This window comes from Pollicipes pollicipes, unplaced genomic scaffold, assembly GCF_011947565.3.
Source record: "Pollicipes pollicipes isolate AB1234 unplaced genomic scaffold, Ppol_2.1 Scaffold_7135;HRSCAF=8457_pilon_pilon_pilon, whole genome shotgun sequence".
Classification (NCBI taxonomy): Eukaryota; Metazoa; Arthropoda; class Thecostraca; order Pollicipedomorpha; family Pollicipedidae; genus Pollicipes; species Pollicipes pollicipes.
The window spans coordinates 1-69,820 of NW_023597008.1; the positions used below are offsets into that span (position 1 = coordinate 1).

Below are 69,820 nucleotides of genomic sequence, written 5' to 3' on the forward strand. Positions count from 1 at the left end.
CGAGCGCGACGCTCCGCCGTCCAGCAGCCCGCAGGGGGGCTAGCAGGGACGGGGGCACGCGTCCTCCCCCGGTGCGTCGACACGGGCGCTGCAACGCAGGCGCCGTCACAACCACGCGCCTCTCCGAGGGGTGACAAGCCCCAGCCCCCGGTGGGACCGTGTCGCGGTCGTAATGCCAGCGCGAGCAGGTACGACGGTGTGCCGTAGCGGCGCGGCACCGGGCCGGGGCCGCCCCGCACCTCCAGAGATCACTGGTAACGCGGCGCGAGCGGCGACGCAAATAAAACAAAACAAACCCCGGCCGCGCACGACGCGTCGACCCCGCCGACATGACCCCGCCCCCGCTGTACATAGGCGGCCCATAGGGCGCGCGTTGGCCACACCGGCCGCGCACAACTTCCACTACTAGGGCTACGACCTGAATCGAGCAAGCGGCAGTGACCGTCAAGCGAACCTGTCTGGAAAGTAGAGCCGACAGCCCTACTAAAGTGGGACATTTCATTAAAGATGCGCTAAATCATGCTATAAAACCGCCTATCCAGGAGCCAGCAGCAGCCCCAATGCATTACATGAATTTTGTAAGGGGACCGAACCCTGGCACAGGACAGCCTCCGTGTCCATTCGCTCAAAACGGCACGCCACACGCGACGCGTTCAATCGGCAGATTTCGACAGGAGCCGCGGGAGCCCTGGACACCCTCCTGACGTCCCCGAGATCTTTGGAAGTGGCCGGCGCCGCTCGGCGGCAGCAATACCCCAGACAGCCTACTCTAACCGGCGCGCCGCGTGTCACGAGCTACAATAAATACTCGCGTCGCCTAGGGGACCGACGCACGAGCTATTGACGGCGAACAACGATAGATGGCAGTGACGGTAGCTGAGCGTAAATGGCGCTGACCACGCCTGGGCGGGCATTATCGTCGCGTGCGTGCCCTCGCAGGGGGGGGGGGCGAGGACGTTCGGCGCGTCCTCCTCTCTCCCCGGTCCCGCTCAGTGCCGCGAGCGGCCACCAGAGTCGGGCGGGGTGAGGAAGGAGGGCCGTGGAGCGGGTGGCTGCGCCGGTGACTGGCAGTGGGCCTCCTCCTGCTCCGCCGACCGCTTCTGGGCCTCCTCCTGCGGCACATGGGCGGGCCGTACTGTCACCCGTCACCCACGGCCGGCTTGGCGCTGACCCTAGACAGTATGGTCATCACTGATGGGCGTCCGTGCCACCCACCTACAAGACAGCAGGCAACCCACGCGGAAGCGGAGTCCCTGCGGGAATTACCCAAACACCAATAGTCAGAACAACGTCAGTGTTGCGGGAGGCCCGTATGTGATCCCACCAAGGCCACGGGACGGCAGCAGCTGCGGCACGACAAACCGCCTCGCTCACCAGAATCTGCAGATTGACGGCGTGGATCTGGATGTTGTGCCGGTCGCCCTCCTGCACGCGGTCGAACGGCGGCACGTGGGGCAGCACGTGTGGCCGAAGTGTCACGAAGAACGGACCGAGCCAGGTGACGCAGGGCGACAGCTCCAGCCATGTGTAGCCTGCCAAGGTGCGGGGCCGTCAGCACGCACAATTCGTGCCGGACGCGTCGGATCGCCGCAGAAAGCGGTGGTAAAAGGGCGACTCTTGCTGTGTTTTCTGTGCCTAGAAAGGTGCTCACCGATACTTTGCTGCCAGATTCTGCACTCTTCTTCATATGAACTCCTAGGAAAGCTGATTTGAGAACAGCTTAATGGTCTCCAATAAACTCTGTCGGCGCTAGACACTTTTTTGTTGACCTTCTTACTGTTTGCACCATATATACTTTACTCTCCCAATCTAGCACCCCCAAAAAACCAACGATGACAGCATGCTACCGCTACACCGGCGCGGCAGACCCAAATGCACCGAAAATGATACACAAGCAACCTTTTCTATTTGTTGCCTATGCCCTTACAACTAAGCATCCCCAAAAATGCGACATACTCTCACGGCCGGTGCACAACCTAAAAATCGGCTCATTGGTCCTGACAATCCACAGCCATAGCTACAGCCGCAGTCAGCCCCAGCCGCCAGCTGCAGCTCCAGCTCCAGCTCCAGCCCCAGCCACATCCAAAACCACAGCCACAGCTACAGCCACAGCCAGCTCCAGCCACAGCCGCGGCCGCAGCCGGAACTGCAGCTGCGGCCGCGCCACGCCAGCCCGGTGGGAGTCACCAGGTCATGTTCGCCAGCATAGCCGCAGTAGCGGTGCGACGTCGGCCATCGTCTTGGCCGCCTCATCCCTCCCCCACACGCACCTGATATCCGCACGGTCAGCTCCCTGTTCCTGGTGAAGTGGAAGAAGGCCGACGCAGCCAGTACGCCGTAGTTGAAGGCCAGCGAGCCCACGTCCATGACGGCCAGGTCCAGCAGCTGGCACACCTGCACGAACTGCAGGCTCGAGAACTGTGCGCACGTGAACTCCTCAGCCGTCAACAGCCTCGCCTGAAAAACGGGGGGGGGGGGGGTGTGTGATGGATGCCAGCACCGAGCCGTGACGTCAGACGCTACCACGGCGGCAGCGGGCGGCTCAAGGCGGCTGTCGGGGGTACAGGCCACCGTGTCGCCCCCGCAAAAGGTAGCATGGAGACTGAAATGCCTTCGCCAATGTCCCGCGGGAGTCCAAATCGGAGGGCAATGTAAATTTTCCATGAATGGTTTAACACAGGCATGAAAAATGCCTAAAATGGAGACCACAAACCGTCGGTGATGCTACTCAATTCGCAGGTAATCTCAGATATGTAGTGACCTCTCAAAACTCAAACGTGGACAACGAGCTACGATGCTTTGGCTTTAGTTCGGCCCCACCGCTTTTCGACAGAGCTGATTTGCAAAACAATTGTGTGCCTTCTTCGCTAGACAGCTGTCAGCTGTTCCTCCCGAAAGCTTTTTTCTCTTGCCTTTTTTCGACTGTTACTGCTTTAATCGTCTGGAAGGACCCTAGACAACCTCATGGAACACAGCGGACGAACATTGCCACCTTAGATACTAGGTCATTTAATTTTCGTTAGTGGATCTAGTTCACTTAAAGAAGAACAGGGAACAAGCACATATGAGTGTTACCCGTCACGAAAAAGATGCACCAAAACGAGCAACCACACTGCGACATGACCGTGGCCTGAAGGGTCCGAAACTTACCAAATCTGTTCTCTTCCATATTTGTAAGCTGTAAATATGTTCCCAGCCAATGCTGTGGAGTAATTGGTGATAAAGACCAATTCAAAATCTGTAGGAAACAGGAGCACATGTGTTACCTCATGCAGTGGTAACAGTGGCGGTGAAAGTGCATCACCCAGAAACAACATTGGGCCAAAAATCCACAAGCACAGAAACATTTGCACTAAAAGCAGCCTGGTGGCAAGTGTTGACATTGACATTGACAGGACAAGACATTGCGTTGGCGGACCTAACAACAACATGCACTTAACATGCATGATTCAGACTTACCTCTGCTCCTTGCAGATCAAAGGCAGGGAAAATTAATTAGCTTGCATAATACCCACATCACTTCATTAAGTCACACTGCACACTCGACCCACTCAGAATAACAGCAACCAGTGTGATCATAACATCATATTAGTCCCTCTGCTGGCCACGTGTTTTGCTGAGCTATAACGGTCCACTCCGCCGTCACCCCGCTCAGCCAGCACAGCTCACCTTCATGATGACCAGCTCCTTGTCCTGAATGTCCTCGGACGTGCAGGCGCCGTCGGTGACATACGCGAAGTCGGCCACCTTCGGCGGGTAGATCTCCTCCAGCTTGGAGGCGATCATCAGGCACGTGATGCCTGCCGGGTGGGGGAGGCGGCGGCGTCAGCTCACGCGTGACGCGGGACACGAGGCCATCCCGGATGTGGGCAGCGGGAGGGGGCGCACAAGGGCGGGAGCGAGAGAAAGCCACTGGCCTTAGCAAGGACGCCGCAGAGACGGAGCACCAGCCAGCGAGGAGGCGCCTCAGGCAGGCAGGGCGCCGCGGGGCGACAGAGGGCACCAGAGGTGGCGAGTTGAGCCATTGAGCGGGCGTCAAACGCGGGTCGTTCTCCACGGGGCGACAGAGGGCGCCAGAGACCTTGAGCCCCTACAGAAAGAGGCCGCCACAGGCCAAGCTGCCACGGGAAGATGGTGAGACGCCCGTGAACGAAGCCGGAGAGGGCATGCGGAGTGAAACCGTTTGAAGAGGGGCACATCGGCAAACACAGCCATCTTGTTCATCTCACCAGCGTAAGCCCACGTTCCAAACCAAGCCCCAATAATTAACACGCGCTCGGGTGAGGGAGGGGTCAAATTGACCCTCCCCCCCCCCCTCTCCCCGGTTTTCCCGGGTTGATTTCCGAACGGCGAGGCGCAGCCGCGCCAACTTGTGCATAGCTGTAGACAATTGAATATCGGATCGTCTGACATCAAAAATTTAGATGTAACTTGTAAGGCCGCTGACCTATGGCGGGTCAAAGTCAGGCCATGGTTTCAGCGAAGGTACGTTCCAGGGAATCGTTCAATCCGATCAAACAATGGAGTTTTGGACGAAGCCGGACATCTCTGAGATACTTTCTTAGGTAACACAGCAATTGAATAAACACATAGAATTGACCTAGGGTCAGGCATAAAGGTCAGACCAGGGTAAAAACCAGCCTGTTGTATTTCTCTCGGGCTTGCTGTACGGGCTGGTTTCTGGTGCTCATTTCGAATAGATTTATAGCAGGAACCACATTATACACATTCCATGGACTTCTTATAGGTCGGAACAGGTCACTGACCCAAAATGACCCACGTGAGCATTTTGTTTTTAAGAATATAGCAGCGTAATCTACGTCACTTATCCAAATGCAAAACTCAAAACAGGCTTATATCATTTTGGTCATCATGACCTCTAATAGGCCAAACAAGGTCACTGATCATAACCGAGCGTCCGAAACTTTGCTCAAAACAGTTGCTCAGGTTCTAGGGTCCCTTTGGAAACCAATCTGGACCTCGACCTTGTTTGACCTTGTCTGACATGAAGGTCATGACCTAGGAACTTAAAACTCTGACCTAAGTGAGTTCACGTATACGTCAACACACCCTGTGAATTTGGTGTCTTTAGCTCTCTTGGTTCCCGAGATCTCAGGGGGGTCAAACTGGCCCCCTCCACCCGAGCGAAGGGTACCCAACTGGCCACCTGGGCGTGTGTTAAAAGGGCAGAGACCTTGACTGAGCGTGTACATTTTTCTTAGAACAGCTGCTCAGGTTCTAGGGGCCCTTTGAAGACCATTCTGGAATGTGATCTTGTTTGACCTTATTTGACCCAAAGGTCATGACTAGGAACATCAAACTTTGACCTAAGAGAGTTCACGTACAGGCCAACACACTCTGTGAGTTTGGTGTCTCTAGCTTTTTTGGTTCTCGAGATCTCAGGGGGGGGGGGTCAAATTGGCCTCCCCCACCCGAGCGAAGGGTATCCAACCGGGCACCCGGGCGCGTGCTAAGGCAGGCATCACTGCACTGCGGCCGCGTCGCTACCGTACTTCGTAGCGTATGCCCGCCAACATGCTCTGTCATGATGCAATAGCCTCAGGCAAGCTTAACGCCGCGCATATAAGGATAACACAAAGCCGTGTTGCACCACTGAAGATAAAATAGGGAAATATTCGAGATAATTGTTACAGCAAAGCAATTATTAGCACTTGGTAACTGCAACGTTGCAAAAAATGCACAGAAAATTGTTTTTACTTCAATTTGGTTCAAACAAATCAAAACACAACATCCCTGAATTGCCACAGGGCACAGTTGAGTTTAAGTGTACAAAAAATAATACTAAAGGTAGAAAGAAGCAACTGGTTAGCAACTCTGAGTGCACAGTACACACAAACGCCACGCCACTGTATCTCCGCCATCGGACAATCTCGCGAGCCACCGGTGCCGGCGCGTGCGCGCAGCGGTGGCGGGTCTGCCTCACCCCCGAGCTGGAGCTGCGACTTGGGCAGGTCACGTGTGCGGCTGAGGTAGCGGTCCAGGAAGTCGACAGCCAGGTGGAACGTCTCGCGGTGTAGCCGGTGCACCTCGCACACCTGGCGCGCCGACAGACGGGGGCGGCGTCAGACCTCGGCGCGGTACCGGCCGGCCGGCCGTGCGGCGCCACGACCAGCCGCAGGTTAAGCGGCGTTCGACAAACGCATGCCGCTGGCTTTTCTTAGCCGGCAAAAAGTGCTCCGCATCGTTCTGCACCATTTGTTTGCGTTTCTCTTGACGCGTCCTGCTACGCGAATAGATTTGAGAGCTTCTGGGAGAGTTGGTATGCCAGCTGTGGCTTACGATTGGCCAAATATCTCCAACGAGATTTGTACTTTTTGCTCACTAAAACATACAAATCTGGCCAAACACTAGCAGCGTGCATTTGCTGGTGGCGCGCACGTGTGGCGGCGCCACCCACCTCGATGAGCCAGTCGATGAGAATGGCGCGCATGTGCGGCTTGAGCGCCGGGTGGTGCGTCATGAGCGCCGCGTCGCGCCGGTAACTGTAATCCTTGGCGCGCATGCTGGTCCACAGGTCCTCGACCTCAGTCCAGCGCAGCTCGGGCAGTGGCGGCACGCGCTGCCGCACCTGTGGCGGCATCACCTGCTGCTCGCGAAACCTGCCGGCGCGCGCCGCAGCCGTCAGCTGGCGCACGAGCCGCCAACGGGCGGGGGGTTGGTGGCCACAGGGACGACGAGGCTCGGGGGGTTGGTGGCCACAGGGACGACGGAGGAACCGGCATCGCGTACCGGTACCCCGGGAGAACACCTAAACAATCGTGAACAAAGTCGTGGTCACAGTTGCGAACTACCTAGCACAAAAGACATTAGTTGCTTTCACTGCAAGAAAAAACCGTAACAACATCCAAACAGTCCGCAACGGTGTTCAAGAGAGCAAACTGTCCCCGGAAAACCACAACTTCTTTCATGCTTTTCTTCACAACAACCCCTGCAGTGTGTTCCAAAATAAGGTGCAAAACATAGCCTAGCGACATGCCCATCGAGCTTACACCAAGCAGCATGCCCCCCCCCCCCCCCCCCCCCCATCGAGGGCCAGCATACATCCCGTATCGGTACGACCACCGCCGGCACTCACTTGGACCATGTGGCGGGAGGCGGGGTACAGGCGCGCTGGCGCTTCCACTGGCTGTCGAAGCCGGCCAGGAATGCCTGGCTGGTGTCCGAGTGCATGTCCTCCGAGCCGGACGCGCTGCAGGCGGTGCTGGAGGCCGTGCTGGTTTGGCTGCCGGCCGGCGAGACCCACTCGGCCTCGCCCAACTGCCGGCCACGGCACGGCGTCAGTAGCAGCCGGGACCACGGCCCTCGCCCAACTGCTGACCACGGCACAGCGGCAGTACGCAGCCGGGACCATGGCCCCCGCCTAACTGCTGACCACGGCACGGCATCAGTAGCAGCCGGGACCACGGCCCCCGCCCAACTGCTGACCACGGCACGGCGTCAGTACGCAGCCGGGATCACGGCCCCCGCCCAACTGCTGACCACGGCACGGCGTCAGTAGCAGCCGGGACCACGGCCCCCGCCCAACTGCCGGCCACGGCACAGCGTCAGAACGCACCTCGCCTAATTGCTGACCACAGCACGGCGTCAGTACGCAGCCGGGACCACGACCCCCGCCTAACTGCTGACCACGGCACGGCGTCAGTACGCAGCCGGGACCACGGCGACGGAACTGAGGCGGGGGGGGGGGGGGGGAGGGAAGAAACTCCGGAGACCGGACTAGAGCGGGGGACCGGGTGGCAGGGCACAGGTGGGACCCCGGTGGCGTGATCCGGGCACAGGGGCCCGGGCACGGAGCGCTGGGACCAGCGCTAGGCTTCTGCGGTAGTGACTGGCACGCCACCCTGGGTCGTGCGCGCACCGGGGCCAGTGCGGCGCTCCTTAGGCAAGGTTCGTAAGAGCACCGCGCGCCGCATGTGTGCCGCATCTGAGAGCCGCATCTGTGCTGGGTCAGTCCAGACCCGTCGTGCCAGAGTCCACGGCGACGCAGCCAGCGACCCAGTGAAGAGGTCGCTGGCTCTCGGACCGAGTGCCGCCATCGGGGTGGGGTGAGACAGGGATGCCCGGGGGGCGAGCAAATGGGCCCAGACGCATCGGACATTAACGCAAGGTGTGGACCCCCAGTGCCGTCCATGGCGACCACGCGAGTTTCAAGAATGCACCACGGAGAAATTTCAACCTGGATCAGGTGATGCACAGGAATGCATAAGACGGCCAAATTGAAGAAACCACCGCAGGAAACAAAAGGTTGCGCTTCTACCTTGGTGTCATCGCATGGTGTTGACCATATGACAGATGGAGACCCCTTCGTTCCATTGTGTTGTCATAACAGTTACAGGGGGGGGGGGGGGGTTACGAGACGCTGCTCTGCTTCAGTTAATCATAAAAAGTATATGCATTAACATTTGTTTCGTAACACTTATGCATGGTTCACATAAAAAGGAGAACACTCCTGATATTTCAGACTACAAACTAGCAGAAGAAGCTGGGCGTTAATGCTAAATGCCTCGGACCAACAAACACGAAAATTTGATTGGCATCCACCGTAGATAGATGTCCATAAGTCTGTTATCAGCGACTGCAGTGACAGTCAATCAGTGACTGCAGCCGACACCAGCGACTGCAGCCGGCACCAGCGACTACCGCCGGCACCAGAGGCTGTAACTGACAATGATCGCAGCCGACACCAGCGACTGCAGCCGGGACCAGAGGCTGTAACCGAGTGACCGCAGCTGGCACCAGCGATCGCAGCCGGCACCAGAGACTGCCGCTGGCACCAGAGGCTGTAACCGACAGTGACTGCAGCCGGCACCAGGGCGGACTCACCTGCGCGCCGAGCTGCACCTCCATGGCCGGAGGCGGACTGTGTTCCGGACGGCGGCGCTTGGCGCGCGTCAGGATGGCCGGCGTGGCGCGACTGGGCCGACTGCTGCCTCTGCGGAGGAGACGGCGGCGCCGGTTAGCGCCGGCGCTAGGCCCACACCCGGCGGGCGGCATCCGCCCAGGCACGGGCCGAGCTCAGCAATGGTCCTAAGAGTGTGCGTGGGGGGGGGGGGGGGGACGAGACTTGTGATGTTTTCCGGCTGAGCGTTCCCAACCGTATGTAATTGTCGTTTTGAAGCAGTGTTCGAGTGATGTTGATACATGTTTCACGATAATAGGAGCAAATCGCAAGTGCAATCTTGCGTCTGCAAGCGCAAGTGCAATCTGCAGGTCCCACTTGCAGAACTCTGTTTTTTCAAGTTATACAAATGTATACATATTACACGAGTTCATTTGAGACTGGATCCGAACAGACCCGTCGCTCACGTTCTGAGACCCTGAGGTTCTGAGGAAGAAAGCTGACAGCACTCGTAAGATACCCGCGGGAGCTACACAGAAAAGGGCTACCGCCGTGTTCGGTAGAAAAAGGAGCGTATAAAGCTTGCGATAAACACAGCGAGAGCACCCACAGAGAATACATCACACCCACACAGAAAACACGCTTTTCAGACCGCATTCAAAAATGAACGAAAACTTATGACTTGTGGACGGACCGAGATCAACTGAGCGTTAACAAACACTTCATGCGAGGGCCCATGAACGGGAAAGTGCACTTACCGAGTGTCACAATAACGCAAAAGGGACCCGACAACAGCTGTGCGTTATATGCGCTAACGCCACTTGTGCGTGCTGACAACCCACGTGGCCATCAGGCGCCCAAAAGCTCGGCGCCACCGCGAGGCGCCGATAAGGAATCACATAAATCGTCCACTAAAATCAGAGCATTTTCAAGACCCACCCATGCATACAACATCCAAATCCGTTGACAGTAGTAACACTTTAGTTTGGCGTGTAGTAGAACATTGTGGGAAGCTTTGCACATAAAGCGCTGGTTCGTGGGCCTCCCCCCCCTCCCCCCCCCCCCCACCCCGTTTTCCAGATGTCCAGCAAACATGCCTATGTATCGTGGCATGCAGTAACCATTTGGGCTCGTCGAAGAATTTTCACGTTCTTTTAAAGAACAGGGCGAGCATCGTCAAAGAAAACGTAGCTTTTAAGCTAAAACAGATACAGGACAACCCAAATGGTGTTACATATGATGTTCTCACTTGTTTCCCTGACAGTATGGCAGCGCTTTGCCTAACGAAAGCAATGTTATAATCATGGTACCACTTTGAAGTACTAGTTTCTCTTTAACTGTCCATGCTCAAGCCTTCACTCCGCAGAACTATCGCAAAGTTAAGAGCATGCGGCTGAAAAAGAGCAAGACAACATATAAATCACGAAATACCACAATTTTCCTGGGAGGCATTCAAGCGGGGGTCATTGCTGCCATCACGACAGGTACATCGAGCAGACCCCGATGGTCCAGGAGTGTAGTTTTACAAAACAAGTTGGTGAGCCTGAGCCACAGAAAAACGACGAAACCTACCCGAAATACGCCGGCAAACTAGTTCCTCCTCAGTTTTTGTTTTGTCCACTTGCTCCTCAATGTTGGAGGAAGGTTGGGGGGGGGGGGCTAAAGCCAAAGTTGGGAGGACCCTCCCTCCCCCCCCCCCGCATCCGAATACGAAACTAAGCCCTTGCAGGCATCGCCACAGTCATGGCCGAGCCTGTCCTGACCGTTAACACCGGGCGGGCCAGAGCCACGGCACTAGCGACGACAACGCACCAATTCGTCGTCACCGTTGCGACGACCGGAAACAGCGCCGACAGCCGGAAATCGGCACTCAGTCCTCACCGGAGCAAACGCGCTGCCGTCGAAACCCCCGGCGGCGAGCAAACCGTGCAGAACAACGGTACCGGCCGACGTAATGGCAGACTACGCTTGAATGAAAGCGGGCCCGGGCGGCGCGTAAGGCGCGATCAGCTGATCACTCAGCTGACTGATCAGCTGTTTGGGCGCCGCGACGCCACGGTCGCTTCATGCGTGGCGGTGCCCCTCCCCCTCCGTCTCCGTAAGGAGCCGCCCCGGGCGCCAGGATACCAGACATGGGTGGGGTGCGCGCTAGCGCACCTGCCCCGGGCGAAAGCGCGCGCGCGCAGAATTGGCGGGAAGACCAATTACGGCACTTCTGGCCAGAAATAGAATGGTCCACCGCCACGACAGAGGGATAAAATTGGGCGCCAATTCTACTTCTGCGCGCGCGCAGAAATGGCGGGAAGACCAATTACGGCACTTTCGGTCAGAAATAAGTTGGGCCACCGCGACAGCAGGGGAATAAAACAGGGTTAACACGAGCTAGTATTTACTCATCGCAATATATTACATCGCTTCGAAAAAAGGATTGATTATTCGCATGCAACATGCTCGCAGTCGTCATAATTTAACATCCCGGTAGAGATGCAGAACTCTGAAAATCTCAAACCATCCCCGCACAAGCACATGCTCAGATGCCTACACATCGGACCTTAACCTCACCCACGGTGGCGAACATGCCGTGATACCAATGAAGCAGCTATATTTCTTCAGCAAGTCATAGGCATTGTAAAACAGAAGCGGGCCACTGCTCTCCCACTTCCCAAGAAAGTTAAACGTCATCCCTGCGGTGACGCACGGGAAGGACCGGCTTCGATAGTCACTCAGCCCTCCAACCTGGGAGGTTCCTAAGCCAGCACAGCCTCTCTACTCCCCGCACTGATTCGATGCCCGCCACTTTCTGCACAGCCTACCGCGCAATTCCCCATGTTTTCCATTGGTCGCAGAAAAACCTAGCCTAGAGAGCTGCGGCTGGTGACGATGATGACGATGATGACGATGATGATGATGACGATGATCACTTATGTCTTAGGACGCGCCCACTACCCTAGCCATGTGGTGCCCATGACAGCAGCGGTTGCGAATGCATACGTGTGCTATGTGTGCTAGCCCAGGTCCGTTTTGGACAGGTCCGTTTAGGCTGGACCATACGGGGAGAAATCCTTCGGGTGTTTGGAAAGTCCAACCAGGATTCGTTTAGCCTATGGTTTGCTATTAAATCAGTGGACGTGGCTAGTGGCGTCTGGCATATCCCAACGTCCCCACTTCATACTTGCTGCATCACACTATAATCGCGTGGTAGCATGCTCCTTCAAATTTGCTAGTAGCGTTTCTCCGTAGCAGCATCAACTCCGTCCGTCAGCCCTCTCCTCCGCCTCAAATTTTACATGTTAGCTGCCCGGCAAAACAAATACATTTTTCGTGGGAGCGTCGGTTTTCCCACATACCATACACTGCGGCGCAACTTGCGGCGGGTACGAAGTGACCTAACGTAAGCGTGCTCCAGTAATAACCACAGTGTCACGACTGCCAGATTATTGCGTAACTGTGAACAGTATTCCGTAATTGTAATGGTGAGCCTGCCTGAAAACAAACTGAAATGGTCAAGCGTCGACCAGCCTGCGATTCACGAGAACTTGGCTTGGGTGCATCGCTTTCTAAGCAACGAGCAAGCGCCCACCAGCCAACAGAACCTGCCTGACCGCATAATGCGCCAGCCAGAGCAACCCTAACCTCAGCAGCTAGTCTGCTGCACATGTCCCGAGTCGGCACAAACCCCACACGGCGACCCATGTGCCCGCACTGTGGCGGAGTTTCACGGGCAGATACCCGAGTGGTTGAGCAGGGCTTTTGCTGTACGCAACTGCACATTCTTAACGTACGCCCCTGTGTATAGCAACTCTTGCCACGAACAACCGTGACGTTGCAGGTGGCATACGCTACAGATGATGAAGCTGTCTTCGCTGGCTTTCAGATCTGCTTAATGTGAATGAATTTCACTGTCGATGCGGTAGCCAGGAACGGTGAAAGCCCGCTGCCGGTAATGGATGGACGAGACCCACGAGGGTCGTGCTGCGGACTCCTCGCGCCCAATCCCAAACACCAATGCAAGACAAAAGGCGGCCAGCATTCGGCAACACGCCCAGGGCGTGTGGACACGGCAGCTTGGGTCAGGCAGAAGCTGGTGCAGCGGACGACCCGGACTGGAACACAGCTGGCCGGGAGAGGAGCGGTGGCGACTCACCCCTGCAGCAGCGTCCCAGCGACAGCGCGGCGAACCGCGACAGCAGGGAAGCAGGACGTTTTCCTTCTGACTGGCGGCGTGATAAGCCACGGTTTTTTATCTCTCGAAAAGATAAGGATTCCCCGTATTGTCGGCTGCGGACACATTGCGACTGCGGCGCGCCTTCCACTGAGGAGATAAGCTACCAACCCGGCGGACCGGCTCCAAGATAAGGGAAGGAGGATCTGGAAAAGTGGAATTTCCATCTGGTCACCAGGCAGTCCTAAATGTGCTGCCCATTTCGACCCCTGATCACGGAAAACATTTCCGGCGTCTGAATCGCCGAGATAGGGCGGATTCTGTCGGACAGTTCCAAAAACATAACGCGAACAAACTGCCAAATATCACGCGAACCACTGGGGGACACTGCTAACTACCGTCAGACAGGCAACCATTTAATCTGAGCGAGGACAGCGCGATCAAACAGTCCTTTTCCAAAAAAGAATCAGGCAGGAAAAATTCGGAGACTCGTTCCATGCGACGATATATGCCGAAAGTCTCCCTCCCCCTCCCCCCCCCCCCCCCCCCCCATCCCAGACAATTTGCCCGGTACTCGTGCGCACCGGCGCGCTCTCTCGTTCCCTCGACGCCCGCACTTCACACGCGTCTCCAGCCGGCCGTGCAGCAGCAGCGACGCGCTGGGTCGGCACGCCACCGACCGGCGCAGCGTTGTGGATAGCGGCCCCAGCCGGCCGGCCCAGCCGACGCCCGGCCGCCGATGTCGGTGCCGGTGCAGGCGTCGGCACCTGTCCAGCCAGGTGTCGACCCACCGCGGGCCCCGACGCACGCACCTGGACCGGGCGGGAAGCGGGGCGGTGCGGCCCGGCCCGGCCCGGCTCGCCGCCGTGCAACGTCCCAGGCCGCAGCTGCGTCCGTGCGAGCAGCCAGCGGGGCGCCACTCGAGAAAAAAATGAGAGCGGCATCTGGGAGTTCGGCTGACAAAACAGGCGAAATCTTTCCTAACCAAGGTGGCCAACGGCAATGTGATCTTTGCATACAGCATCCCGAGCCGATAAAACAGCCGACGGCAATGTGCACTTCCCGCGGCTATGCCGGCAGTTACGTGCTGGGAGCTGGAAGCTGCCGCCTGTGTCATACCTAGCGTAGCAATCAACAAAAGCGCTGGGTACTGGTGTCACGGAAGCTTGGCGTTTACCAATTGGTATTTACCAATTAATTAACCACACTTGGTGCGATTTACGACGATTAACAATGTACTGGTATCGTTACCGCTTTGCAATCATTTGAAACGAGAAATGTTCAGGCGTTGATATCCGAAGGCTTTTCCAAAATGGTTTCCGAACGGCGCGGCGTAGCCATGCTAGATTTTGCTTTGCTGTAAACAATTAAGTAGCGGATCGTTTAGCATCAAAAACCTAGATGTACCTTGTAAAGTCGCTGACCTATGGCAGGTCAATCAGGCCATGGATTCAGCGAAGTCAGTTTCTAGGGAATCGCTCATTCTGATGCAACAACGGAGTGTTAGACAAAGCCACACATCTCTGAGATACTTTCTTGGGAGACTCAAATATTGAATGAGCAAATTACGCTGACCTAAGGTCAGGCATGAAGGTCAGACCAACCTGTACGTCAGACCAATGTCAAAACCAACCTGTTCTACTGCTCTAAGGCTTACTGTGTGGGATAGTTGCTGGTGCTCATTTCAAATTCATTAATAGCAGAAAACGCATTTTACATCTTCCATGGACTTCTCAGAGGTTAGAATAGGTCATTGACATAAAACGACCCAGCCCAACATTTTGTTTTTAGAAACATACTGTCTAGCGTTATCTTTGTCGCTTATTTAAGTGCAAAACTCAAAGCAGTCTTGTATGATTTTGGTCACCATGACCTTCAAAAGGTCAACCAAGGTCACTTACCCTAAATGAGCAAGCGAATTTTTGCTTAAAAACAGTTATCTAGGCTCTGAGGGTACTTTGGAGACCAACCTGGAATTTGACATTGTTTGACCTTATTTGACCCAAAGGTCATGATCTAGGAACCTCAAAATTTGACCCGCGTGAGTTCACGTACAGGTCAACACACCCTGTGAATTTGGTGTCTCTAGCTCTTTTAGTTCCCGAGATCTCAGTTGGGGGGTCAAATTGGTCCTCCCCCCCCCCACACCCGAGCGAAGGGTGCCAGCCGGCCACCCGGGCGCGTGTTACATGCGTCGTCGATCTCGGGATCTCTTTTTTGCAGATGTACGCAGAGCAACCCGGTGACATGTAAAGACTAAGCGGGTCGGAAATTGTCAACCATTTTACCGTATGATCGCACTACGACGTATGGAAATTCTGGGTACTGCATACTCTACGGAACATATTGCCACGACCGCTGTGAGGTGCTATGGTGCACGCGTCAGTATTTCATAAAGCAGTTGTTAATGGCGATATGACACCCGCATATAGACCGCGATGCTCTTAAAGCAGCCGTCATTCCCATGTTGATGATATCCCTAAATATGAGCACGAGGCGTTGTTTCAAAGTCCACGCGAACAGCATCTGGACGTGTTGATACCGCCTCGAACAACTTTTTTCACAAATGCGCTCATTTACCGGTCCTCACTATCCTGCAGACACTTACCCCCCTTACACTTACCCCGCTGGGATGACACAGAAGGGGCATGTTAGTTCTGATAGATCCACTGCATGCACAATGCACATGCCACTGATACGCATCCGTCATAAGCACTGACCTGACCGCAATTGATGCAAGGCCCCTCCATGCAGGGATGTTAAATAGGTCAGTTCTGATGCCAGCAGTTGGCCGACACCCGGCATGCGATACTGACCAGAGGAAATAGAAATGCATGCGCTGACCTGAGAACCCATTGAAACAAAGCCTTCTGGGTGGTACCAATCAAGCACCAATTGAAACCATAGGTGGTGTGCGCAGCCCACCGAGTCTCAATGGTTACCAGCCACCGACTGCGTTCTCACGCTGTACTGACCTGGCCCCAGACATGATCTGTCCGACGGCAGCGTAAGCCGAAGACGACGCACGCTCATTCGACCATCCCTCTGTAACAGGTGGTGTGCTAGGTGTGAGAATGAGTCATCACACCTGAACTGCCCCCAGCTGAGGCTATGCACTATTGCTTCTAAAGCCTTGCACCGAGCTACGCACCTTCTCCCCTCTAGTCAAAGGGGTTCAGGCCCTGAGGAGCCAGCTGTGAGTCTACATAACAGGCTGATGTGTGTAATCTAAGCATATTTAATGTAAAAAGCATGCCAGATCTAAACATGCAATTAGTATGAAAACCATTCTGGTGGTACAGATCACTTTTGCCAGGGGCCTTCCAATGGCAGACCTAAATATATGAACATCGCTTTTAATATTCATGGAATATAGTCACACTGCACCAGCCCCAATTCAGACTAGCTGATAGCTGTCATGTATATCAGTGGCATGTGCTGCACTGGCATGTATTGACATGTACATGACTGATATGTAATGCCAGACAGCCATTACATCGCAGTTAGCTCCATGGCCACCTGCAGGTGCACACATGATGTACCATGCTTGCCCTGGTCCAGCATAAAAAATTGCTCAAATCAAAGGCAGAAGCCCAAAGCTCAGATGCATACATCAGTTTTCGATGAGACATGAAAGCATAAGTTAACCCAGCTAGCACTGCACTTGCCAACCAGATAGTGCAATTACTAGATAATTGAAGTTTGTGAATAAGGAGATCAAGCTCTAGATGAAAAAGCAAGGGGCTAAAAGCTGGTTGATATCAAATTTTTAATGTACACCAGGGCGATGAAAATTGTTTGCATTTCTCAGGTATTAAGAGGAATTTGTACAGTGATGGTGAGACTTATAGAAAAAAGAAGCATGATTGGTTAGCATTAAACTAATAGTAAATATGGAGACAAATGTATTGCTGTTGAGTGTGTATCAAGTGTCTTAAAATTGGTCTCATTACACAGGTCATACAAATTAAATGATTTTGTTAACATACTCTTGTTTTATATGCCAGTTTTGTCTGTTGTCAGATCATTTTTTTTTTCAAAACTGCATGTTTTATCACTTGTGATGACAGCTTTTCTTACACTTTCAAAGTAAAATAACAGACCTATTTCAACAGCAACATATAAGAGTGAGATACATGTTAATCTGGAGAATAATGTTCCAACAAACATCAGCACAATTTATGCATAGCATACCTCCAAGAAAAATTATCCAAGCTCATAGCATGACACCCTCATGTAACTGGACCATTACCATTCACTAGATTATGCATTTGGTTTGCAAATCCCTGCTGTGTCCCACCTTGCCAAATCATGCCACTGACAAGCAAAAAGTAGCAGTGCCAGCAGGTGCTTTTAAAAATTTGAAGTGGTGCAATGTGTAAAATCCTGGTTTCCTGATCAGGTTTGTCAACTTAAAGCTGTCACTGACAAACTGTTGTTACAGCTGCATTCAACAGCTGCTGAACCAAACCCAAAGAGCTTCAACTACAAGTTCAAACTCAACACATGAACCTTCACATTTTTTGGTACAATGCTCCCCTAGCAGATAACATGACCTCTTTTTTATCACCCCTGGCAATGAAGGTCACAATTTTATCTTACAAAAGCTACAGAAAAGATCAGCTGTCTCAACCCATGACCACGTTTCCCTGGCTAATGACTTATTTCCATTTTATTCATGGCAATGTTGCTGGAAGCAAAGAAGCATTAAGCCCTAAGAAGCAGTGCCCACATGCACACAACCCATCATTTACCATTTTAACCTATCATTAACATCAAATAAACCAGTGCAGCATTTGAGAGCATATTGATGCATACAAATGCAGAGGGAAGATGAGGACACAGCACATGTGACAGGCCAGAAATCCATGACATTTTGATCTCACAATGGCAATATCAATAGCTATCAAACCAGGTTTTGGCACCAGACTACAAACCCACGCAAGAAGGCACCCAATACCATTTCTTAATGTCAATGCCCCCTGATTTACAACACAAAAATGAACATGAAGTGTACAAAACGATATCCACCCTATGTATTCACTATACTAAGTTCCCCTCATCTGACCATTGCTTACAAACTTAAGCCATATCAATGCCCCGCACAAATACTGAGATATCTACAAACTGCAACTACTGCAGGGGTCTTCAAGCGATACTTCTCAGCAGGCACCTCAAATAAATGCACATCTAAGCTTACATGTAGCGCACCAGCATACCAACCAGCCTTCGACGCCCAGACGCTTTCGGCGCGCGGTTAAGAGCTCTTCTCCGGCCCTGAGTACTTAGTTGGGCCAAAACGTTTGAAAGGTTGGCATGCGATCTAAGCCGAAATATTCTACGAAAGAAAAACGCGGAAAGCCGCGCCCTTACCTTACAATATCCCCCTCCAAAGTACTTGCGCACCGCGGACCTCGACTGCTGCCGGCGCGCGCGATTTCCCGCTCCCCCAGCTGAAGTTTACGTGGATCTTGGATAAGTGTAATGTTCGCGACGTGCCAACATTTATTTCGGTTTGCTATTCTTTTGCATTTATTACAGATAAGATCCTATCTTCTGCTAAAATTATTTATTGGTTTCTTCCATTTAAGCCGTATTTGATGACTGAGCTTGTCCAGGGAATGGGAATAAACTTCCGCGAAATAAAAGAACAAACCAAGTAGATGACATGTGCCGGTCTAACAGCTGATCCGCAATTTGGCGCGATATTCGAGCGCGTCTATCCGGTGTGCAAGGGAAAATTGACCCCCGCCGAGCGGCGTCCACCCGCTCAAAACTAGCAATCGAGAGATGGCTATAAAAGCAGCATGAAATGTGAGCTGTGGTCATGTGATTTTAGCAAGTGTATTTGTACAGTGTGCCAACGCCTTCAATTTGTCAAAGCACTAAATGTCGAGTTCTGTCGACTAACCGTCGAGCGTTGGTCACGGGCATTCCCCCCTCGAGATGGAAATTTACGAACGCCGACCAGTGCACCCAACTGCACATAATTAAATGCGTACATCGCTTGAGACATGATGATGCAGGTGCGCAGCTAAACGAAGGAGCGGAAGATTTTTACTCCCCCCCCCCCCCCCCCACGCTCTACAGTCCTGCATTTCGTTGAAGTTCCGCCTTGGATGCCTATTGGCAGAAAGTCAAAAATCGGCGCATTGCGCTCTCCCCAAGCTCCGTCCCTGTCTAAGGAATACTGGCTGCGCACCTGGAACAATGAATAACAAATCGAGCACAGTGCACATTTTCGCAAGCCACCGCGAAGGTCTTCCGACAAAATGAGCCACGAGGCAGCAGCACTAGCCGGCTCATGTGTACGGAGGGCCGATGTCCGGATGTCACATCAGCCGTACCTAGTCGATGGTGCCAGATAAATCCCAGTGGTGAGGACTGGATTCCCAGCGGAACAAACTACACAGGCAACAGCAGCGTAAAACCCAGCCTCTGCCAGGACTCCGGAGTACCTAAAGCTGGTTCACCTTTGAGTGCCTGCATCGTTTCGCTACCATATGTTTGAAGAACGTTTTCCACCGTTCATCGCATTAACTACGTGGCGGTCCGCGACTTGTGAGTGCAGAATGCTGAGCAAGGCTGGCATGACAAAGCTGTCTGAGCGGCTTTGGTTCAAAACTCAAGACATATTCATGTGATCGTTTTTGGGAGGGCTGTTATTTTACAGAGAAATTTGGAGGACCACGACATTGCATCAACCACTGATGAAATATAAGTTCCACTGAATTTAACCCGTGAGCATAAAAAGGCTGCGATGAACCCAACAAGGACAATGGGAAAACATAGGTCAATTTTTAGCATAACACGCTGGGACCATAAATGAACCGCACTGTTGCGCCAGTTTCTTTTTCACGGCATGTGGCATGCTGAGGCGGAAGCGTCCCGCCCCGCTGGCTGCGCGGCGACGTCTTTTGTGCGTCTCCCGCGGTTGCTGCCGGAGGCCGTGCCGGCGCCGCCGTCTGGCCACAGCGTGTCGCATTCTTCTGAAGGTTCGGCGCGGCGGCGCGACGACCCGGCGGCCGGTCGGCGCGCGTCGCGGCCTTGGCGGCAGCGCGGCGGCGCCGGGGCGCGCGCGCGCGCGCCAGCCCGCCAGTCGGCCACCTGGGACAACGACCGCAGGCCGGCGCGTGACGTCACGGACGCGCGGTCGGCCACCGCCGCCAGGTGTCGGACGGGGCACCGCCCCCCCCCCCCCCCCTCCCGCTCCTCCCGCCGAGCCCTGGGGCGGATGGCGGCGGCGTCCCCTCCACGAGCGGCGTCCGAGGCAGGACGCCCTGCCTGCTGCACTGATTTCCGCCAGGGGCCGGCGTCCGGCTATTTCGGGTGACGTGCGGGTTGTGGCGGGGGATGTTTGTGCGAGCCCATTCGGAGTGGAAGGGAATGTTTCTTCGCCGCAGGCGCCACTCTGAGTCAGCTTCGACCCTTGATTCGTCGACATCCTGGAACATAGGCCTTCTTAGAAGCATTGCTAACCACAGCACGGCTCTCCAGCTGAGCACAGCAAGCAGTATTTCGCGCTCATGCAACCAACCCAGCACAGTTCAGCATCCAGACATGCGCGCAGATTTGCAGGAAATTCGCCGTCCACGTGACCGGGAAATGCGAACTGCTGTATGTCCTGCTGTGTTCCGCCTACGAAAAACCAGCAGCATATATTGTATATGCGTACATTCCAAAATTGTGCAGATTTGAGGCCAGGGGAAGATGCTTGATGTCACGACTCCCCTCCCCCCCCCCCCCCCCCCCCTCCTTTTCCTCTTCAGGTGGCGGTGCCCTTTGCACGCATGTAGAGCGTTTAGGAGGTCTAAGACGGACCCTGAGACACAAAGTAGGATTCCGGGCTTTAGAAGCTATTGTCATTTCAACAAACAGAGCCCCTAAGCGGCGAAGTGGGCCTCTCCTGTAGAAAATTTTGGCTTCGCCACTGGTATGCTGTGTGGAGGTAGCTTTCTGGGTTTGCTTTGCGATCTAACAGTGGCGTTTTAATGAAATATACGTTGTACCTTTCAGAAGGTGTAATATGTGCTAGCTTTCAACATGGCCGTGTTGCACTCGTCAAGATCCTCCTGCATTTACCTCCACACTCAATAAGCACATGCATGCACTGCATACCAAAATCACTTAGAGTTTAGTAACAGCACCTACTTGCAACTTGCAGCACCTACTCAAACTTGAATGCATCCCTCCTTCGCTGAGTCTTCAGCACAATTCTCCATTAAAACACCACCTTGAACTCCCAAAAGCGTTTCGGCTTTTCCACGAGGAATCTTTTCTATTATTTGAGCCCCATAGATTTATCGACCTCCTGACCTCGAAGCCAATTTTTTCGCTGCCCACACCAATGGAGATGACGAATGTCGAACCGAATAGGTGCAGACAGAACGGAAGCGCGTCTTCACGGCGAACAGGAAATAAACGGCTTTACTACCGAACTGCTGGAAGCCGGAAGAAATGAAAGAGGCAGTTACGACGCAGCTCAAACTTGGGAAATATCGCAAGGAAGTGCTGTTACACGCCAACAAACCAGCACAGAATCTGGGGCAATTTGTCACTACGCCCGGGCATCAGTGGAATTGAGAGCCCTGCAGGGATTCGTCCATGGCGTCTTCGTGTCGCAATGCTCGATGGCGCCAAAAGACGTCATTGATGACGTAAGTGTTGTCCACCGTTCGCCCCGCGAGTGCCAGTTGCCTGTTGTGTTCGACCGGCAACAAATTCACTGGCAGTCACTGGCAATGACGGTCATCACTGATAGGCATTCCACCACTAACAGTCACTGACAGGCGCGTAGCCAGAGCCTTGGCAAGAAGGGTGGTGGTACAGGGTTGACAAAGAGCCCTGATATGGAAAAGCCCCCCCCCCCCCCCCAGAAAAAATGTCGGATGTGGCTCAATTGCTACCGAGGGCATGCTTTTCATTGGTATTTTTCCTGTGTCCAATTATTACTGGAGTAGGAGCCAGAAGTTTCTGCGATATAAATTCTGACTGAATTCATAGCCAATAAAGTAAAGAAATAATTCGTTTAACGATTGCATGAAATAGATTGCAGGCAATTTAATGCAACAAACAACACTCAAAAATGGTCCAATTCACCGTTTCTGGACTCAAAAAACTCAGAAGCTTCGTCACAATTCGTTTCTGGATAGATCGAAATGGGTTAACAGTTGGTAGCAACATGGTTAAGGCATGTCTATTTGGAAATGTTCAACATTCAGGCAGAATTTTGACAAGTGTCACAAATTATGTACGTAGTTTGAGCACCCGCGCTCGCAAATCTTAATGGGTAACAAAAGCCTCGACGCCGGGCGTTACAGTCTCCTTAGGCTGTGCAGCGTCGGCTTCGTAGCTAACACTTAGCTGTGGCCAACAGGTGGACGAAAATGATTATGTATCTGAAAGAAGTACCTGTCAACCCTTAAGCACATCGAATCGCACATTTAGAAGCAAATCCGGACGTGTATTTCACCAGTACGATTCTGAGATTGATGTTTAGAACGAACTGGCATTTACAGCACCGCGGAGTGGTGATGGCTAGAATCTGGTGGTGGAACTGGAAAGGTAAAGGTAGAATATCTATTTGGCACATAGGCGTAGAAGCGTTTCAAAAAGTGGCGGGGGGGGGCCAAGCTCAGGGTGTACTTCAGGAACTTTTTTCTGGAAAGCGAGCCCGATGACCGGGGGGGGGGGGGGTAGGGGGGAGGGGTAGGGATGGAGATTGTTATCGCTCTTTATTCAAATGTCATGGACTGCTATGCTAGGTATGCGTCTAGAGCTGTTTATCACCGGTGCATAATATTGCCTATTCGGCTCTTTTGTCAGTTGCCAAATAAGTCTATCCAGCTTCCCTAGATTATTCGTTCATTTTAACATTGTTTTTCCTGGGTAGGCGAAATACCACGAGCGGGTAGGTAGTTTGGGCCATTAAGGAAGCATTTACCTCCACAGTGTAAATGCCAAAATACGGCATGGATATAAGCTGGTGAGAATTTTGGAAGTGGATCGATGGCTCACAGTGCGTCAGGTTTTTCATGCACCTTCATTTCGATGGCTGCTCTTCAAGAAATAAGACCTGCCGCAGCATTTTAGACGGAAACGAATTCGGGAGCTTGAAACTGCTAGAAACAACGTGACAAAATCCATAAAACTGGAGATTCTCTTTTAAAAATCAAGCCACATAATAAGGCCCATCTGTCATATGTTCCTTATCTGGGCCCTGCTCCTGTCCGCCGTCAGTGGTCACTGCCCTGACCTGGATGTCTCCCGCATGACTGACTGCGAGCTTATCGTGTTGCTACCTTGTTGCATACTTTTGAATCAGGGTTACTTCTACATGGTGTATGAAACATGTGTTGGACACCTGCAACAGTATTTTTCCCGAATTATCTTCCCTTATACCACACCACCGCAGAGAAAATAGCCTCCGGGAAGCTGTATGCCTTAGGTATGGATTGGCTCAGAGGGCACTTCATTGGCCATCATGCAACGTAGGGGACTTGACCTGTTTTTGTGTGTAGGCAGGGGCGTAGCCAGAGGCTTGCCAAGAAGGAACACAGGGATGACAAAAGCCCATCTTATGAGGCTTTGTGGCTGTAACACTATGTGATGGCCAATGAGCGAACGAAAAAGATGACGCATCTTAAGGGAGATGGCTGGTGAATTAGATAAATCGGCATGCATGTTTAACGCAGTGCAAAAGTAAGCCAAATGCAACCTTTATCTGAAAAGTGTGTGTGTGGGGGCGGGGGGGGGGTTGTCAGTTAACATTGCTGTCCCCCACCTTGAAAAGTGGGGGGCCAAGGCCCCCCTGCCCCCTCCCCTCCCTTTCCTACGCCCGGGATTTGGCATGTCGCTGTGACTGTTATCTGTCCAGAGGACAGCCCCAAAGTTATAGAAAAAAATGATGCGACCAGTCTGATCTTTGAACAGTACGAATCTATTTTGAGAAACGTGCGCAACCATTTTCTCACGACGGTCGTTCTCGGTTGCCTTCTGGAGTAGAACACTAGGAGGCACATGATTGTTCCCGAACAGGAGCTAAGGGACCATTCCGTTCCACCGCGGGGCGTCTTCCGGCTGCCATTCTGGCGACACGAGGCGGCATCCCGTGTCCGATCCAGAGACCTCTAGAGGGATATGTCATATCACATTGGCTCCTTCCTGACGCGGAAGGCCTTCTCGCCCGCGGAGTCGGACAAGGAGCTGACTGTGCGGTGCTGGTGATATCTGGCCGACATACAGGCCCATATCGACTAAGGGGACACCGGATCACCACAAAGGGCCCTCTGACCGTCATTTGAGGGCCCGTTCTCGTAGGCTGGAGATCTGAATGAGACCCAACCAGCCCTTTGTGCCCTTTAACCCTTCAATCGGGCCTCTCGATCGTCGGTTCCTTTGGGCCCTCCAGGCTCGTCAGACCGCCTCAAACACTGCCTCTGGCCGACTCGGGCCCCTTGCTAACACGGGGCTCCCCTGCTACGCGCTTTGGGGGCCCTGATAGACGCTAGGGCCCTGACCAATGCAGATCGCTGGCTCCTGCTTTGTCCCTGCTTGGGGAATGGATCCTCAGGCCCAGGCCGACACAGAGCCGACTGTGCGTTATTGGCGGTTTCTGACCAGCATATGGTCCCTTGTCGACCTCAGGGGGTCCCTGACCAGCGCACAGGAACCTCTGGATGGCACTGAAGTGCCAGGCTCTGCGGGCCGGCCCCGAATAGGTCGACCTTTAGGAAGCTTTAGACCCTCAAATCAAGCCCTCAATCGTAGGTCTCGAGGAGCCTTGCGGGCCCCTCGGGAGCTAGGGGGCTCGTGCCCACTATATCCCCGCTGCCTGCGTTACTGGCCACTGACAGACATTCCAACACATTCGCCACTGGCAGCCATTCTAAAACAGAAAACAGGAATGAACCGATATTTCCATGCTCTTACTCCTCAATGCCCGCCGAGTAGACTGGTTCGCCTTATTGTGCGCATCGGTGCTCTTGCCCGTACCTCAGCATACACCTAGACCGCTCCATCTGACCATGTATCAAGCAAAGGTCTCGACTGCGGCATCTGACGGTGTATCAGCACAATTCCTGATCACTGTCTCGGCGTCGTTGCCTGGGCGCAAGCTCGGCGGCCGTATCGGGTGCTGCCTCAGGATAAGTCTGCATCACTGCATGGGTCGGAGATTTTATCATATTCCCGACAGCCGCATTTGTCGGTCCATCTGCACCTTTCTCGATCGCTGCAGACAACAGCGTCTCGGTAAACGTTGACCGCTGTATTTATCAGCGTCTCGGCAAACGTTGACCGCTGTGTCCATCAGCGTCTCGGCAAACGTTGACCGCTGTATCTATCAGCGTTTCGGCAAACGTTGACCGCTGTAGATGTTGGCGTTTCGGCGCAGCTATAGCCGGTTGCGTTCCGTCGCTGTCTGCGGAGCAAACATCCCGACCGCTGTGTTTGTTTGTGCCACAACAAACGTCTCGATCACAGCATCATGCGCATATCCGTCATAGTTACAGCAAAAGCGCAGCCTCAACAGGCGCTTTGAGCGGTGAGACACTGACACTCGGGTCGCCTGATCTGTGAGGCACCGACGCCGGCCGCCTGATCTGTGAGGCACCGATCCTGCCGGTCGCCTCAGCTGTCGGGACATCCGAACGCGCCTCGACAGCTGAGGCTATCGATGTCTCAACGTACCTATCGATGTCTCAACGTACCTATCGATGTCTCAACGTACCTATCGACCGATTTGTATCACATCAGCCATTGTCTCACATCACATACAGCCATTGTACACATCAGCCATTGTCTTAGTCATTGTCTCAGGTACTGTCTCAGCACACATATCGACACATGCTCGATACATATCGATTCGACGCATGTCGAGAATCGGGGCCGGAATCGAGCCGAATGATCATCAGTGAGTCGACTCAGAAATACAGGGAACAACGTACACTAACTGTATATCAGTTTATCAGGGGACATGGAGCCCAGCCATATCAGTCACGTTGCCACCATGGTGAGACACTGCGTGTCGCGCAGGGCGAACGGGATGATAACATGTTTGGCATTGTCAGGTATCATCTGGATGATGTTATGAGCTGACGCCGCAAAGCCAGGCACATTCATCAACTTATACCAAACGGTAATGGAAGAAATCGTGCGCAATAGAAGGCAATAGGACACAACTCGGCTACGAAGGTCTGTCAACAAAAATGACGTGGAGATGAACGGATAGATCCGAAACAAACATTCGCTAAGATTTGAGATACGTACTTTTATGCCGCAAATTTCCAAAAACCTAGCACGTTGTCCAAAATAACGTAAAATAGCCAAATGTTGGATATGCGCCAGCAGTTCGCCAACAGTGCACGGAACACTGTTCGATTCTGTTTGTTGGTTTTCGCTTGCGGCTCCGCCGCAGGCCGGCCAGCTTTTCAGTCGCAATTATGCCATTCCTTAATCCTACCACAGCATGTAACCCTACTTTGTATCAGTACTTTTGAAATCTTTTCAGGCACGAAAAAATTCAAATTTTGGGTTTACCGGCATTCGGCATCACTTACCATGATTGATTACACTTACTCACTTACCTCGATTTTGCAAACTTCCAGAATTCTTAATGCTATCAGTTTTGCCATGTTCAGTATGAATTCACCCATTGTGGCTACATACAAAACGATTATTATTTGGAGTTTTAGGAACTCTGCAGCTCTGGAAAATGTAATGAGTAAAATCACTCGCAAGCCAGCACTTGGAATGAACAGTGGTTGGCCCAGTGAAGAGCCAGGGGAAGCAGAGCGGCGATTCCAATGGCATCTGACAATGGCTGCTGCTGGATCTAATGAAACTGTGCTTGTGTCTGTTTGGTTCCAGGGGAGGCAGAGCGTGATTCCAACGGTATCTGATAATGGCTGCTGCTGAATCTAATGAAAGTGTGCTTGCGTCTGTTTAGTTCCATACGCAGTGTTTTACACAGAGGTCAACACAAAAGAGGGTCAGGAGAGTGAAAATGGCAGCTCCCAATCATATGCTGTTACTGAGGAATGACGACATTGTAATCGTGTTCCTTTGCTCCTGCTCGTGTCAACTAACAGGTACAAAACCATGTGCTAGACATTTTCTGGTCATGCAGTCTTCAGGTTGTTCTGGTCTTCGTTTTGGTCTTCAGCTCAGCGACTTGGCTGACCGCTTGGGCGTTCCAGGCGTTGGTGGGTGCGCACATAATGCACACAACGAGTCCAATGTCTTTATAATGAAATGAAAGGTTCAGTAGATAAAAACATGGCAGCAGTGACTAAACGACGTGGCAGGCCTGGATCCATCAGCATCCGGTTGGCTCTTTAAAACCGCCTCCACCGTCCGCGCATGGAACGTCAGCCTGTCATTCACGAAGATTCTAAGCTACTTCTTGGTGGGCTTGACTGCAATTTCGGCGTTCTTCAGGAAGTAGGTCAGTCTCGGGTGCAGTTGCCGATGTGCAATATTTCGCGCTTCGATGCATTAAAATGGAGCAGCCACTCATCGGGCCATTGGACCACGGCATCGAGGCCTGCCTTTAGAGGAAACGCAGTCCAGTGCCTCGTAACAAGACAATACACATCACTGTCATTGCGAACATGTTGACCTCGCTTCGCACTTCTTGTGGTAGACCGTTAACGAAGATAATGAAGAGTCGGTTCCAGCACTGATGCTTGAGAGATGCCGCTGACGACGTCGATCCAGTCCGACCTTGAGCCCTGGATTCGGACTCCCTGCATCAGCTGGGTTCGGGAGGGGGGGGGGGGGGGCCTGGTCCAGCGCAGCAAATTACCTAGAGCATCTTTGACAAAAGACTTCAGCGCCTTGGAAGGAACAGCAATAAGGCTCACTGGGCAGTAGCTCTCTGGAGACTGTCGGTTATCTTTCTTTAACAGGACTACCTCACCAAGCCTCCAATCCTAGGGGAGCCTTCCGGATGCCAGTGATCCTCGGAATTGCATGTTTGGAGATACTACCAGGACTTTTACAAACTCACCAAGAACTCACTAAGTATATCGTCTGGCCTAGGGGCGCTAGATGGCTTAAGACATGTCCGTTTCTTTGCCACTGTCTGGGCTGAGATGCCCACGTTTTCCAGAAACGGTCCGTCAAAGCTGCTAGGCATCACATACATGGCACTTGTCCCTTCGTTCGTGAAAACGTTTGCAAATAATTTACAGAGAATGGCGGCTTTACACTCGTTGCTGTTGGTCAACGCCCCATCATCACTAAGGCCTTCTTCCCTGCAATTCTGGAGTGGTCTTGAGTTAGCGTATTTCAAAAGGCTATTGTTTTTTTTTTAGGTCTGCTTCATTGCATACTCTTCCCGAAGGTTTCTGGGCATCTTCCTAAGGTCTTCGCGACAACGCACAGACCTGACATGGTCCAAAACATCGTGTGTCCGCTTTGATGTAAGCCATAGGCTTTTCGCATTTTCTTTTTTTCAGCTGCATGGCTGTCTGGTTCATAAAAAGGCTCCTCTTTGGCCCCTTGTTTTTCTTACGGGGGAAACATCAGTAGCTATGGTACTGGTCTCCTTTTTAAGAACTTGTACACTTCTTCGAGGGCAAAGTTTTCTAACTTCGACCAGTCCATTACTTTAAGATGACTGCTAAGCACTCGTAAGTATTGATATTTGGTAATTGGTAATTGACAATTGGTAATAACCAGCTGTCCTGGATGGGGATTTCGCAGCCCAGAGCAGCGGACCAGTGTAACCTTAGGACCACATGGCCACAGTTTCCTAGCCCGAGCAGGCATTCAGCTTTGCTGACCATGCCCTCCTCATTAGTAAATATAAGGTCAAACACACTTGAAATTTTACCCACCCGGTAGCGTGTCGGCTGCCGAACATGTTGAAATAGAAAGCAGTCCTGGATGGTTTCGATCAATGAGGGGGATGGATGACTGTCGAGAGCTTCTGACCTCTGTGCCCAGTTCAATCTGAGGCAAGTGGAAATAATTTAGAACCACTAAGTGAGAAAACCGGGCGCCGCACGCCTGCCGAATAATGTGTCCACTTGGCGCAGACTGTCTTGGATGTTGCCCAGCGGCCTCCTGGGCACACATGGCCGAGCAGCAAGGTGTCCTTCCCACTTAAAGCCATCCTCGGGCATATTTGTTTCAGGGTACTTGACCCAAATGAGTGTTCCACAACATTCAGTAGGTCGGACACGTAGACGCGTGTGTTTCTCTTTCACTACTTCCCAAAGTTGGCCAGATATGAATTAAAGTTTGTGTGCAGAGTGTGACCGGGAATAGGAAGAAGTCATGGTGCGACAGAAAGCTTTTGGGCTTTGGGAAAGATCTCGGTCGGAAGTATCAAAATTGGCTTCTAGGTCACAAATCAGCATATACAAATGTCCCTCTTGTTAAGGTACCAGTCTGCATCAGCATTTGGGGTTACCTTCAGCCACTGACACGTGGTGCCCAGTAAATCATTGTGAAGTCACATTTTTCCTCGAAGAACTTCACAGCACCAAGCATCACGTGGAGAGACGACCATCACCGTTACCATTGTCATTTCGTGGTCCTGCTGAACCTCCTTCAATACCAGCCACAGCCCGTCCAGCCCGAGCTGTGAGACCCATTGTTCCGTGTCGAATAAAAACCGTTTTTTTAACAGATTTAATCACACAATCTTTAATGCATGAATTTATGAGATGAGAACTCGTGCAAAGTAGAACTTGTGGGAGCCGTGACGCCCACCATTTAATCGCGCAGTTCCAGACCAATGACAAAATTTGCTGGCAAAAGTGTAACGTGCCGCAATGTTCGAAACGGTCCGTCCTGCTCTCCGACGTCATCTGACCGTTTAACGCGGCCGGAGGGACCCACAATGCTGCTTGGCCGTCCGGGTCACGAAGTCTGAGATCTGTCACTGGTTTGCACGGACGTCACGTGGCATTAAAATGCTGCTTTGCTCTTATTTCGCCGGCATTAGATATTATAAGTGAAGTGAAGGGAAAATATCTAATTTGGTATCTCTTGTAGAATACGCTACCATATTTTCCAAAGAAGTTGTGGTATTATTGAGGATACAGGAATATTTATGACGTCATAAACTAAAAAGCAGCAAATGAGAGCTCAGTTTTGATGACGTTACCTTAATTTGACGTCATTTTTGAAAGTATACTATCAGCCAGGTGGAGCCAACCTCTTCGTGTTTTGCGTCCTCAGCGATCACATCACCAATACATGGGACCGGGGTCGCTTCGTTCTCCATTACAGTACTTGGTGGCGGAGCGGTCCTGCGTGTGGGTCGTGTGATGATGGAGCTTCGCCTGGCCAGATAAATGTGATTTCTTTCATTGCCATACAATGATATCAGAAGAAACGGTTGCCAGTCTTGAAAAAGACTATAATGAACTTGAAGAAAAACAAAAGTGGCAAATGTTGTACCATGTGAGTGGGGTGCCGTGAATGCCGCATCGTGTGTCGCATTTATGCATTTCATTTGAGGGAGGTTTGGCGGTGACCATTTTTATAGTGTATCATGTTGTAAATTTTTTTGCCGTACACTTGTGATGATGAAACTCCATCTTCCTATGTGGAATGGTGATGACCTTTGTTGTAGATCTCTAGCCCTTTCTGAGAAGGATACAAAAACACCCTTGTAGACCTCTGAAGTACTCAATGGGTTGTGGTGCAGGAGTGGTTTCTCTGGCACTCATAGTCATATAGGCATTATAGCATATGGACATGTTTTAAGTCACGTACTTTTTCAGCATTCCTCTTTGATGCTGGGAATAATAATTAACAAAGAAAAAACAGCATTAAAGAAGGTCCAGATCTATTTGGTTTCCAGCAGCTGGATCATTAGGTATTTTGAAGTCCCCTAGGTGACAGGTTAAGCCAGAAGACCTTATGTGCCTTGTCTCTTTGTTTGGGAACAAACATGCCAAGTGTGTGAAGCAGGTCAACGTATGATCGTTTATTTCAGTTAAAGGTGTAGTGCAACTTGCAAACTGGGCATATCCTGAAGCACATTTCAAATCTTGGCCAGGTGTTTAAATGCGGTTTATCGATGGCTTGCTGTTGGAATTTGTTGGCACCAGTGCTACAACTAATTACCATCAAATTATTTTTGGGCAGCTTTTTTCTTTTCATCATGTCACTATTTTGGGAGGCACCAGCAGTGTAGTGGCTAACATGTCTGTGTTAACCACTGCACATCTAGGAAACCAGAAGTATGGGGTCGATTCCCTGCGGTGCCCGCCCTCCCTGCCAGGGTGAGAGGCAGGCGATGCCATATAGCCTCAACAGCTGAGTGTGTCATAAATCCCCAGTGACGCACATTATTTTTGGCTGCACACATATCTTAGCAAATTTGTTTGAGTCAAAAGGTGGTTATAATTAATGTGAAGATTATGGAATGCGGAATATACTGACATGCCCATGTTGTCCATACTAATAATATTCCATTCATGATACTGCAATTTATTTCCAATGTTTTGCATAGTTCTTTGCTTGGAAGCCAGAATTATATGTCCTGAAAAATCTGTTCTGCACCTATATATGTTGCTGGATGCAAATGCCAAATTTGCTGTTTTATGCTGCATAAATGCTGAATTATCCTTGGCTATGGTGATGATTAAGCTCATAATGCAGTTGTCAATGCAGGGGTTGTACCTAGTAGCTAATAATACAGTATTGAATACTGGGATTGGCAAAATTTGACCTTGTTTCAGTCAGGGTAGTTTGTTTTTGTAATGAATTATTGATTGTGTAGCATAGTTGTATCCAGCTTCTGTTTTCAGTGCCACTAGTAATGGTGCAGTAATTGCCACTGTCAATATTGTAATTTTTTGTTTTTTGTTTCTTATCAGGATAAAATTCTATGGCCTCCTGATAAAAATGGATGTGGTTGAATGCATATGGGTTGCATTGTAAGAACAGTTGTGTGACATCATAATGTGGTGATGATATTTTGGGTGGGATCAGGAGCAGTCTGTTTATCAGTAAGCAGGTTAAGACATTTTTCTGGTTGTGGAGAAATTTTGAATGATTTGGGTTCAGTATTGGGGAGGCATTTCCTGCCTGTACAGTGAGGGGGAAGATGAGGCCTTTCCAAAAAGATAAAAGGCCCTTTTCCTGGCTGATAATATGCTGTTGCATATTGCATTTGTGAGATGGTGTCAGCTGGCTGTTGAAGAAAGTAGCTGGATAGCACTTCCTTTGTTTTATCAAAATTGCAGCAAAATTAGCATAAGGCACTGTCTGTGTCAGATATTTCTCTGAATTATTTGACATGCTAAAAAGGAGTAAACCAGGATGTGGAAATAGCTACTAAATGTTAACACAGAAAGGGAATGTAAACAAGGGAAAGTAAGATCAAGTTGTCCCTGGGAAGTGTGTTACAAACTTTTGTTGGAACATTTGTTCCCCAAAGTCTCCTAACTCTCAGGAACAGTGTCCAGCATTAGGTACTAGATCCATTATGGCTGTACACCAGGACCTCTTACAGCTCACCTGAAATTTGTGTTCCTGAATGAGCTAAAGCTGGATTGTGCTCTAGAATCAGAACTGCACCAAACAATGATATAGCCATAAAGGTACAATCTCCATGTACCCGCTTCAAAGAAATATTGTCACAGTCAGACAATGAGCCATGCCATTGGGGCTTTACGACGCAACCAGCTGCTGAGGCTATATGGCGTCGCCTGCCTCTTACCCTGGCAGGAAGGGCAGACACCGTGGCGAATCAAACCCCATACCTCTGGTTTCCCAGATGTGCAGTCAGACAGGGAGGCAGTTTGTCAACTGGGTCTTACCTGAACTGTGCTAAATTTTCTGCGTGAATAGCTGACTGGCCCAGCCTGGTTGCCACATTTTTGTGAAGTAAACATTTTTTTCATGCATTTTTTTATCATAGGTGCGTTTAGTTTTCAGAAACAAAAAAAGTTGGATAGTTATTCTGTACAGATTAATTAACAGAGGATTATTAGTCTTGATGTAATCTTAATTCTTAATAATGAAATAGAAAATTAAGGAACAGAGGATAATTAATTAACAGGGGAGAGAACTGACAATTGTCAGGCACTCAGCGGCTGATGTGTGCGTACCACCATGTGCTGGCATGCGTACGTTGTAGATCGGTCTTTCCATAGATGTCGATAGACATAGTTGTCATCATCAGATTTTAGCTGTCAGAGCATAAAGACAGAAGCCATGAGGCATGAGTGTTAACAACTGTGTCTTTCCTGGATGATCATAGATGCAGATAAAGATTTGAAGCCAACAGCACATTGTAGATGAACACAATAATTACTAGCCATTTTCAGATTTCAAAACTGTACCATATGTAGGTACAGCAAATTGGCAAGAAAGTGGCCAGTGTCACCTTTTTGAAGCCCAGTCTGGCATGCAAGATGAGGTGACCCAGAGATATGGTGTGCTGTGATACTACATAGGCATATGGCCCAATTAATTCTAGCCAGTATACACCCAAACATGCACAGCTTCAAGAGAATTTTGGGCGTGATTGCCAAAACTATAAATTACTTCAAGCGCATCAATTTCATCAATTACAATTTTGAAGGATGAGCCTGCTAATAAGCAACCACATCTCAAGCCCGGTGCCAGTGACTGAGCTTGCGGGTGCTACATCAGTGGACTCCTGCATGTTAAATTCTCATGAAGGGGCTTTCAACACTTGGCGAAATCTAGTGTTATCGCGTCCCAAATTTGTTGGCCCATTAGGGTGGCTTCTGGTGTCATTTCCAGGTATGATAACAGCTGACAGCTGACGTGTGCTGTTGTCTCACTCACCCCATGCCACACATGGGATCCTGCTGATGTTCTTCAATCTCTTTGCTGCCACTTTGGTCCGGGGAAACATGCTTGACTTGGTATCAAGCAGCACAGGTGTAAGTTCCACAACAGGGGCACATTGTTTGGCATGATTGATGTGGAAGGGACAGGTGGCAGTAGGCCAATGAAGGTCAAGTAATGCCCAGGGTGGCCATGCTGCAGCATTGTGCAAATGTAAAACCATATGTATTTCTTAGCAAAACAGTGGATCCAGAATCATGTGTTGAACTGGATGGCACAACTAGGCCGGTAGGTTGAGGACAGGCACAGCAAGCTTTGCAGAAACTCCAGACACTTTGCCACTCGTGCAAACCATTCAGCGTAATTTGCGACAAAAGTATCCACTGTGGTCTCATTCTTGTCATGCTGTACAAGCTGTCTCTCTGGTTTAAGTGCTTGTGACAGCCAAGTCTCGCCACTTCATGGTTGTGTTGCATTTGACAATGCCCTGGAAGGCTGTACAAGTTGTGTCATATGTTTTCTCTCGACCTCAGTCTCTGCATTTTGTCCTGTGGCTTCAACAGTTTTCATAGTCAGTTGACGTAAGTAACCAAAGTCACGTAATTTTTAAGTTATGGGCGATACTTAAGAAACTGTAAGTAATCCATTGATCTCGTTTTACCAGGCCACAGAACATTGCCAAACCTTAAGCATGGGTGTTCCTGAAAATACTTCTGAAAAGGTGCTGGTGCCAGAGACGGGCATGGTCCAGGGTGCATTTAAGGTTAAGTCAGTCAAGGACATGTCGCTAAGGCGCTGGGACTGTCAGGTCTCACAGGGGACACATAATGGAGAGAGTTTTTACATGGAGGATCTCCGTAGCAGGGAGCGCTCAGACTTGAGAGTTTGCTGGTTTGTAAAAGTCCCACGCCCTCGGTGAAATGGACGGCCTCGAGAACATCTCGGAGCTGGAGACAGGGCTGCTGACGGATGGAAAATTTTCTCGCCCTCCACGCTCCGTGGACTGGTGGTTTGCGACTTGCAGCTGACAATGTCACATGAACCTCACGGACCTTGTGGTGGTGTCAGGGTGAGAAAGAAGTTGCGAAATATCCTGTAGGTTTGGTTGTGATTCGGCAGGAACGCTAAACCATGTACACGCCTGACCGAATGTGCCCGAAGACGGCGTGGGCGGCTTGTCGCGTCTGACCGGGCACCCCACCAGTGTCAGAGCCGGGCGGCCGGCGTGCCGCCCGGCCCCGGTCGAGCCGCCGCGGCGGTGAGCGGGCGCCTCCGTGCCGCCCGGCCCCGCTCGATCCGCCGCGGCGGCAGTGAGCGGGCGCCCCCGTGGTGCCCCGCCCCGCCGTGCCGCCTGACGCCGGCCGCCTCCGCCGCAGGAGATCCGCATGGACGCGCAGCAGTTCAACTTCACCTACAAGGACGCCAAGCTGGTGGAGAACCGGCCGCTGAACCGGTACAGGGACGTCAACCCGTACGACCACACGCGCATCCGGCTGTCGCGCGGCCCGGCCGACTACATCAACGCCAGCCTGGTGGAGGTGCCGGCGGCGCGGCGGCGCTACATCCTGACGCAGGGCCCGCTGCCCAACACCACCGGCCACTTCTGGCTGCTCGTCTGGGAGCAGCGCTCGCGCGCCATCATCATGCTCAACAAGACGATCGAGAAGAACCAGGTGAGGCCATAGGCGCTGGTGGGTGGAAGGGAGGGGAGGGGAGCGAGAGCGTGTTTTGATAAAACGATGGTTGGTGTCTGGTGCCGAACACCACCGAATAAACATTTCCCACAGCAAACTCATTTTGCAATATGCATTGCAACCCATGTAAACTTGCTTGTTGCATATTGCCAAAATGGTGTTTGATGCTGAGGTGCAAATGTGTACATTCCCTGAAACAAAGTGTTCCACATTTGTATGAGTTCTTTTATTTGCATTTTATGTGGAAGTATGTCAGATTTAAGCTTCTGCACATACTATCAAGCATCATAGTTGTTCAGATGTCCTTGTATTTGGACATGACTTGCAAACCCACTTTTGTGTACATCACTGATGACAGCAAAATGGAATATGCTACCTGAGTTTTAGAGGAACAAATGCTAGCTCATAGCCACTCTTTTACATCAGCATGTATATTGTGTTCTGCAACTACAGAGACATTAGCTGATCAGTTCTGCAAACATGGTGATTCAGTGACATTCCATCCCTCGTTGTCATCAGGAATGCATAGAAAAACTAAGCTGGGCAGTGGCAGTGGTTGATGAATAAGCTATGATGACTCCCCAGTGACTTTCTGCCTTTGTTGCCTGTTGGTCGTGTCACTTCTTTACCAGCGATACGCTGACACCTTGACTGGAAACCCGGACTAGCGTGTGTCAATGCCGCCCCCGACCTGGACCCGCCTGACATGTGCCACTGCTGCTCCTGACCTGCGCCCGCATGGTGTGTGTGTCGCCGCCGCCCCTGACCTGGGCCCGTCTGTTGTGTGTAGCCGCACCTGACCTGGGTCGGTCTGGTGTGTGCTGCCGCCGCTCCTGACCTGGACCCGCCTGGTGTGTGTCGCTGTCAGACTGTCGGACGCCTGGCTGCTGACTGTGTGTGCTCCCCCCCCCCCTAGTCAGGTGTCATCAGTGCTGGCCGTCTGACCCCAGGCTGACTGCTGTCCCTGCGTGGCTCGGGGCTCACAGATTTATTCAGCTAGGCGACAAGAATGTGGATTGAAATCCATGCTGTCTGCTGACTCCAATTGATGCTGCCATGCTGTCATGTTGTCATGAAATCCAGTTCATGCTGACATTACAGCTTTCAATGGCGACGCCAGGTTACTGGCTACCACTCAGCAGTACCTTGGACTCTGTGCATCCAGACAGTGCGGCGTTCTGACTCGCTCGTTCTGTTTGCATCGCCTGTGATGTGTCAACAATCGTTTGCCGGCCTGCTTTGCTCGACGCTGACCGGTTGATCTTGAGGAAAGGAAGGAACAGCGTCACATGGAGGCCTGACAGAGTGCGCCAATGGCATGAACGAGTATTGGCATCCTTGCACCTGACCAGATTAGTTTGGAAACACCGGCACGTCCCGTCAGAGCGGGTGCGGCCGGTGACTGCCACATGTCGGACGCCTCGTCGGCAGATCAAGTGTCACCAGTACTGGCCGCTGGGCGGCGGGCCGGAGGATCGGCTTCAGATGGACGACGTCGGCCTGACGGTGGAGCTCGTCAGCCAGACCGACTGCAGCTACTACACCGTGTCGGCGCTCAAGTGAGACGCGCGCCGCTGTCGGAACCCTCCCCCCCCCCCCCCCCCCCTGAGGGCGGCTGCCGCCACGCTGCGCTAGGGACCCGCGTAGCGCTGGTAACTGTGGGTCAGACTCGGGACCCACGGCTGGGGACTGCTCACCACAAACGCGCTCCTTGGGGCCTGCAAAGATGCGTCGGAATCAGGATACAGCCCGTTTTAGGTTGACAATTAAGGAGGCTGCGCTAGGAGTAAGTGAAATAACAAACCACATGGCTTGACATACCGGGCGTCACATTCGCCATCCTACAATGGTCAGTTAAATTGGCCACATAAATGCAGCTGCGCCGAAAGGCCCACTGCTGCGCGGCACTGGTCGGCGCCCCGCCGGCGGCCGTTGCTCGCCTTGTGACGCCTCGGCGCCGCTGTCGGCCGCGGAGTGGGCCCCTCTCGCTGACGCCCTGGCGGCGCCGGCGCCGGCAGGCTGACGGACCGGGCCAGCGGTGAGCAGCGGGAGGTGCTGCACTACCACTACACCACGTGGCCCGACTTCGGCATCCCGCAGTCGCCGCACGCGTTCCTCATGTTCCTGTCGGCGGTGCGCGACGCCGGCGTGCTGGAGGAGGACGCCGGCCCGGCCGTGGTGCACTGCTCGGCCGGCATCGGCCGCAGTGGCACCTTCAGCCTCGTCGACAGCTACCTGCTCATGGTGAGTGATGCCGCGAGGCAGGGTGGCGTCCCGGCCTCACGGCGCCGTCACTCGGCGGCGGTCGGTCGCTGGGGACGGCGTCTCCCTTCTCCCAGCCCTGCCGCCCGCTCGTGGTCCATCGACGACGCAGGACGCACCCAGGCAGCTCCGTGCCCGGACACTGTCGGGCGTTTGTCCTGATAGCCGCGTCTGATTACTGCTGGCTGACTGCTATCTGCCGTTTCCCCTAATTCCTGGCCGCGGCCTCTTCGCGGAAGGTCCTAGGACCGTCACGTGCCGGGCGGTTTGTTGACATCCTGTGTCCGGCATGGTCGCTGTTCCTCGGACGGTTTCCTGTGGCTTTACCCCGTAAGAGGACTCACTGCCGCCACCGGCCGGCTTTGGAACCTTGCTGATGGTGATTGGCTTGCGGCAGTTTTTTGCGACGGGCAACTTCCTGTCGTAGGCCAGTCAGTCCGGAGTTGGAGAACTGACGACGGCCGTAAAGTGCAGTCCAATCTGCAAACTGCCTACTAAATTCGTGGCTCATGTTTCGTGCCACCCCTCCCCACGGATGTCAGTGGATTGTTGCCTCTGCCAGAACGGATCCCGAATAGTATCGCTCGGACAGTACGACCAGCCGCTGCCACGCATCTTGTTTTGTGACATGGTGGGATGTTGTCAGTGCCCGTCGGAAAGCGATGTGATTTTTCGGTGTTGCCTGTATGGTTAATAGAAAATCAACAATCAAAACCAACACATCGGCAGTTGCGGACGCTGACAGGAGTTTCCGTTCCTGGAACAGGTGCACCTTGTTTGTTTGACATCTGCCGGACCGCAGGCAGTGCTGGCTCTGGCGTTCACACCCAGTCGCGCGCGTGCGCATACCGGGGGGGGGGGGGGAGGGGGGGGGGGGGGCGTGGACGCCATGGACAGGCAGGCAGGCCTGTTTTTGGGGATATTCAGCGTGTTCAACTCCCGTGATCGTCTTACTCGCCATTCGATTTGTTAACTGGCGACTGATGTTTCTATCACATGATAATTAAAGTACATTTATCGAAGTGACACGTCCAAACTAAGCACGAGTTACGGACATTTCAGTGAGGAATGCCATGAGCCTCCAACAACATGATCACATGCATAGAATAACACAGCTGCCTGATGTACTACCAGCCACATCCGCCGTCTGAGGTCGGCGACCAGGCGGCCAGCGGCGCCGGGTCTGGCCGGTCTGTGCGGTGACCGTGTCAGCGGTGTCTGCACCAGTGTGTGCCACACGTGGCTGCAGGTGGTGGCTGGCCGGCGCCGCGCCGCAGCGCCGCTGTCAGCCAGCGTGTCGGCGTGCCCGCTCGGTCACGTCGCCCACGTGTCGGCAGTGTGTGACGCCGCCGCCCGTGTCGGCAGCTGGAGCACGGCTGTGTGGACGGCCAGACCATACAGAGCGTGCTGCTGGACATGCGCCGCTACCGGATGGGTCTGATCCAGACCCACGAGCAGCTCAAGTTCTCCTACCAGGCGATCGTCGAGGGCGCCAGGTCTTTGCTCAAACACAACGCTCTGGTGAGTGAGTCGGACCGGGCGGGAGGGGGGGGGGGGGGGCTGCCGGGGGCACAACTCCGACGACCAGGGGACGGGGATCACTTGGTGGCGTCACTCGTGGTGCGGCGGGAAGGGGGGGGGGGGGGGGGGCGGGGCCGCTGTGTAACCTGAGCTTCGCCCGGCCGCAGTGTGGCCTGTCCACAGTGTGACCTAATCCTCACCCCGTCTGTCCGCAGTGTGGCCTAACCCTCACCCTGTCTGTCCGCAGTGTGGCCTAACCCTCACTCGGCCCATCTGTCCGCAGTGTGGCCTAACCCTCATCCTGTCTGTCCGCAGTGTGACCTAGCCCTCACCCTGTCTGTCTGCATTGTGACCTAACCCTCACTCGGCCCATCTGTCCGCAGTGTGGCCTAACCCTCACTCGACCCGTCTGTCCGCAGTGTGACCTAACCCCCACCCTGCCCGTCTGTCCGCAGTGTGGCCTAGCCCTCACTCGGCCCGTCTGTCCACAGTGTGGCCTAACCCTCACCCTGCCCGTCTGTCCGCAGTGTGACCTAACTCTCACCTTGCCTGTCCGCAGTGTGGCCTGGCCCTCACCCGGCTGTCTGTACGCATGGTGGCCCAACCCTCGCCCAATCCGTTTGTCCGCAGTGTGGCCTAACCCTCACTGGGCCCGTCTTTCCGCAGGGTGACCTAACCCTCACCCGGTCCGTCTGTCCGCAGTATGGCCTAACCCTCATCCGGTCCGTCTGTCCGCAGTGTGGCCTAACCCTCATCCGGCCGTCTGTCCGCGGTGTGACCTGACCCTCATCCGGCCGTCTGTCCGCGGTGTGACCTGACCCTCATCCGGCCGTCTGTCCGCGGTGTGACCTGACCCTCATCCGGCCGTCTGTCCGCGGTGTGACCTGACCCTCATCCGGCCGTCTGTCCGCAGTGTGACCTGACCCTCATCCGGCCGTCTGTCTGCAGTGTGACCTGACCCTCATCCGGTCCGTCTGTCCGCGTGTGACCTGACCCTCATCCGGCCGTCTGTCCGCAGTGTGACCTGACCCCCATCCGGCCGTCTGTCCGCGGTGTGACCTGACCCTCATCCGGCCGTCTGTCCGCAGTGTGACCTGACCCTCATCCGGCCGTCTGTCTGCAGTGTGGTCTAACCCTCACCCGGTCCGTCTTTCCGCAGTGTGACCTGACCCTCATCCGGCCGTCTGTCCGCGGTGTGACCTGACCCTCATCCGGCCGTCTGTCTGCAGTGTGTGTCTAACCCTCACCCGGTCCGTCTTTCCGCAGTGTGACCTAACCCTCATCCGGCCGTCTGTCTCCGCAGTGTGACCTGGCTCTTACTCGACCCGTGTGTCCGCAGTGTGACCTGACGAACGGTAGCAACAGCTCGCCGCAGAAGCGGAAGCTGCCGTCTGAGGATGAGTCTGGCGACGAGACGCCGCCGCCGCCGCCGCCCCGCACCGAGTCACTCAACAGGTGCGCCGCGGGGGCAGCGGCCGGCGAGCGCGCGCGGCGAGCGGCCGCGACCCAGCCCGGCCTGCCCGCTGCGCCGGGCTGCCTGGCGACCTGGCGTTCGGCGCGGCAGTGTGCTGGCTTGCCTGTCGCCAATGGCGCTGTTGTCTCGCTGTTAATTATATGCCGGGTTAGGGGAGATAGGTTTACGTCTGGGGCTGAACTCAAGGTATCTTCATTGGCTGTCAGTGTGTGTCACTGGTTGGGAAGATCCACACGGTGGTAACTGGGACGTCACTTGTTTGTGCGCATCCGCCTTGTCAGCTTAAGAACGTCGCGTTGACGGCTCGCACTCAGCTTTAAGTTACGTGTGAGTATGCGTCCGTCGGCGGAGCAACGAGCCGGTGCTGAGGTCCGCCGCGTGTTGTCGCCAGGTCACCGCCGGCCGACCTGCGCTCGCCCGACATCTACAACGAGGAGAACCTATCCGGTGAGTGGCCGCCGCCGGTGAGCAGCATCGCCCGACGCGGGGCCGCTGGGGCCGCGCCGTCCGCGGTGACGGGTGTGCTGGAGGATCGCTGGTCAGCTGAGCCGTGACTACGGTGGCGTTTGGCTGCGCGTGGTGGAGGGTCTGTGATGGTGGTGGGCTGCTGTGCTCGAGTGTGCGGTGGAGGGGCGGCCGATCTGAGCTGGTGCGCGGCGCTGTTTCAGCGTGGTGGCGGCCCGACTGGATGTCGTCTGTCGTAGGTATTCGGCGCACAGGGCTGTCTCCCTCCTGTCCGTTCTGTCCTGCCCTGCCGCCCCCTCTCCCTCTCCTCTCTCCTCTCTCGTCTCTCCTCTCTCCTCTCTCATCTCCCCACCCCCCTTCCGTACCGGGCAGTGAACGCCCTTGCCGTCAGGCCTGGTGTTAATGGCCTCGCTGATCCAGCCATTGGCGCCTACACTGTCCCGTGATTTGTCTGCTCTTCGGTTGATTGTTCAGCGGATGCTCCCAGTGACCGCCATCAGGTCCGAAAGCATCGTGCTGCCAAACGCCGCCGGCGGTCTGGCTGTCAGTAACTTTTGCTGGCCGACTGATTCAGACAGTAGCGCGTAACATTTGTCAACATGCGCTGTCTTACAGCGGAAATTGTCTTGATTCGCCCACCAATGCAAAGGACCTTCAGCGCTAATTCTCTGAATCACCCATGAATACATAAAACAATTTCATTCAGGATATCTTACAGTCACCATTAAAATTTATTTCCGCGTACAACTAAGGCGTGGTATTGTGGCTGAAGCCGCCTGGTGACCCGGTCCCGCCGCCCTCCGCGCGCCCGGCTGCTGCTTGACCCTGATCCAGCGCGGGCGGCGCGTCCGTCGCTTGTGGCGGCCGGCCGCGTGTGGGTCGGGAGAGCGGCCGGTCAGCGGGCCGAGCTCGCGTGCATGGTGTGAGGGCTTCAGCGTAACGCCCAGCTGTGCTGCCTGTGCCGTCCCTGGGTGCTGCTCCTCCCGCTCAGTGGCAAGGGGCGGGGGGGGGGGGGCGCCATCCCCGGGTCCTGTTCCCTCCAGTCAGTGGCACGGGGAGGGGGGGGGGGGCGCCGTCCCCGGGCCCTGGTCCCTCCAGTCAGTGGCACGGGGGGGGGGGCGCCATCCCCGGGCCCTGGTCCCTCCAGTCAGTGGCACGGGGAGGGGGGGGGGGGGCGCCGTCCCCGGGCCCTGGTCCCTCCAGTCAGTGGCACGGGGGGGCGCCGTCCCCGGGCCCTGGTCCCTCCAGTCAGTGGCACGGGGGGGGAGGGAAGAGGGCGCCGTCCCCGGGTCCTGGTCCCTCCAGTCAGTGGCACGGGGGGGAGGGGAGGGGGCGCCGTCCCCGGGCCCTGGTCCCTCCAGTCAGTGGCACGGGGGGGGGGAGGGGAGGGGCGCCGTCCCCGGGCCCTGGTCCCTCCAGTCAGTGGCACGGGGGGGGGGGGCGCCGTCCCCGGGTCCTGGTCCCTCCAGTCAGTGGCACGGGGGGGGGGGGAGGGGAGGGGGCGCCGTCCCCGGGTCCTGGTCCCTCCAGTCAGTGGCACGGCGGGGCGCCGTCCCCGGGCCCTGGTCCCTCCAGTCAGTGGCACGGGGGGGGAGGGGAGGGGGCGCCGTCCCCGGGCCCTGGTCCCTCCAGTCAGTGGCACGGGGGGGGGGCGCCGTCCCCGGGTCCTGGTCCCTCCAGTCAGTGGCACGGGGGGGGGAAGGGAGGGGCGCCGTCCCCGGGTCCTGGTCCCTCCAGTCAGTGGCACGGGGAGGAGGGGAGGGGGCGCCGTCCCCGGGTCCTGGTCCCTCCAGTCAGTGGCACGGGGGGGAGGGGAGGGGGCGCCGTCCCCGGGTCCTGGTCCCCCCGCTTAGCTGCACGGGGCGCGCTGTCCCCGGGTCCTACTCCCCTGGTGAGTGGCAAGAGGGGGGGGGGGGCGAGGCACCATCCCCGGACGCTGCCCCCCCCCCCCCCCCCCCGGTCAGTAGCACGGGGTGGCAGCGGCCGAGTTCCTTCCGACCCTCGGTCGAGCTCCTCCCACTGCGTCGCTTGCCTTCGGGTCTCCCCAGCCGGCCAGCGCGCGGCTCCATCTCAGCTTATTGGGTTGCTGTGGCTTGGGCTGGCGCGGCGCGCCTTCCGACGCGTGTCCGCCGGCCGGGGGCTCGCTGCGCAGTGCTGGAACGCGCCGGGCTAATGAGTGTGGGCCCAGTGTTTCTAACCAATAGCATAATTATTTGATAGCTGTTGTTTTGCCGACTAAATGACTGGTTAAGTGTGCTTGCCGTTCCATCTCGTCAATGTTTGCCGATTGTTCTGTTTGGTTTCAAAACTGTCGCTTTCTGTTCCTGTGTTGCACCACTGTTCCGGTAAGCCGTTATTGTATTTAGCTTTCAAGGCGCTATGGGGCTGCTCACTAAATTCGTTTTATTCCCGTTGCGACCAAACCTGAAAGGTCATTTTTCCGTTTTCATTACAACGTACCTTAGCTATTCGTGCATTGAGTGTGTTCGAAAACCACATACGAACTAACTGGACCGAAATCGACGCGGCTTTTTGCCCGCGTACATCAATTCCCGTCGTCAGTTGTGGGATCCGCCCCCGGTCCCGGCAAGCTATTTTATCAGGCGCAAAGACGTTAGTAGTGTGTGCACCCTAAAACCCCAATCATCATCATCATCAGCTATTTTATCAGGCATTTTGTCCTTCGTGGTTTGCTTGCTTGTTCCGTTTGACTTTGGTCCACTGTCTTAATTCAGTAACATGCACGCACAGCAAAGGTTCGTAGCACTCAGGCTTTGTTTTGCACCACCTCGGCCACCTAAAAATATACTCGAAGCTATATTCGTGCCCGGTGTGCCGGCGCTGTCGTTCCCAGCTCACACAGCAGCCAGCCCAGCTGACATGGGCGGAAGTCGCCGGCCGGTGCCCGGGCTCCGGCCGTCTGGGCCGTCCCACCATGTATTGGTGCTGCTCCTCACGTGTGCGCCGTACCCGCTGCGTACGCGCGCCGCCCTGTACGTGCCGTGCCGTGCCGTGCCGTGCCGTGCTGTGCTGTGCGCGGCTCCCCCGCGCTGCGTGTCGCCCGGCGCTGCTCTAAGACGGTCCGTGTGTGTCTGACAGCTCGCGGTCTGTCGCAGACTCGTCCGAAGAGGAGACGCCCCAGCTGCCGCCGCGCCCCAACGCCTGCCGACCGGCCGACACCGGCGTCGCCCCCCGGCTCACCCACCTCATCGACGCGCCACTCTTGAACGACGGGTGAGTGGGGCGCGCGCCCGGCCGCCGACGCCGACACCGACGCTGACACCGAAGAGCACGAGCACCACGAGCACTGACATCACTGAAACCACACCACTGGCACCTGGCCCCTGCCCCGCACTGGCAGAGGCGTGCTACCACGCCACCCACACCTTGCCTCGGGCACTCGACTGACGCCGACAAACCGTAAACACCAGGTGGCCGAAACTAAGGTCAGGCACCACGCCACTGTCAGCAGACTCGTACACTGCACCAGTGCCGACTCCGACTGCTATCGCGGTCTGCGCCACGCTGTGGTATTGGCTTGTTTGGTCACGTGAGGGCGCTGATACCACCGCTTGCCGTATTTGCTTACTGCGATGAGGTAGGCTGGTTAAGAACGCCGTCTTGGCGTGTTCCGTCTGAGCAGAGTAGAAAATGATACGCTTGCTTCACGGTTTTGCGACTAGCTGCCCAGTTACACACCAAGTTGTCCCGCAAGCGCAGAGCCCAGGTTTAATTGTCGACGTGGTGTGTCTGTAAGCGAATATCATCAGTCACAATCCTTTGACGATGTCGCTTATCTTGGGTAACAAATGAAGCAAATCTAGTCTGATGATGCAATTCTGCATCGACGCCGGACTTATCGGAAACAGTTGAGTCGGCGTCACGTTCCTGTTTTAACAACAAGTGTGTCGCCGTGCGCCCGGCCTCTGAGCGTCGCTCTCACCGCGCCGTTGCGCCGGCCGCAGGAGCAGCGGTCTGCGCCAGCGCCGCGTGCGCAAGGCCCAGCTGGAACAGCGCGTCGAGGAGATGCGGCGTCGGCAGCTGGAGCACGAGCTGTGGCAGCGGCGCAAGCAGCAGCTGCGGCCGCTGGGCTACACGGCCGCCGCGCTGGGCGGCGCTCTGCTCGTCTACCTGATGTGGTCGCGCTGGTTGTAGCCGGCTCGCGGGGCCGAGCGAGCCGGCGGGCGTGCGCGGCCGGAGCGTCGGCGGCCGGCCGGGCGGCGCGCCCTCTCGCGGTGGCGCAGTACAAACGGCCGTCCGCCCACCGCCGCCCCGTACTCAGCCGGCGCGACGACGCCGCCCGGTCCGCCCGCACACCGCTGTCTCCATAGGCGCTCCGGGGAGGGGAGGGGGAGAAATCGTGCCAATTGGTCCGCGCGCGGCGCGGCGCGGCGCGGCTCTGAGCGCGACGTCGCGGGCGGCGTGTCTGACCGAGCGACGGGCAGACTGCCTGCGCACGCGCGCGCGGCGTCAGGTGGCGTGCGGCGCCGAGTGAGAGCGTGAGTGTCGGCCGCGGCCGCTGTCCCGGGCATTAGCAGCCCTCAGTGTCGGGGGGAGGAGGGAGGGGGGGGGGGGGGACCGGGACGAACGGGCGGCCTGCGCCGGTGACCCCGGGCGGGGCCGCCGGCGGTCCGCCCCTGGGTGGCGCGCCGGCTGCAGCGACGCGTTCGTTCCAGAGGTCTTTTACCTTTTCATACTGTTTGTGTCGTAGCGCGACCGTGCGCCGCAACCCGGGTCCGGTTATTTTTTATATAACAGATGGGACTGACGGGCGCCACGCAGCGGCAGACGGCGCGCCGGCCCACCGCCGCCGCTGACCGGCGGACGCGCAGCACGTGTTTTGTAACCGGCTGCATCGCGTGCGGTGGATAAATACACATATATTTTAGAAACGTTGGGCGTGTGTTCTGCGTGGTGGGATGCCGCGCGGCTGCGGTGGGCCCCTGCTGTCGAAGCGGCTGGTCTGGCACGGCGGCGGGACGAAAGAAGCGCCCGTTCCTGCTGTCCTGGCCCTGGCACGGGCCGGCTGCGTGGACGACTCCGGTATATATGTGTATACACACACACACACACGCACGCACGCACGCGCGCACGCACGCACACACGCACACACACACACACACACACACACACACACACACACACACACATATATATATATATATATATATATATATATATATATATATATATATATATAATGTTGCTTGCGTCGTGGTCGAGACAGATCAGCATAGGACCGTCTGGATAGACGTCATTCGACAATGCACGGGAATTGTCTGAAAACTGGCAGTTAAACGGTTAAGCTTTGTATGTGGCGTAACATATATAGATTATCTACCATTTCCATTGCACTGAAAGTTTCAAACTGTGACCTGTTCGCTTCACCGACAGTTCGCATTATCCAAATTGCGTGTCGCGGCCAAATGTCAGTGCTGCCACAATACGGAGCATCAGCACCACCGAAACGACAAGCTCTCTGTCTTTCGTCACCGAGCATAAACCACACCAGACTGAACACAAGGCACCAGGCGTCGGTGGGGTGCTGCTCCGGGGGCTTGTGTGTGACGCAGATACAGGGATCGGTGCAGGCTCGCGTGCGGACGAGCGGGGTGGGTCACCATCAACCGCCTCCGCGCACCAATGCCGATTGCCCCGCGCCCTGAAGTCAGACGTGAGTTCGGGTATTGTCCCGCACCCTGGAGTCAGACGTGAGTTCAGGCATTGCCCCGCGCTCTGAAGTCAGACGTGAGTTCGGGTATTGCCCCGCGCCCCGAAGTCAGACGTGAGCTCGGGTATTGCCCCGCGCCCTGGAGTCAGACGTGAGCTCGGGTATTGCCCCGCGCCCTGAAGTCAGACGTGAGTTCGGGTATTGCCTTGCGCCCTTGAGTCAGACGTGAGTTCGGGTATTGCCTTGCGCCCTTGAGTCAGACGTGAGTTCGGGTATTGCAAGAGGTCACACACCACTCACGCAGTTCTCAAATCGTAAGTGATGTGCGCATGCCGCATGTTTTATGCTCTGGCGACCATGCGTCACTTGTGTGATACAGTCCACACAGTCTGTGCCGCCTGCATTGGTATTTCCCGCTCACCAAAACAAAAGTAACGCCAAACGCCACAAAAGAGCGTCGTCAGGCAAATTAGGCGAAATACGTCACCAGTCCTGGAAACGCCACATTTCCGGTACGTCCAAGTTCTCCATCATGCTCTGCTGTTGATTTGGTCTTGTCACCCTCTCCATCGACCCTACGGTTCCAAGCGGCCTCAGATGAAACATGCTAAAGTTTGTGAACTGTGCACGGCGGAACGCCGGGCACGACCTTTTCGCGTGCCTTTACCGCGTCGCGCGGCGACGGTCCCTGGACTCATGCTTCGGCTGCTTGAATTGGCGGCCGGCATGAGCCCGCGTGCTAAGCCGTGCCGCGTGTCGGCATCAGCCGGCGCGAGCTGAACGGCGCAGTGGCGGTCCGACCGTGTCGGCCGGTCACCATGTCGACATTGATTGTGCCCGGCTGGTTACGTGCGGGCCGCCGGTGTCCGGCCATCGTCGCCATGACACTCCGTAACACCGGTGTCGGAGGTCCCCCGCCGCCATACGCGCGTCCGCCGTCCCGCCGCCAGCCATGGAGCGCGTCCCCGTGGCCGTACTCCTGACGCTGCTCTGCCACCTCGGTAAGTCGTCCTCGCCGGCCGCCGCCGCGAGCCGTCCTCCTCTGCTCGAATCCTCACTCGCCGGCCGCCGCCGCGAGCCGTCCTCCTCTGCGGAAAGACAGTGGTGTCTGCTCGAACCCTCCCCTTTCGCCAGCGTGAGACGCCCTCGCCGGCCACCGCCGCGAGCCGTCCTTCTCAGCGGTGGTGTCTGCTCAAACCCTCCCCTTCTGCCAGAATGGGCCGCCCTCTACCGACAGACGACAGCATCAGCTCCGATATTGCTGCCCCGCTGTGCGTTGTTTGCCAACAAACTGCCACCCAACGGACAAAAACATGAAGAGCGGCGTACATGCGCCTCTCATTGATACGGTCCGCGTAATTCTACTCCCAGACTCTCATCACGCCAGACTCCTGGTCGTCGGCGGAGCGGTTGGCGCCCCGTCGAAAAGTACCTCCCGACGGTGCGCAATGTTATGCTCACCGTTGGAAAATGCGAAGCGGAATGGATGGGGGGAGGGGAGGGGCGTCTACACGCCTTCGAGTTCTCGCGCTACTCGGTGCATGGTAGGCGCGTGGTTTGCAGGAAAGACGACACGCCCAATAACCCGAGGTGACATTCACGGTCATATAACGACCGGACTAACGAAGGCCAGTACAACCCGGCCACCGCCACCCCCAATCCACCGTCGCCCTAGCGCATGGATCATTACGTCACAGAACGCCCATGTGGCCCAGTCCATCAGCCAGTTCACTGTATAGATTGCGGAGCTGGCGGGCGGCGTCCGCCGCACACTGACGCTCCTGCTCCCCATGATGCCGGCCTGACCCGAACGCCCGCCTGCAGCGGCCGGTCTGCAGTGTCGCGTGGACGACACCATCGACTGGGAGGATCCCAACAACCTGTACACGTGCAAAGATGACAAGAAGTGCTGCACGGAGGATGCCAAGCCCTCCTGCTGCGGCGAAATGGAACAGGAGGAGGAGATCATGCGGCAGGTCGGTCGCCCTGGTGCTGCTGTGAAGATGGTCCCGATGCTATCTGGATTACCCAGTGAATTTGTGTCGTATTGCTGGCTAAAGAAGCCGTCTATGCAACCAGATGAAGCGGCTGCCTGCATCATCATGTGACGCCTCAGTCCTTGCCACCTATTGAAACTTTCGTTTGAGCACGTGGGTGAGGGTGATGTCTGTGCCACCGCGTGCAGTTGCTGTTTGTGTCGAAACCAGGCAAAACCGTGATCGTGGTGTGATCGGCGTAATCGTGCTGTCTGTCACCAGGTGAAAGCGCTGTTTGTGTCACCAGGTGAAGCCGTGGTGCAGCGTTATCGGCGAAATCGTGCCGTCTGTGTCACCATGCCAACGCGCTGTTGGTCACCAGGTGAAGCTGTGGTGCGGCGTGGTCGGGATGATCGTGCTGCCTGTGTCATCAGGTGAAGGCGCTGCCTGTATCACCAGATGAAGCTGTGGTGCGGCGTGATCGGCGTGATCGTGCCGTCTGTGTCACCAGGTAAAGCGCTGCCTGTATCACCGGGTGAAGGCGCCGTCTGTGTCGCCAGGTGAAGCTGTGGTGCGGCGTGATCGGCGTGATCGTGCTGTTCGGCCTGCTCATGTGGTACGCCAGGTGGGACGGTCAGTGCTGCGACGAGGACACCAAGTGCTGCTGCTGCAGATCGAAGGCCAAGCCCGTCACAAAGCAGAGGTAACTCCCGGGCCGACCCCGGGGCATCATCTCAATGGGTTGCGGGCTCCTCGTGCAGGCCACCGAGCGGAGTCAAGGGATGTGGTCCGGCTCAGACATCCACTCATCGCTAGATCAGTTCGTGCTTACTTTCATGGCTGCTAGCTAACACAAGGTGAAATACGCCGAAGTATGTATCTACATGCTGTCGTACATGCCACCGGCACACTTCTGCTTTTTCTGGCCACACTGGCACCTAACCCGTAAATAGGATCGCTTTCACTCTTATAACAACCGAATGAAAAAGATCAGGGTTTTTTCCATCAAAATAATACCAAGCGACCAGAGCAATTCCGTGGGATCATGGAAGGACACCAGCCTAGCAAATCCATGCTTGCCTCCCCTAGAACTGCACCAACACCGACCGCCAATGCAAGAGGGCCCGATGTTGACCGCCTATGCGGTCAACATCGGGCCCTCATCGCCAACAAGTTGGCGATGCAGTGACCCGGGTCGTTCACGCCACTCGAATGCGGACGTTCTCACTGTTCACTTCACTCGAGCTGTGCTATCCGTCACTGCGCCGGCGGTGGGGGCCCGTGGCCGTGACTCCCTCAGGCCTTGCCGTCCGATGTGTGGTAGTCTGCGAGGCCGGCAGGCCGGCCCGCACCGTATGACGTCACGCACCCCGTCCCGCGCCGTATGACGTCACGCGTCCCGTCCCGCACCGTGTGACGTCACGTGCTCCGTCGCAGGACTCAGAACATGGGCCGGCCGCCCGGCTTCGGCGGCGAGAACCCGAAGAAGTCTGAGTCGGCTCGGGACCTGCTCACCCACGAGAACGAGACCTACTGAGTGACCCGCCCCCGCCCGACCACCCCCGGGACCGGAGTCGCTCCTCACATGAATCGGAGCTGCTGCACAAAACCGGAGCTGCCCCCCCCCCCCCCACCAGCTAACCAGCGGCGGCCCCTAAATGAGATGACCTCGCTCCCCAAATAAACCGGAATTGATCCCCATACACATAGCACCTACTCCCAATCTGATATGCTACATTGGAGATGCCCTCCACCTGATCCCCTGAACTGGAACTGCTCACGCACCCGACCTGAACGTGCGCTGCTGCCGAACGTATCCGCAACTGGGCTGCTGCCCGCCTGACCTGGGCCTGTTCCGCCTCCCTTGCCCCTGCACCAGCACTCCCGCGCCTTATCTCCTGAATCGACTGAATTATTGAATTGATTCTTGAATTGAATCTCCTGCTCCCGCCTGACTTTGACGAGGGGCCGCTATCCAACCGAACCGGAACCACGCCAGGGCAGCATCGTGCCGGAACATTTCAGCACACCTCTCCCCACGCTCCAACTGCAAATGTTGCGCCGCCGGCCTCTGGAGAACGGCATCAGACCTCCAGCAGCAGCAGCGCCACCTCCCTGAGGCCATGGCCGGGGCCGGTGTCGACCCCATCTTGACCCCTCCCCCCGTGCCGATATCCGCACGCTGCTCTAACGGCCCACGCTGACGAAGCTGCCGCAGGTGTCTTCACGATTATGACCGCATGGTTATCTATTTGGTCATCTTCTGACCAGGCCAGTAGCCCTGTTCACTTAAAATTAACAGAATATATCATCTTTTTCCGCTTACCCAAGCATGGTTCACCCCTCAGTTAACCAAGTGCGTTCCCTCTGCACCTGTGAACGATGACGCACGGATGCTTCTTCACTTTAGACGTTGCCACCCAGTCATTCTAATGGAAAGTGTACGGCTGGCCGGACCGGCCGGAAGACGTGTGTAACCCTTGCCAATGCCCAAAGTGAGCAGCACCATCCGTTGACGCGTCGGACGCCGCAGTCTGCCCGGACCCGGCTGGCGTTTGGCAGCGGTCCCCGGACTCGACTGCGGGCCGCCGCCGGCTCCGGGCCGCCGTGTTCGGCTCCGGGGCGGCCGCCGTGCCCGGCTCCGGGGAGGCCACCGGGTCCGGCCTAGCGCGCGCTCGTGCGGTCCCTCTGACGCTCCCAGAAATACATGTCTGGTCCTGGATGTTCTCCCAACGGCGCCACGCACAGCCCGTCACACGGGGCTGCAGCTCCCAGACGCGAGAAGCATGCAGAAAACGGCCCAACCTCTCCTCAGCTCCTGAGATCTGCTTTGAGCTCGTATCATTACGGTCCCGCTACGTCACGTTAAATCATTACGTTACAGTTCCGATTTAAGATCATGGATGCGTGCTAGGTGGCCACGGGCGATTCCCTGGTAGCAAAACAGGCGGCTGGTTAACTCGGTGTTTTTCCATATTACCCGCCTGAGTCGGTACGTTGTACGACAGCATAGCCTTGCCTGGCGCGCGAGCGCCCGGCGCGGCCGACACACACTCCCATTGATCCGAGCCACAAAAACACTGACGCGTCTCGGCGTGAAGTCAGTCGGGCTGCGAGGCGACGCGTCAACAGAGTAACTTCGGAGATATCTGCAGGAACCAGCCGTGCGATGCCGAATCAGCGGCACACGCGGGCCGGTCGGTTAATGGCGCCCGGGCGGCGCGCGGGCAATTAGGCACCTAATCATAAACTGCGCTTGTACGACGGTGAGCGGACGTGGAACTGAGGTACAACAGAGGCGTGACGGCGGGCAACAGAGGGCGCGCGCCCCTCCACGGCGCGCGCCGCTGCTCTATCCGGAGGGGTTATCGACGCACCGCGCGGACGGCGCGGTCTCACTCAGACCGACTGCGGGACGGGCGACGCGGCGCTTTGATCGGCGGCCGACGCTGCGGCACCAGCGGCGAGAGGGCAGGGGACGGCGGACGGGGACGGGGACGGGCTCCGGCGGCAGCGGCGCGGGCGGGGCGCGGCGCGTCGGCCTCACGGCCGCCGCTGCTCCAGCCGCATCTTCTTGCTGGAGTTGGTGGTGCCGTCGGGCAGGTCGGCCGCGGCGGCGACGGCGGCGGCGGCGGCCGGCGCCGGCGGTGCCAGCTGCTGCAGCAGCCGGTGGGTCGAGTGGGAGCCGAACAGCACGCAGAGCAGGGCCACGCCGTAGCCGGTGGCGCGGTCGCCCTGCCGGAGCGGCGCGCGCTCCGTCAGCCAGGGGTCACAGCAGGGCTCAGACGGGTCACCTCGCGGCCGGCGGGAGTGGCTCTCAGCTTAACGACAGGTGGCAACAGCTTGTAGTGAAATAACGAGGAATCTGGATAGCTGCTGGATTGGTAGCAAGAGTCGGAAGAAGCTGTGGCGGACATAGCCCGCCATCAGCCACCTGGCCTCCAACGTCTCAGCAAGGCTCAATCAATACAGTGGTACGAGAACACCAGGCAAGCCAGTGGAGTTCATGTCACCGCCATGCGTGTCAGCCACATGACCAGTCGCGCAGCACCCGGTCCCAGCAGACCCGGTCCTCACGGGCCTCATCACAGGCCATTCGCGGGTCTGTCCACCGGCCGCGGGACAGGCCGCCGCGCCAGACCGCCCGGCTCCACCGGAGCAGCGGCAGCCGAGCCGGCCGCCGCCCTCCGGCAGTGATCCAGCGCCACCTGCCGCCCCGGGAGCGTACCGAATGCACGGGCGACGCCATGTCCACGTGGATCCAGGAGCCCGGGAAGTCGAAGCCCAGGTTAGCGCCGATGAAGAGGCCGGCGCACGAGACCAGCGCGTTGCTGCGGTCCTGGAACGGAGACGACGTTGGATGTGCGGACAGCCGCGCGAGCAAGCCGCCGGCAGCGACGGCAATAGTGCTGGCCACAGCCGCCACACCACCGACCGCTCGGGGAATCCCGCCCACGGGCAGGTGTGCTCGTGCCAATGGCTGGCACCGTACCCCGCGGTATCAATGTGATGTTGATGAGTGCTTGAATCTTAAAGCTGTGCAATTTTCGTTCAACAGCAGTGCCTTCATCTCACACGCAATTTGGCATCTTTACGATATCACGTATGACGCTTAGGACAGACAGGAAGCAGGGAAGCTGTGCAGTCCACTTCACACTTAACTATAAAAAATCACAATTAATGCAACCACCAGCTGAAACGGCGCGTCAGCCTCTCGCACAAAGCGCCTCCCAAGCTTGCCAGCAGCAAACAGAGCACCGCCGCCATCAGGTCAGGTCAGGTCAGGTCAGGGCGCAGAACAAGACGCGGAGCTACAGAGACCGTCTGGCGGCCCCGTCCTGAGCCGGGCACAACCGGCCCTCCGCGCCGTCGCGTCGGAACTCACCGCGGCCGAGTTCTTCATGTCGGCCACGCTGGAGGCGAACTCGCTGAAGTGCAGCTCGGGCGTGTAGGGCACGGGGAACAGGAGGTCCCCGGTGGCGCGGCCGGCCGCCGCGCCCAGCACCTCCCAGCACTCCTGGTTGGTCAGCAGCGCGCCGTGGTACTTGCCCGTCGCCGTGCCCTGCGGCAGTCAGGTCAGGTCAGGTCAGGGTCGCGTCACCGTCGCCAGCTAGACGACTGGCAGCGTACCCGGCTATAACAGGACGGGAGCTCTTGGTGTGCAGTCGTGGGGACGCTCAGGTGCAACAATCCCATCAAACGAGCCCGGTTTTCGAAGTCTCGGTACGGGCAAAGCAGCGTTGGGGACGACAAACAGGGACACTGATGGCGCTCAACACGTTCGACAGAACAGCGCGATTCGCTCTAACTGCCACATCTAACGGCGACAACGTCAGAAAAGGTGGCCTGCAAATGCCACCCGCACACGAGACGTCCGCCTCCCTCGCGCCACGCGTTCCCGCGCGCCGACCGGTGGCCGCCAGCACCGCGGCCGCTCCCGGCCCCCGCGGGCGGCGGCGCGCTCACCTGCGCCCCGACCGGTGGCCGCCAGCACCGCGGCCGCCCCCGGCCCCCGCGGGCGGCGGCGCGCTCACCTGCGCCCCCGTCAGCGTGGCCATGTCCAGGATGGTTGTACACTTGAGGTCCTTGTTGGCGTACGCCACGCCGTCGGCTGAAGAGGAGGGCGGCGCCACGTCACGGACAGCGTGCGCACCGCCTCCGGAGCCGCCGGAGCGCGGCGGCGCCGAGCACCCGACGCCGGCAGCGGGGCGGCGCCGGACGGCGCTCTCGCCAGGCGGCGCCAACGGCGCCCGACCACGCATACGGCCGACCACGCGCGGCGCCGCGCGGTGCCGCTCGGCTCTGGACGGCAACGCGACGGACGAGTGGTCAGGCCAGGGCAGGGACCCTCTCATCGTTCAACAACCAAGCGGCGAACCACACACAACGCGGCGGGCGGAGCAAGGCGAGCAGCTGTTAGCGACGTTGCCATGGGGGCTTTCGTGAGGTCCACTGTGCTGCTGGCGGTCGACCAGCACGGCAGGAGGACAGCACCAACGACGCGCCGACGGAGCTCACCTAGCACTAGCCGACCCTCGGCGTCCGTGTTGTTGATCTCCACCGTTCTGGAACGCAAGACGATTGGCGTCAGGGGTTACACAGCCCGTGGTTCGCGCCCAGGGCGACAGCAGCACACGCCCCGCAACAGGGACTGCAAACTCGCACGGCCTCAGTCCGGGGCGGCGGCCAAAAGGCCAGCCACTGGATGATAGCGCAGTCCCGACTCGCCAGCCGTCGATGACTGCGCCATCGCTGCCAGCGTGCACAGCTCGGCAGGTCGAGCGTGCGTGCACCTGGCGCACCTGACCTAGGAGCGCAGCCCGCCGGACGCGGCACGACCGGCGGCCGCCCGCCGCGGCCCGCGCGCGCGGGACCGACCTGCCCGAGTAGAGCGTGTGGATGTCGTCCGGCCGCGTGGCAGTCGGCCCGACGGCGTTCTCGGCCACGCAGAACACGGCGTGCAGGTTCTGCGTGAAGCCCGACTTGACGGCCACCAGGAAGGCGCCCAGGATCGCCGCCGCGCCGCCCAGGTCGCGCTTCATGCCCGGCATGGTGGTCTGCGGGCCGGCACACGTGGAGGCACGCGCGGCATGGTGGTGTCGAGACCGGACACGGAAACGCGCCAGCGCCACACGTGGTGCAGAGGTACACCAGCCAGGTACATAGTTCACGTCATCCCCTGATGCCGGTTCCTATTTTCTGACAAACACTACTTTTCAGACAGCTTTGCGCGCACACGCGCGTGCACGTGGCGCACACATACGCGTGCTGCGCGTGGCGTGCGTGATGGCGAGAGTCGCCATGTTCACAGCGGCGGCGCTACTCTGCTGCCCCTGGATTTAAACAATTCATTCACGAAGCTGCTCATGTCCTGCGCAGCGGCAGCGACCCACGCAAACGGGCGTGAGCCGAGCACATCTGCAGCGCACAGTCTCGGCCGGAGCCAGCTGCCGGACAGGTAGCACAGGTGCCGCGGCAGGCGGCGCCCGCAGCCGACCTTGGTCTTCATGGAGAGTCCGCCCGTGTCGTAGACGATGCCCTTGCCGACCCAGGCGATGCCGTGTGTGGCCCCGGCCGGGGTGTGGCTGAGCACGGCCAGCGCCGGCGGATGCACCGCCGCCTTGCCTGGCACACACGGGGGCAGGGGCGGGCCAAGGTCAGCACCTGTCACGCGGCGTCGTGTCGCCACCGTCACGCACGACCACGGCAGGCGACGGCGCAGTCACGAGCGCTCGTGACAATGCTGTGGTACTGTCGCCGACGGACGCGGTCCGACCTCTGTTAGAGACTGTCGCGAACTGTTCGGGGGACGTCACAGTCATTGAATACCATGAAAACATACAACGACGGCCATGGCGGAGACTAAAGGACCCCCGTCACACATAGCAGGCATGCTGGCAACAAGTGATCCGCTTTTTTGCTGCTGTCAGTCATGTTAGTAAGTCAGTCAGTCAATGTTTTTCATTTGCTGCCTGCACCAGCTCACAACACACTGGCAAATCTCTTAACGTGCCGGGTTGCTAATGACCACATCACTCCTGAGATGGGGAACGGGCCGTGTAACGAAGGACAGATGTCTTTAATGACCCAGTCCGCGTACCTAATGAACATACCTCCATAGCGCCATCTTTTCGAGAGTAGCATGGACGCGGGCCAACTCCCCACCACTACACACCCCCGTCCCATGTCTCACGCACGCCGCAAGAGGAGCCCCTGTCCCTCTCGCCCTAGCAGTGAGCCCCTCGTCACCGTGTCTGCCGCAAGGGACCCACCACCACTGCAGCGCACGGCCAGTGCTCACCGACGCCGTAGATGCCGCCGAAGCCCCTGGCCTTGAGCTCCTCGCCTCTGATGAGCGTGAGCGGCGTACCCAGCTCTTCGCCCACCTGCCTCACCTCCTGCGGACGGTCAAGGTCAAGAACAGGGTCAGGATCAGAGTCATGGCCATGGTCAGGGCCAGGGCCAGGGCCAGGATCATGATCAAGACCAGGGTCAAGACCATGGTCAGGACCAGGGGAGAGACCAGGGCCAGGGTCATGGTCAGGGACAGGGCCAGGGTCAGGACCAGCGTCAGGACCAGGGTCAGGGTCAGGATCAGGATCAGGATCGGGATCAGGATCAGGATCAGGATCAGTGTCAGGGCCAGGGTCTGGGTCAGGATCAGTGTCAGGGCCAGGCCAGGGTCAGGGTCAGGGTCAGGGTCAAGACCTGGGCGTCAGGGTAACGGTCAGGGTCAGGGCATCAAGGTCAGGATCAGTGTCAGGAACAGGGCCAGGACCAGTGTCAGGATCAGGGTCAGGATCAGGGTCAGGGTCAGGGCCAGCCTCGGCCGCCGGTCGCCGGAGACCGAGGCTGGTCGAATCCGAGGCCCACGCCCGAGCATTGTAACGGTCTGATGCATGACGTGCAGAACTTCGCAGCCGTTGTACATATGCCAGCAGCGCGCTGAAACACGCCTGCTACAGCAACACGTAACATAACGGAAGGCGGACACCACTGCTCTCCTCCCAGGAGCCATCAATTGACCCGTCACGGACGCTCTTCTGCGCCCCTCTCGCGCCACCGCTCTCCACGTGCGGCGACGACCTCGTCAGTCCCTGCCTTCCGTCCCCCACAGGTCACGAACCTCCACGAAGGCGTCCGTGTGCATCTCGTTACAGGGCGTGTCGACGATGCGGGCGGTCAAACGGATGCCGCGGGCCGCGTCCTGCAGCAGCTGCACCTGCGAATGAGACCAGGCGCGGGGTGACAGGGGCGCCTGGCTGCACACTGCGGCACACCAGACACCGGGGACAGGAGGAATTCCGGTACGATGGCTTAGGTCCTGCAGTATACGCGAAAACGCGTCACAAGCCAACACCTTGCATTGCCAATGTCATCAACAGTGACATAGTGTTTCAGTCACGTGCTCTATGCCCTGATCTGATGCAGAGTTCGGGACATTATCCGATCTAAGGCTAGCAGCTCTGCCCCATGTACAGGACAAGGTGGCCGCAGTCCAAGCCTGAGGGGGTGGGGGTGGGGGTGAGGGTGGGGGTGGGGTGGGGTGGGGGTGGGGTGGGGTGGGGTGGGTCTTTGCTTTCGCGCATCTGCCCTTTCACCACAACCGAACTGTGAATTCCATCACGGCTACGAGCGTAAGGGGGGCACGTCGCAATGCCACCGCACATTCGTGGCAGCCCAGATGTGAATAGCAAGTTTCAGGCGCATCAGCCACAGCTGCGTTGGAGCACCATCTGTGAAGACAGTCGTTTCGTACCATATCCACATTCCATCACATCAAGTACCCTGCAAAGGACCGGGTCACCCATCGACTGATCACCGAAGCTGAAATACGCCGCGAACGTCCATCCCAATGGTCCACTTGAAGCCCCTACACCCGCTCATCGACTGGCCATCCCCTCCGTCCGTCTCAGGAGTCAGCTGCAAGGGCGGCGACCTATCCGGCCGGCGGCCTATCCGGCTGGCGGCCTGTCCGGCCGGCGACCTGTCCGGCCGGCGACTTGCCCGGCCGGCGGCCTGCCCGGCCGGCGGCCTGCCCGGCTGGCGGTCTGTCCGGCCGGCGACCTGTCCGGCCGGACCAGCGGTCTGTCCGGCCGGTCCGCCAGCCCTGCGCCGGTCAGCTTACCTCTTCGGCGGTCGCCTGCTCGCCGTCAGCGATGATGAACTCGACGGTGATGGTCGGCTCCGGCTGCGGGCCCGACTTGCGCGAGTAGAGCGGGAAGGCGCGCGCCACCGCGCACGCCGAGGCCAGCATGTCGGCGCGCTCACACACCAGCTGCAGACGCCAGGACCAGGGGCAGAGTCAGCGCAGGAGGCACACGGCACCGCCCAGCAGCTGCAGACGCCAGCGCGACCGGGGTGCTGGTGCGGCAGGACAGGGCTGCACGCCGCTGACGCCTGGTCAACACCGATCTGCCACTGAACGGCTTGCCGACGTACCTACCGAGTGCAGCCCTCAACGATATGCTGTTGTTATTGGGATTTTACGACGCACTCAGCTGCTGAGCCTATAACGCGCCGCCTGCCTCTCACCCTGAAAAGAAGGGAGGGCACCATTCTCGATGATAAAACACTTTTCTGTGCTCAATGAGTGCAAGCGACACTCCTTTTCCAGCCGGCCTCACCGGTCATACAGCATAACAGTGACGCCCGACCACGAACCCTGATCAGTGTAATTGGACGTTTTCAAGCGTCGGGTTTGCTTGCTGTTTGGCCACTGCCACTCACCACTATGGTGAGGTCGGAGCCGGCCACCAGGGAGCGCACCAGCCGGGTGACGCTGTGCGCGCGCGACGGCGTGTTGTGGCGCGCACACTTGCCCGGCAGCGCCGCCAGCGTGGCCAGGTTCAGGTAGAGGTGGATCGAGTCGGTCGGCGACGGGAACAGCTCCGAGACGGCGCGCTGCCACACCTGGCGGCGACGCGGCGCGACCGTCACCGCCCCACCCGGCCCCGGTCCAACGGCTTGAGAGGACCGCACAACGTTACGGGGTGCGCGCATGCGCAGACGGCCGCGCCTGCAACATTCTGTACTTTCGACATTCTGTACCTTGGACAATATGAAGGCCTCCCTACTGTGGGCCAGTCCCCAGCTGGGACAGGCCACGAAGAAGGCTGGCGTCGTAATGACGCCAGACCCGATAGATGGGTCTTGCTTGGATCCCACCATCACAGAAGAGTGCAACAAGTAGGCCGAAGTACGGCTGGGAACGCATTCTTTTGCAACAGTTTAAAAACCACGTCCAAAAGGCAACTCCAGCAACGAGCTGTGAACGCGTCCCGGCCGCGTCGTCGCTCGCGGGCGGCGCGCTCCGCCAGGCGGGGCCCGGCGTGTGTCCGGCCGCGCGGCGTACCTCCTCGGTGACCCGGGGGGCCAGCTTGACCTTGACGTCGTCCCAGGCGAGCCTGGCCAGGTGCCGGATCTGGCCCAGCACCAGCACCGGCTGGCAGTCCGGGTCGGCCGCGCTCAGGCCCACCGCGTACTTGAGCGTCGCCATCGCCTGAGGCGGGACGCGGCTCCGGTTAGCGGGGAGAGGGGGGGGGGGGGGGGCACTGCGCGTATACGTCTGGCGCTAACGCACCGAGGACGGAACAGCGCACATGAGGTCACAGCCTCGATAGCCGCACAGTCACAGTCACAGTCACAGTCGTTATCATAGTCAAACGATGTCCCGATAGCACGGATGGTTCAAGCGCCTGCCTTCCACCCACCCGTGGCGGGGTGGCTTCGAGTCGCTTTAGGCGCTCACTATTTGCCCTTGACTGTGATGGCCTACGGCCGGTGGCAGCAGCCGCGCTAAAGGTCACATGACGTCAAGGGGCAGGACGGACCGTGCCGAACATTGCGGCCCAGTACACTTTTACTCCACCATTCTGATGCGCATCTGAAACTTGACGATCGGGTGGTAGGGGCCTGGGCTAACGCAACAAGCACTGCTTGGCATGGGCTCTGGTCCCAGAATTCCATTCATGCAAAAGGATCCCACACCACTTGTTAATCAAACCAAATCTTAAGAAAAAACAGAAGAGGGACAAGGTTCCATTTCCGATACAGAGCTATGTTCGCCAGCATGCGAGGAGGGTGGCTATGAACTGATGAGCATTGAACCATGCAGCAGTCAGTTCAGTAATTAGAAAAGATTCAATACTTGGCTGACCATGATCTGGCCACAGCAAAGTGGTGAACAGTATTAAAATATCCAGGTTGGCTGAAGTTGATTTCAGAAATAAAGTCTTAAGGCATATTCTATAAAAACTTGCAACAAAATGTTATGTTTTCACCATGTGATACCATTCCGCTCCTATTTCACCATGTGTAGGTAAAGGTGAATGCAATTCAACTTTGACTAATGATAATTTGAGAAAAACAGTATCAACATACTCCTCATTTTTTGTGACAAATTCTTTGCTGCCCACCAAAAATGTGAAATTTTGCAATTTGCACTCAGAAAAGTGTGCATGACTTTGCACTGGTGCACATCCTGTCACGGGCGCATGAGGTCATGGTTCCAGCCACAACACATCATAAAATGAACATTAGGTGTATTGCAGGGCATGGAAAATGATCCAAAATACCTCACAGCATACTCAATCCCACATGAAAATTCCCCATGTCCCATACATATGTTGGCAGCATTCAGTTTATATTTTCCCATACTGTTTCTCACATGTTTTGAAGTTTGTGCTACATATCTGTAAGGGGGTTTAACAACAAAACACATCAAAGTTGAGCAACATGTAATAGTGCTGATCCATTTTCTTAGCATTTTAGGATTTCTTGGCATTACCAGTGGCATAACAGTAGCACTTGTAGCAATGTAATTCAACTGACATGTGGAGCTTCATCATGATAAAAATTGAGAACAGGGAGTCCTTAGTGAAACTACATACACAAATATATTTCTACTACCAAAAGATTGTTAGGATGGTGGCCAAGGGGACTGTCCCCTGCTATCTGGAAATACAGTGGGACATGTTCCCCATCCCCAGTGACACCACCCCGGTATGCTCTCAACACGTAAACATTACAGTGCATTGCTAGAAACACCACATAACAATCACATTTGCTACCTTGGTTTTCGCTTCGGTGGAAATCATGATGAAGTGGTGAAGGATGTGGTGTTCTAGCACACTTAAACAGCAGGTTGAGCTGCAATAATATTCTTTGGACTTCTTCACAGAAATTGTAGAAATAAACTAAACCCAAAAATTTAGTGGATAGAGATTCAGATTATACATTCATAGCTGGCCTTACTCAGTGAGTGGGAGGAGATAAACCAAACAAAATGTGAAACAATCATGTTCGGTTAGATAAATGCTGGCAAGTGGTGCATCCATTGTGGTGCAAATGTTGGTCATATTTACTAATACAGTGATGCACCACTGTTTGCAGTTTTGGAAGAAGCGAAACCTAAAAAAATGAAAAAGAAGACTTAACCTTTCAGGTGTAGTCAAACACTATACTCATTATTACCATTGGCTTTCTGTGAATGCTTAACCAGAAAAAAATGAAAACAGGGGATGGGGGCAGGAGGAAGGAAGTAACTATCAACTCACTAAAGTCTTTATCAGCATTTACCACAAGTGTGCTTCATACCATTGCATGCAATCCATATGACGGTGTGGTAGGAGGCTTACGGGCAGGCATATTGACAAACAACATGTGCACCTGAAGGTGCCTTTAGGTCCACCCAAACACAAGACCATGATTCTAAATGAGGTGCAATCTTATCTATCTTCCCTAAACACAACAGGTGTGCCATGCTTGACATCTTTGGCAATTTTGGACTAGATTTCATGCCTTTGGGCTCATGATGCACCCCTGATGCCTCCTTTCTTCTCCACCACCCTCACAGGCAACTGGTGTGCATGCATACCTTGGTTTACAAGCTGGAAGTGCTTCATACTACACCTAAACACTCCAGTCTACCAGGCAAATTTTGAGGAAATGTACCAAAGTCTAGCATTAAATGATACTGGTATACCAAGAAGAAACATGAAATTGTTCTACATTCTCTACCAGCAAAGAACAAAAATGGAACCTCAAATTTTGTGAACTGTGGTGCACAACATACCTCAATGTATAGAAATTGCATCAATCCATGAGTACTCCAACACTAGCTCAGCACTGGCAGGTCACAGAGACAACAGAAAACCCTCAAGTGCCTGACCATGCTTTGTGCCTGGATGACTACGCAAACCACAACTGTTGCAAGTATGTACAAAAGGTGAATTTCTGTCCCATCTCAAGCCGGAAAATATATTTTGATCGCGCAACCAAAAGTGGCACAATCTCCACCCATTAATATGTTAAAGTAACATAATAAACTTGATCCTTGCGCCATTCAACACCCACAGAGCAGACACTGTTCTAAAAGCCAGTGGAGAGACAGGTGTTGACACTGGCACTGTAATGAGCAGGGTCCTATTTTAGCTAGAGAGTTACATAACTTTGACCTATTTTTCTCAATGCAATGCCATAGGACCAATAACAGACCTTCCCACTACCTGTGTCTTCAGGAGAGGGAAGGGGGGGGGGGGAGGTGAGGGAAGCCCATCAGCAAACTCCCAAGATGGCCGGATTTGGGCAGAAACAACACATTCCTAGACTTTTAAGGAACTTCAGAAGACTCTAGGCTAATGTTTGCATGTTACTGAACATGCCTTCCACTAAGAATTATCCAGAATTGGACAAGTTTTTGAAGATCAGCATATCTTTCAAACTTCAACTACTGGACTGGAACCTTCCCAAGTTTGACACACATATCTTGGATCTGTCATTGCTACCCACATATCAAGTAGGCAGCCACTGCTTAGGGAGGCATCCCTCACCAACAACCTGCTGGCACTGAAATTACCAACTCCTGATGCATTCCGAACAAGACCCCATCTCCTGATGCTTGCCAAACCCAGACTGCTAGCTAATGTACTAACATAATGCATTATTGACTTAACACTAACTGCAGACAGCATGACATATAATTCTTACATGTTTGATACACCAAATTCATACATATTACAATACACATGATTGTACATGTTTCAAGTGGGATTTTATCCAGGAAAATTGAGAAGACTGCAATCATGACACATTATCATGAATTGAGGTGACAAGCTTTTAACCAAGAATGAGAGCATTAAGCTGAATTTCCAAACAGAATTTCTGGGGTTTTATTCTTGGATCCCTTTTCATGCCGACAGGTACCTAGACCTCTCCCGATGCATAAACTCCCATGAGTCAATTAGAAAGCGGTGAACCACTTCCTTGTAGTGAAAGCAGCCTTGCCGACACAACGGATCGGTAAATAGCTCCCTAAAAGAAAGATAGATATGTAGATACCTATTCGGCGATTGCCGCCTCCGGAACTGCTGTTGATATCCCCCTTGCACCTACGGCCCGCAACCTCACGCCGACTCAAAAAGGAACTCCACGCTTTTGCAGTTGTGTCTGGCTCCAAATTTCTGGCGCTTCTCGTCTCGAGGTCAAGTTATTAAGGTGTCCTCATTATAATTCGGCATATCAGTGAAACTGAGAGGTCGCACACCAAAATGATTTATGCTGGCACTACATGAATGGAATTCCAAAAAATAACTTCAAAAATATTTTTTACACTTTATGATTCAAGAGACGTTTGTTTCTCTCAGCAGGACACATGAGCGGCCAACTATAGCTTACCATTTGCAGATTGGTGAAACTCTTACTTTACAGTGTTTTAGTAACGCACTAACAGTCAGCTGATGCATTTTGACAGAGCTGCGCTAGAATCGCAGCTGGTTTCATTATATGTTTTTTATCCATATTTGATTGGGTGTTCGCACTCGATTTGCCATGGAGTGCGCTGTGTCGGAATAGTTGGGTGGGCGGTTAGGTGAGTTGGTCGTTAGTGTGGTTTGAAAGCGATTTGTATTTTTTATTTGATGTCACGCCTGTTGTCTGTGCCGGTTGGTGGGGTGGGTGGGTCCGTTTTCACTATATCAGCGATTAGCAAGACAGCAGCCATAGGTTTGCCGGAGCCTGAGTAAAAATACCTAGTTCTCACTGTGAAGTCAGTTTTTTACTTCAGGAACATGAACAGCATAATGCTTTGCCAAAACAATATTATAATCACAGTTCAGGCTCATACATTGCTTGAATTAACAACCAAAATGTCACACAAGGTATGTTTTACAATAAACCTGATGACCTTGGGTGCTCTTTGTAAATCAAATGAAGTAATTTATTAGGCAGCTACTGGCAAAGCACAATCTTAGTCATATATTTGTGCCAGTGTGCCAGGTTTGGTGCATTTTAGTTGAACATTCCAAGTTTACACAAGAGGAATGGATAAGTATTTATCACTCCTTACCTTACCTTATGGCAATTGGGAATCACCACCAACATCACCATACCATCGCCATCACCATATCACTCACACGTTATGTTAATTCCATCAGCATGCTGCTCAGGATTGCATGAAAAGGTATGGTTGATCAGTTGATTATCTGCTCTGTTATGATTTACTGCTTGAACTGCATCATTTGTCAGTCATCTGTTGTCTGCATCTGATTTGCTGCTGCATCTGTTGCAGAATCTGCTTCCATGGAACCAAATGGCCATCAGAAAATGGAGGGCATCAATAAGTCAGATACCATATCATCAATGAACAGGAGTGATACACTGAACTCAAAAATATCATACCAGCCCTACAGTTCTTTGGAGGTGAGGAAACAAGCAACAAATGATAGTCAATGTGCTGTTTATGTTGATGTGTATTCTGAGAGGATCATGATAATATCTGATTGTGGGCCAAATCATTAATGCATCACAGTATGTTGACTGTGCTAGCCATTAACTGCCACATGCTTTCATTCCTCCTTAGCTGTTGATCATGTGCGAGTCACAAGTTGTGGGATCAGGGATCAAAGTTGTGACCCCTGATCAGTACTGGGGAACCACTAGGAAATGAATTTCATTAGACTTTCACCCCTGGATAGCAAACCAAACTTTCTGGACAATGCCAAAGCATCCAGTTAGATTTCTATGTAATGTTCTTTTATCTATAATATCAGTGTGCCAAAAAGCATCACTGCATCATACATTTTATCTCCAGTGTGTTATGTGATAGCATGTACTTCTCCATGAGGGCACAGAGGGATGTAAGGCAACAGTTTAAGTCATTGCCTTTTCTTGTACATGTTGGCCAGATTTTGAGGCACTTTGTAGGGTGCATTGATCAGCAGCATTTTCACCACACAAATGTGTTCACCCCGCAGCATTGCTCACCTGGGGCTCCAGCTGCATCCCTTCTGGACAGAATATTGCGTCATCACACCCAGTTACTGGCACTCCTATAGGTAGAGCAGAATTGAACTTTGTCTCGGTTTGCAGTGGAATCAAACAACCACAGTGGGTAACCAATGTTGTCACCACATCTAATCTGACTGCTGACACTTTACAGAACTATTTAACATGGCTCAAAGCTATAAATCTGTCATTTACCTGGGCAAGAGCGACCTGACATGTACAAACACAGACACTTGGGGGCGTATGTACATGGTGGCTCCCCGGACACGTTCCCCCTACCCCATTAGCAAACACATGGCGTGTTTTGATGTGTGCTACTAAATGCTAACAATCACGCTTAGCTAGAAACCTACAACTAACTAGATCGAGAATATGCGGTGTTTTGCTGCTTGCAAAACATGTCACATCCCTGGCGCGCTTAACGGTTTTTAGTGGGCGTTTTTGAACCGCGCCCTCCCCCTTGTTTGTGAAATTCTGCATACGCCGCTGCAGGCAATCAAATCGATGCGGTTTTGCAGTCTGTCTTTTATTGCGTCTTTCTGGCGTTGCTGGCGTTCGGGATTCCCAGGCATGGGCACGTGTTTGAGAGATTTTCGAAGCATTGAAGGTGAGTACCATATCCATGTTTTGTAAACGAAACGCGTTGAATGTTTTGCCTTAAAACGATGGGTGGCATGCCGGCAGCGCCATGCTCATACAGCGCCTACTGTCACATAAAATATACCTTCTTAGCAAACTGACACAAGGGAAAAGACTCCGCGTGGTAGCCCACGCCCTCTCGCTACAGGTGGACGGTCAAATGATGGTGCATAGAGTACGCGAACGCGACCCACCCACATGCGTGTGCTCAGATAGGCGATCCTGGCAACACAGCGCACTGAAGATAACTTTCGCGGCTTTTTCGACGCGTCTTATGCAGGTGTTTTCTAAAAGCGGCGTAATTGCAAACCTCGGCGTCGTAATGGCCAAACGATGCTTCCATCACTTAGCCTTCATTACACATCGGCACATCCCGTTGAGACAAAGTCTCAGTGCTCCGCTCCCATCTGCTCAGAGACAGATGGATGGGTTAACGTTCAGCGGCCGTTCCGCATGGAAGGGCAAGAGTTCAGTCTCTTTTTCGATCAAACGGCAGCTCTCAATACATCAAAAGGCGTGCAAAATGCGGAAAATTACACACCGTGCAAGCACACCATGGAAGCAAGCTTGTTGTGCTGTGATGTTTTTAGAACACTCAAATACAGGTTGATATCTAGTGCGCAGACATCTTTGTGTGTATCTCCGCCTGCCAAACTCATGACAAAGGAGTATTCCAATGCATAACTCCTTTACATGTGGCGAAAATGCGTAAAGGCGACGGGCCGCATTCACTTATGTTAGTGCATCATCTGCTTGATGGTAACAGCCACGTGTGTATCACCTCACCCATCTCACTCCGCAAAAAGCGCCGCCCTGGTGTCCTTGGGGCACATAATTCTTCACATACCAACAGTATAGAAGACAGAATGCCAAACCTAGCATTGAGAACAGTAGTGACAGTGACTGTGACAGCCTGTTTCAAGATTGTATGATTTTGACACATGATCTGAGCAAGGCCTCGTCTTTGGGAACAACTGTGCTCTTCAATCTCATAGGAACGACCCTCTCACCAGTGTGACATTGTCGCAGCACACAGCACCCACTAGTCTTATTAACTCACCTTAGTCACGTTGGTCACGGACCATCGAATGCGGAGCAGAAGTCTGGCTAATTGACTAGTTAGGTATCAAGATTATCGCCTGGAAATTGGATTGCGCGCAAAAGCGCGTACATGCCGAATAGCCCGGCCGGGGAGTGAGTACGGTGAAGACCTCATCAGAATCACCGGCATCACACGGTCGCAGCTGCAGAACGGCTGCCGCCAGGGACGCATCCCCGACCAGGACTGGCAGATGAGACGCGAGAGCAGCGCGCTGCGACGCACAGACGCTGTCCCTGCCAGCTAGTGACCGACATAAGTGCACCGGCGTCCTTCCCTCATCCTGTTCCCGCGTCAGGATGGCAGCCCGGTGCCCCGCTCACGCACGCGCGCCGTGTCGGCCCGGCGTCGCCAGGTTGCTGATCCAGGACCAGTGGTATGGCGCCAACGCCTGTCTGGAGGGCGACTACCTGAGCCTCACGCTGGACGACGTGCACGACAACTCGGTGAACAACAACGACAGCTCGCCCACCGACGACGTGCCCGACGCCGTGGCCAACCACAAGCGTACGGTCGTCGTTCAATAAGCAGGAGAACAGCGGACTGGGCATCTCCATCAAGGGCGGCAAGGAGAACAAGATGCCCATACTCATCTCCAAATATTCAAGGTGGGTTGCAACGACGCGAGCGCTGAGGCTATGATGCGTTTTGCTCGGCACGGTGGTGCTGATCGCCGTGTCAGCGTGTCTTTGGAAGTCAGAGGGGGCTTAAAGTCTTAATGCGGCGTGACGGCTGCTGGTGCCGTGCTTACCGCGCAATAGTTGCATTTGTCCCGCTTTGAGTCTGCTGTTGAACGGAGGCATGACGATGTGCGATCGGAGGGTGAAGAGGCAGGCGCCGCCGTCCCAGCCTCAGGAGCTGAGCTGCGTTGTGAGCCCCAGAGTTGACGACGGCCGCCTTGTGGTCACCTGACACGGCAGGCCGTTGTACTAAGACGAACCGATGCCGGGCTGTGGTGCCCGGCTGACACTGGGCCGTCGGGGCCAGCGGACGCTGGGCCGTCGGAGCCCGGCGGACGTTTTGGGGCCGGCGGGGCTGGCGTACCCTGGGCCGTCGAGGCTCGGGGAACCCCTGGGCCGTCGAGGCCGGCGGACCCCCTGGGGCCGTCGGGGTCGGCGACCCTGGGGCCGTCGGGGCCAGCGGACCCTGGGCCCGTCGGGGCCGGCGGACCATGGGCCGTCGGGGCTGGCGGACCCATGGCCGTCGGGCCGGCGGACCCTGGGCTGGTCGGGGGCCAGGCGGACCCTGGGCCTCGGGGGCCGGCGGACCCTGGGCCGTCGGGGCCGGCGGACCCTGGGCCGTCGGGGCTGGCGGATGGGCGTCGGGGCTGGGGACCCTGGGCTGTCGGGGCCGGCGGACCCTGGGCTGTCGGGGCCGGCGGACCCTGGGCCGTCGGGGGGCGGGACCTGGGCCGTCGGGGCCGGCGAACCCGGGGGGCGGGGCCGACGGACGCCGGACCGTCGGGGCCGGCGGACACGGATGCCCGACTGTCAGGGCGGGTTGCTGACCTCCCCGCGCCGTCAGGGCATGGCGGCGACCAGACGGAGCAGCTGTACGTGGGCGACGCCATCCTGTTCGTGAACGGCGAGGACCTGCGCGAGGCGACGCACGACGCCGCCGTTCAGACCCTCAAGCGCTCGGGCAAGCGGGTGGTGCTGGAAGGTACGGCTCGGCCGGCCGTCGGCCAGTGTGCTCCTGAGCTTCGGAGAGGACGCGCCCGGCGCCCGGCGTCTCTCGCCTCCGCCCACCTCGTCCCAGTCTCACTCGGGCTTTCATTTGTAATGTTTGAAAATGTTGTCTCGTGTTTTGAGTTGTTTTGTGCTCTTCCGCAGTGAGCTTTTCCCGGGCCCGCGGTCCCATTTTTCTCTCCTGATGTCGGTTTCTTGCTGGTGCCTCTGATAAGGATTTTTGAAAGTGGACATTTGACATGTTGCTCCGCTGTGTTTTATTTTGCATGCGACGGGACGCGGGGTGTGTGTACGCTCCCAATGACACGTGGAGTGAGTTATCTGCATATTTGACTTGGCAGCAAGTGCTTGTGACTAGCCTCAAATGCCTGATTATTTGGTTGCATCATTGGTTTGATTTGGGGGTTTTGCAGTGGGTCGGTGACTGCCCAGTCGCTCGCTGTTTGCGTTGCGGCGCTCCGACCGGTCTGTGGCCTGGCTGCTTGCTTGCCTGATGGGCTGGCCTGGCTGTATGCTCCTCGGTTGGCCTGTCGTGGTTAGCTGGCATGCGCGTGTCTCGGCCGTCGGGACCGGCCAGGAGCCGCCCGCCGCTGTCGGCCGGTCCCGGACGGCCGTCGCCGGGCCGGCCGGCGGACCCCCGACAGCGGCCCGCGCCCCGCACGGCCCGGTTTGAGCTTGCGCCCTCCCCTTCCCATCCCTCCCTTTTCTGCGCTCCTGGATCCGCCTCTGTCTGCTCT

The 69,820-nt window shown here is 55.5% G+C and overlaps 4 protein-coding genes and 1 pseudogene across 5 annotated transcripts; 3 read left to right on the top strand and 2 right to left on the bottom strand.

Moving 5' to 3' along the window:
* Positions 1-2: 2 nt before the first annotated feature.
* On the bottom strand, positions 3-18,473 carry LOC119108969 (G1/S-specific cyclin-E; the record flags this gene model as incomplete). The annotated part of the gene is given in 11 exon segments (XM_037232514.1): positions 3-1,112; positions 1,375-1,532; positions 2,271-2,457; positions 3,125-3,238; positions 3,670-3,800; positions 5,945-6,056; positions 6,419-6,620; positions 7,097-7,278; positions 8,845-8,953; positions 15,998-16,067; positions 18,396-18,473. Coding segments are annotated over 10 exon segments (1,332 nt in total). The 5' UTR covers positions 16,012-16,067; positions 18,396-18,473.
* Positions 18,474-30,240: 11,767 nt separating this feature from the next.
* On the top strand, positions 30,241-45,770 carry LOC119108970 (tyrosine-protein phosphatase non-receptor type 2). Of its 2 annotated transcripts, none has more exons than XM_037232515.1 (9): positions 30,241-30,440; positions 35,186-35,482; positions 36,935-37,062; positions 37,522-37,747; positions 39,131-39,286; positions 40,626-40,741; positions 41,152-41,207; positions 44,342-44,459; positions 45,191-45,770. In XM_037232515.1, the coding sequence occupies exons 1-9, from the start codon at positions 30,357-30,359 to the stop codon at positions 45,378-45,380; spliced, it is 1,371 nt and encodes a 456-aa protein (XP_037088410.1). In that variant the 5' UTR covers positions 30,241-30,356; the 3' UTR covers positions 45,381-45,770. The 2 variants fall into 2 exon arrangements, with proteins under 2 accessions (XP_037088410.1, XP_037088411.1); XM_037232516.1 differs by having other exon boundaries at positions 44,325-44,459; positions 45,191-45,306.
* Positions 45,771-47,819: 2,049 nt separating this feature from the next.
* LOC119108977 (uncharacterized) lies at positions 47,820-50,486 on the top strand. Its single transcript, XM_037232524.1, has 4 exons — positions 47,820-47,897; positions 48,721-48,872; positions 49,433-49,575; positions 50,310-50,486. The coding sequence occupies exons 1-4, from the start codon at positions 47,849-47,851 to the stop codon at positions 50,407-50,409; spliced, it is 444 nt and encodes a 147-aa protein (XP_037088419.1). The 5' UTR covers positions 47,820-47,848; the 3' UTR covers positions 50,410-50,486.
* Positions 50,487-51,827: 1,341 nt separating this feature from the next.
* LOC119108975 (putative aminopeptidase NPEPL1) lies at positions 51,828-63,917 on the bottom strand. Its single transcript, XM_037232521.1, has 13 exons — positions 63,714-63,917; positions 59,728-59,874; positions 59,103-59,285; positions 58,501-58,650; positions 57,499-57,594; positions 56,674-56,770; positions 55,870-55,997; positions 55,251-55,429; positions 54,891-54,937; positions 54,407-54,483; positions 53,758-53,934; positions 53,101-53,211; positions 51,828-52,607 (listed from the first exon to the last, which is right to left on the bottom strand). The coding sequence occupies exons 2-13, from the start codon at positions 59,869-59,871 to the stop codon at positions 52,416-52,418; spliced, it is 1,581 nt and encodes a 526-aa protein (XP_037088416.1). The 5' UTR covers positions 59,872-59,874; positions 63,714-63,917; the 3' UTR covers positions 51,828-52,415.
* A 3,550-nt stretch (positions 63,918-67,467) lies between these two features.
* The window catches only part of LOC119108961 (beta-1-syntrophin-like), a 4,806-nt pseudogene continuing 2,453 nt past the window's right edge, over positions 67,468-69,820 (top strand).

What these genes read in the sequence shown, in the direction of transcription:
- LOC119108970 (XM_037232515.1), top strand. Translation starts at nt 30,357, where the DNA reads ATGATATCAGAAGAAACGGTTGCCAGTCTTGAAAAAGACTATAATGAA. An exon ending in TCGACAGCTACCTGCTCATG is followed by an intron (nt 37,748 to 39,130) that starts GTGAGTGATGCC and finishes CCGTGTCGGCAG; the next exon opens with CTGGAGCACGGCTGTGTGGA. An exon ending in CAACGAGGAGAACCTATCCG is followed by an intron (nt 41,208 to 44,341) that starts GTGAGTGGCCGC and finishes GGTCTGTCGCAG; the next exon opens with ACTCGTCCGAAGAGGAGACG.
- LOC119108977 (XM_037232524.1), top strand. Translation starts at nt 47,849, where the DNA reads ATGGAGCGCGTCCCCGTGGCCGTACTCCTGACGCTGCTCTGCCACCTC. An exon ending in GACGCTGCTCTGCCACCTCG is followed by an intron (nt 47,898 to 48,720) that starts GTAAGTCGTCCT and finishes GCCCGCCTGCAG; the next exon opens with CGGCCGGTCTGCAGTGTCGC. An exon ending in AGGAGGAGATCATGCGGCAG is followed by an intron (nt 48,873 to 49,432) that starts GTCGGTCGCCCT and finishes CTGTGTCGCCAG; the next exon opens with GTGAAGCTGTGGTGCGGCGT.
- LOC119108975 (XM_037232521.1), bottom strand. Translation starts at nt 59,871, where the DNA reads ATGGCGACGCTCAAGTACGCGGTGGGCCTGAGCGCGGCCGACCCGGAC. An exon ending in GCTCCGACCTCACCATAGTG is followed by an intron (nt 58,651 to 59,102) that starts GTGAGTGGCAGT and finishes TGGCGTCTGCAG; the next exon opens with CTGGTGTGTGAGCGCGCCGA. An exon ending in ACATGAAGAACTCGGCCGCG is followed by an intron (nt 53,212 to 53,757) that starts GTGAGTTCCGAC and finishes TCTCCGTTCCAG; the next exon opens with GACCGCAGCAACGCGCTGGT.